At 37.4% G+C, this 60948-nt stretch overlaps 3 protein-coding genes across 5 annotated transcripts; 1 reads left to right on the top strand and 2 right to left on the bottom strand.

Moving 5' to 3' along the window:
* Positions 1-985: 985 nt before the first annotated feature.
* ORC6 (origin recognition complex subunit 6) lies at positions 986-8437 on the bottom strand. Of its 2 annotated transcripts, XM_081273724.1 has the most exons (8): positions 8196-8437; positions 6359-6488; positions 4844-5007; positions 4528-4617; positions 3404-3516; positions 2872-2943; positions 1824-1968; positions 986-1354 (listed from the first exon to the last, which is right to left on the bottom strand). In XM_081273724.1, exons 1-7 carry the CDS (start codon positions 8258-8260, stop codon positions 1841-1843), a joined length of 762 nt encoding a protein of 253 aa, XP_081129850.1. In that variant the 5' UTR covers positions 8261-8437; the 3' UTR covers positions 986-1354; positions 1824-1840. The 2 variants fall into 2 exon arrangements, with proteins under 2 accessions (XP_081129850.1, XP_081129849.1); XM_081273723.1 differs by lacking the exon at positions 986-1354 and having other exon boundaries at positions 1454-1968.
* Positions 8438-8735: 298 nt separating this feature from the next.
* Positions 8736-35955, top strand: VPS35 (VPS35 retromer complex component). 2 transcript variants are annotated; one of them, XM_081274492.1, is made up of 17 exons: positions 8736-8826; positions 14341-14439; positions 16210-16306; positions 17215-17338; positions 18447-18629; positions 20033-20246; positions 21451-21534; positions 22081-22190; positions 23888-23984; positions 24091-24239; positions 25768-25975; positions 26496-26651; positions 28758-28880; positions 32641-32820; positions 33314-33553; positions 33938-34081; positions 35004-35955. In XM_081274492.1, the coding sequence occupies exons 1-17, from the start codon at positions 8824-8826 to the stop codon at positions 35181-35183; spliced, it is 2391 nt and encodes a 796-aa protein (XP_081130618.1). In that variant the 5' UTR covers positions 8736-8823; the 3' UTR covers positions 35184-35955. The 2 variants fall into 2 exon arrangements, with proteins under 2 accessions (XP_081130618.1, XP_081130619.1); XM_081274493.1 differs by having other exon boundaries at positions 8746-8787.
* Positions 35956-40553: 4598 nt separating this feature from the next.
* LOC308638188 (histamine H3 receptor-like) lies at positions 40554-45273 on the bottom strand (the record flags this gene model as incomplete). The annotated part of the gene is made up of 3 exons (XM_081275330.1): positions 40554-41414; positions 44679-44845; positions 45012-45273. The coding sequence occupies 3 exons, from the start codon at positions 45271-45273 to the stop codon at positions 40554-40556; spliced, it is 1290 nt and encodes a 429-aa protein (XP_081131456.1).
* Positions 45274-60948: the final 15675 nt, after the last annotated feature.

Here is a 60948-nt window from a genome sequence, read left to right as displayed (position 1 = left end):
GGCTGGGAGAGGGAAGAATGGGGAATTGTTTAATGGCAGTTTTGCAAGATGAAAAAAATTCTGGAGATTGGTTGCAAAACAATGGACTCCTGCCCTAAAAAGGCATTTGGATCAAGACACCCTGCTGAACAGTACACTTAAAAAAGGGAGGACTGGGGATATAGCTCAGTAGTAAAGCGTTTGCCTAGCATGTGATACTGTGAATACATTGCTTTTGGTTCAAAGCTAAAAATCTAAATATTGGCACCAAATAAAAACAAATTATGTAAGCTTTTAAAATAAATAGGGATGATCCCCTTATCCATATTAGTTAAAATTAATAACAAAAGCTACTACTTAGTGGATACCTCCTATATGTCATGTATTTTATAAGCATTAAACAGGCTTATTAAAGTGTTGAACTCTTAGAAGTGGCAGAGACAAAATTTATTTATTTTTATTTTAATTTTTTGTACCATGAATTGAACTAAGGATCACTTAACCACTGAGCCACATCCCCACCTTCTTTTATTTTGAGACAGGGTCTCACTAGGTTGCTTATAGCCTTGCTAAGTTGTTGAGGCTAGCTACAAACCTGCAATCTTCCTGACTAAATCACTTGAATTTTCATTTTAAAAATTATGGAACTTATGTTCCCCCAAGCTGTTGGATTACTGGCATGTACCATCACTCCTGGCCAGAATTTAAATCCAAGTGTGTGTGGTTCTAAAGCTCATGTTCATTTCCCAATACCATGGGGTCTGCCAAATATGCCTTTGTTGGGGTAATATGACTATGGTGTTCCTTTAGCTTTAGTTTGATAAATTTCTAGAATTAAAAAAGGTGGGAGAGAAAAAAATACACCCTGAATCATTCCACTTGTAGCAGACAAAAAGCAACTATTATTTCTGAGGCCAATGTGAATAGATTTTAAAATTGAATGCAATTATATCATCATGGAAATTCATACCATCATGGAAGTATTGAATTAGATCATATATTTTTAATTTTAGTTAAAATCATGTGTGGCATGATGCCAAGCAACTTCCTAACCTCTATAATAGACCTTTCCATAATTTAAAATTAAGTACTGTTTATGAAGGTTACATTTTGAAGTGTGTAGATTTTAACCTGTTAAGTCCCAAGTTTTTAATTCTATGAACATAATATTCAAATATTATTTCAAAGTTATTATAAGTGGTACATATGTTTTTCAGTTTAAGTTTTTATAGGTATTCCATACCTGGGAATAGGACAAGATGGTTTAAGGAAAATAAACCTTGGTATATTGCTTGATTATGACTGGCCTAGTGGGACTTGAGCTTGGGTGTTGGTGAGCAATAAGGCTCAGCGAACAGGAACTTGTTCTCTCCCCCTGCAAGAATAGACAGATTCTGGCCTAACAAAGATTCTTCCAAACTGGTGACAACTGCAATCTGGGTGTATATAAAAATAACATTTATTAATATAGGCTGTACAATATATTTAGTCAAACCAAAAAACATACACAACAACTTAAGTAGATTTGGTAAGATTCCATTCAGCCTGAAATTTATATTCCAGATAGAAATGGAAACTGCCTTTAGCTTAAAACACAATCGAAAAGCAAAGTGGTTTCTATTACATCTTGTGGGAGAGTGGAGACCTGTGGAGAGCTGAAGCACTGTAGTTGATTTAATATTGTCAAGGCAGGGGCCAGCCCATAGCCCAGAACAGAAATTAGCCCTAGTGCTGGCTTCTTTACTATGAAAGCAATAGGGTATTGTTATAAAATTTCAAACAAAATCCCAAAGTCCTAAAATCTTCCTGGAAGTGGCAGCGTACCATAGGTTTGCAGCACATACCAGTCTGGAAACTGCAATCACTTTGCTGTAGTCTTTTGAGCTTTGGTAGCATTTTCTAAAATTTTCCTTTTCCATTCTTCATAATCCTGTGTCAGATCTTCATCTTTCTGAGATGTATGTGGGATCTCTACTACTTTTTCTATTTCTGTGAGAGAAAAGGTTAAAAACTAGCTTTAAAATTCCTATGTTTACAAATGAAATAGAAAAAAAAAGCAAATTTGTTTAAAGTATTTATTTCAATTAATCAAGGTAATAAAATACAGAAATGGCATATCGTTTTTTTCCTACATCTACTCCAAGCATCCCAAGACATCAAATAGTAGTCAACATTTATCACTGTTTGTGTTTAATAGGCACTGAACTGAGCACTTTAAACAGTATCTCATCTAACCCTTATCACAATCCTATGAAGTGAGTTCTAATATTAATCACATTTTAAGGATTAGGAAATTGAGATTCACAGAAATTATGTGACTTTTTAAAAAATCACCCAGCTTGTAGGTAGTGTTAAAACAAATATGAGGTAGCTGGATTTTCTATGTAAGCAAACTAGAACTTACCTTTTTGAAGCTAAGAAGATTAAAAAAAAAAAAAAAAAGCCTCAAAAACCAGCTAGGGACATCCCATCTGATCATGCTCAAAGAGAAAAATGCTTAGCCACAGCCAATTAGGTGATTTCTCTACTTCCAGGTTCAGTCTATAAAATCTTGCTGTTCATACTGCTTTTTGCAACCCTCTGAACTTCTTTCAGATTTGACTGTTGTCCAATTCATGAGGTTCTTTGTTCAAAAAACTGCTAAATTTGTCAAAAGCTCTTAAGAGTAGGAAAGCAGGATTTGAACCTGGGCAGTTTGGCTTCAGACACATTCTTAATTACATAATGTTTCTGTTACTTCCACTGATTGCTTGGAAAACTGGTCGTGTCAAATGATTAATGGTCAGGATTTATACTCTTTGTCAGGGGAGCTGCTACAGCAGCACAGGACTGCAGTCTGCCTTAATCACACTGCATTAATTTCAATGTCATTATGGTGTTAGTAAGCCTTACCCTTCACTGGTGGTTCAACCACTGTTTTCTTTTTCTTCTGCGGTGGACTAGATAAATATCCAGGTTCTCTATCTATAAGGAAAGAAAAAAAGTGTTATTGAGGTTACTTTTCCTATTTTCAATTTTAGTATTTGGATGCATTTTGAATCACAAATAAAAATTAGATACCTCGATGGAAAAAAAAATAGCAGGATAAGGTGAAGGCAAGTGATCTTGCCCTTTTCTTTTCTTGCTGTTCCTCTTATGAGATTTGAGAACCACTTGTATCCTAGCTTATGTATATGGCAGATGGTATTTTACATTACAGCATGTTAAAAAAGAATCCATTTTCCAGGTATAAATTCATGGAATCATAGGTTTTTTTTGGTTTTTCTTGAAAAATACAAAAATCAGTTTCTCACTAAAGACATTATCTGGCCCACATTAAGTACAGAATTTAGAAAATAGCCAGTTTACAAGTTTAAAAATATCTTACTTTTACCAGTAAGTCCACATTTTCAAATGATACATTCTTGAATTACAGAATACTCACTGTCAATTTGCTGCCCAATCTTCTCTAATTGTTTACATAGTCGATCAAATATGGCTCTTTTTACTCCAGATGTGGCTGCCATTTTGTTTTTATCCACTTTTAACTTTAGAATCCTATGAAAGAATTTCATAAATGCTTACATCAGGACCAGCACAGCTTTCTTCTTTGACCAACCAGATTATAATTTTTTTAAACATTAATTTTTAGTTGTAGGTGGACACAATACCTTTATTTTAAAAACAAATTTTTTAGTTGTTTATAGACCTTATTTATTTATTTATCTATCTATCTATCTTTATTTTATTTTATTATGTGGTGCTGAGGATCGAGCCCAGTGCCTCACAGGTAGGCGAGCACTCTATCACTTGAACCACAACCTCAGGCCCCGTTTTTAATTTATTTTTATGTGGTGCTGAGGATAGAACCCAGTGCCTCACACATGCTAGACAAGCACTTTACCACCAAGCCACAACCCCAGCCCCTTTTACTTTATTTTTATGTGGTGCTGAGGATCGAACCCAGTGCTTCACACATGCTAGGCAAGTCACAACCCCAGCCCTAGATTATAAATTTATTTCTTTTTGCCTATGCTTTATTAAAAAAACCAACTGTTTACAGTTTTTTTCCTATATTCTAAACATGTCATTAGCTAGCACCATGCAAATTTGTCTTTTTAAGCTCTTTGTTTGTTAGATGAATAGAATTAAAATGCACATGGAATTTGGTGATAATTAGGTAACAACTTGATATATACATAGATAACCCATAATTTTAAGATGAATTAAAGAACAGTTAACATTAAAAAAAAAATGGCTAGAAAATCACACATGACCACTGTTTTGACAGATTTCATCACTTACAAAAAGCAGACTCTGAAATTAGAATACCCATCTTACATATATGGCTGCCACTTGGCAAATGAGCTTCTGGCAGCCCTAGTTCCAAGTTGTCAGCTACATTATGAGATAACTAAGAATCTGGTCACTTAGCCAATATTCCTACTGTTATTTATAGGGGAAAATATGTTCTGAGTTAAAATCAACCAAAGTTAGAAGTATTCTTTGTGAATAAAAAACCCACTTATAAATTTGAAAGCTTTTCTGAATGTTAATAGGAACACTTACTTGCATGCTGTAAGTAGTGCAGCAGTGGTGAAAAGTGGCCTGGATAAGTCAAGATCTACTTGTTGTGTCTGGGGAAGACTGGACTCGTAGCTGGAGGAATAGTGTATTTGTAGAATTGTTAGGAAATAGTATTTCAAAAGGAACTGAAAATGCAAATCAGAACTTACAATGTATTTTAAATACATGAGATAAACACTCTTTGATTTAGCATCTTAAGTTCTTTTTTTTAAGACTGAAAGTTAACCCGAATAGATCACTGTATGATTCTGCTTTATCTACAGCATGCACTTTCAGTTAAGGTTCTTTATGCCCATACCTTTGCAGTATCTTTGAAGCCATGTTTACTGCTTCTGTACAGCTAAATTGTACAGCTAGGTCTCTTATTCCAACATTTGAATTCAGGCCCAGTAAACACTCAAAAGATTTAAGACAGCTCTGATACGTCTTCTTGTTCAAACCAGAAAGTTTAATTAAATAAGGCTTTGAAAGGAAAAACACAAATAATAAATTCTATGATTTAAACAATTCATAAGCGGCATAAACTTTTCAAAATTAATTCTGTGGCAAATCACTCTAATTAAAGGTTTAACTTCATTTAATAGAAAATCAGTAATCATGTCAAGCAGACTACTGCTGCTCTAAAGGATTACCTAGTCCTAGTCAGGAAACTCTTAAAATAGAAAGGTAGTTATGCATATGCACAAATAATTAAAAACAACAACAACATGGGAACAAATATAAGGTTACTTGTTTTTCAACAAAGGTGCCCAGTGTACAAATGATTGGGAAAAAGAACGAGGAAAGTGGTGAAAAGGATATGGGGAGGGTGCATGTAATAGAGGAAGGAAAGGGAGAAGAGAAGGAAACCAGGAGAGAAAAAAACAGGACAATCAATATCTATGGTAAACAACTTTGAGAGAATTAAGGAGAGCTTCACAAAGAATATAACAGCAGGGGCTGGGATTGTGGCTTAGAGCTAGAGCACTCGCCTAGCACACTGGAATCCCTGGGTTTGATCCTCAGCACCACATAAAATAAAATAAAGATATATCTCCACCTACAAGTAAAAAATAAATATATAAATATATATATATATAAAAGAATATAACAGCAAGGTGAGGTCATGTAAGACAAATAGGAGCTTGCCAGAAGAGCACTCCAGGAAATAAAGGTGCATTTTCAAAGCCAAAAGTCATTAAAGTGAACAAATATATTAAGTGAATAGTGTAGCTTGAGGTCAGGGCTCAAGACAGTCTAACCTCAAGCTACAAACAGCTTTGTTTTTAACATTTACACCATTTAATGATTGTATCCACCATGACACACATATTGCTAATGGTGTTACATACAGTAATATTGTTTAATCATAATAATAACACCCAGTGAAATGAACATTTTTATCTCTACTTTATGGTTGAAGAAACTGGTGGCTCACAGAGCTAGTGAATGGTGTTGAGATTTGATTTTAACATTGTTGACTCTTCCGACTCCAAAGCTGCTTCTCTTAATCACTGTGACAGTGGGGGATGGGGATCAGAGAGTCAAAATATGTGCTTTAGGAGATCAAGTTAACAACCCCATGGGAGATCTTGGTTTCTATGAATAAAGAGGTGGTTAGGGAAATAAAGAGTAAAGAGAACATTGCAAAAAATATTTTTTGCCAACTTGACAAAATGAGTCTAAAGTTTTATCTAGAATAACATATAATAATAACCAAAATTCTAAAACATGAAAAGTTTTTAACTGGGTCTAATCTAACAAAAAGTAAAATATAACAGCTAAGCTCTAGTGTTGTGCTAGGTTATTCAGACATTTGATGGGACCTACTTACCCTGTCCAAGGGGCATTTCATCCAGGAAGCAGCAAGGTCCAGGCACATGACTGCATTACTGGTTTCTGTGATATGTGCAGATAAACCAATGCACTTCACCTGGGACAGTCTCAAGTATTCCTCTGCTTTTCTATAAGGACAATATGTGAATCAAAAATCTTTTTCAGGCCAGGAGTAGTGGCACACACCTACTTGTAATCCTAGTGATTAAGAAGGCTGAGGCAGGAGGAGGGCAAGTTCAAAGCCAGCTTCAGCAACTTAGCAAGGACCTAAGCAACTTGAGAGCCTGTCTCAAAAAGGGCTGGGATGTGGTGTAGTGGTAAAGCACTCCTGGGTTCAATCCTGGTACCAAAAACAAAACCAACCAAACAAAAAACAAACAAACAAAAAAAGGGGCTGGGGTTGTAGCTCATCAGTACAAAGCTTGTCTAGCATGTGTGAGGTGCTGGGACTGATCTTCAGCACCACATAAAAATAAATAAAATAGTGGTATTAAAGAAAAAAACCCTATTTTCAGAAGTTTGTCTGACACTTATGTAAACAATGAATACACCTGGATGGACTTCATCTTGAGCCTAACTACTATGCAAGTTTATTTGGGGTTGAGAATGAAGTTCACATCCTGTGCTGAGGGGAAGTTTTAAAGGACAGTAGCAAAACCTTGATTCCCAACATCATTTTCCAAGTGCTTTCAGGTAAAAGTCTATTTCTAAAAACAAAAAACAAAAACAAAAAAAACAAATAAAAGAAACCTTTCTTTCCTCCATCCATTACCGCAACAAACATGAACAATCAGAGGTGGGCAGGTTGGATCAGGGTCCCTCCTTTATTTCCCCTTCCTTTAAATTCGTGGCTTTCAAACTTTACAGGACAATCACCATGGGGCTTATGACAACAGATTCTGGGTCCCATTGGCCAGTTTGGTCAGTAGGTGTGGAGTGGGGTTCAAGAATTTGTATTTCTAAGGACTGCCAAGATGATAATGCTGCTGCGGGTCCAGGGACCACACTTAAAAAGAACCGCTGTTCTAAACGATTACCTAGTCCTATATAATTTATTTTATTTTTAGTTGTTGATAGACCTTTATTTTATTTATTTATATGGGGAGCTGAGAATCGAACCCAGTGCGTCACACATGCCAGGCAAGTGCGCTACCGGAGAGCGACAGCCACAGTCCCTAAATTAAATTTTTTTAAGGAGTGCTCTTTTGCTTCTCCCTCCCGGGCTTAACCTTTGGCTGCAAAGGTGTTTTTGAACCTCGGACCTGCAATGTTCCTTCTGATCTCTAGGATTTTGCAACAGTTGCCTGCTTGAGCTGCTCTTGCCACATCTTCCCAGGTCTGGACCTCACATCAATTGCGTCTTTGAGCAAAGGGCACCTCCTCCAGGACCTTTCCTGAATTATTATTAAGGTTGCTGATAGGCCACGCCCTGCCCTACAGTCGCTCGGGCACACTATCCTGCAGTGTTCTACGTGGTTCTTGCCACTGGCAGACAGTGATCCCCAGAGGGTCCCTACCGTGTTTGGGTCACTAAATTAAATAAACCCTCAATAAAATTCTACAGAATGACGCGAATTTCTCCCTGACACGTTCCTTTTCCTACCCCCGTGCATCCCACAAAGCTGGATGTACCTAAGGACGGCTACAACTGACCCTTTTTATCATTTCATACAAGTCCATGGTCGTGAACCTTTTCTTGAAGAAGGGCCTAAGTCTCATCCACCCTCTGCGCTCCATTCCCACACCGCCCGTCCTGTAAAAGGGCGCAGGCCAAACCTAATGGCTCAGGATCGTGAGACAGTGACCTCTCCCGGGGCGAGAGCGGCCGGACTCACCTCAGCACTTCAGGTTTAGTGAGGCCCAGGCGCGGGGCTAAGCGCCCAATCAACCCCGACTCCATAGCGCTAGCTTGCACTACACGCGCGAACAGCTGCGGACGACGAAACCCGCGCGCAGACGCAGCGCCAGCCAGTGAGAGTCAGGACCCCACCCCCGGCACATCTGGATTGGTTGGAACAAGTTGAGAACGCCCCACAAACCAATCCTGGTCCTTCTTCTGCGCAGGTGCAACACGAGTGTGCTGATCTAGGCGGATACAGTGAATGTGGGCAGGCGGCTCCCCCTCCTTCTACTCCTTCCTAACAAACTCGTTGAACCCGCCTTTCCTTCCTGCTGTCTCCTGCCTGCCGCTAAGCAACACCCGCTGCTCTGCACCGCACCGCCCACGCTCACACACTATGGAAAGACTGGCTGGCGCCCAGGTCCATCAGTCTAGCGTGAATTGGCAAGGGCCAATAAACACGCGAGACTTGGGTTCCCAGAAGCGGGCCAATCGAGGAACCTCCTGCAGGGCCCAAAGGCGGGGCTAAAGAGGGCGGAGCTTGGAGGGGCCGCAGCGTCACCTGATCGCGGGAGGCTCTGCTTGGGGTAGGTGCTGCTTGCTGCAGGCTCGGGGGAGTCGCCATGGTGAGTGCTGAGGGGGAGGCAGACCCAGGGCAGACCCTTTTTGCGGCCTCTGCTTTCTCCTGCCGATCGGTAGCCCTGCGGGCGGAATAGGGGCCCAGCAGTTCGACTGGGGCTAAGACCAGCCCGGCTTGGCCTGCCGGATAGGGGACAAGCCGAGGAAGGCCGCAAGCAGTCTGCTATGGGCCGGGGTGGGCGGTGGCCCCTGGCTGCGGCCGTTGCTCTGAGAGTAGGCGACTTCTCTGAGGGGGTGTCTCGACCTGTAGATTTTGTGTGTCTGTGAATACCTGCAGCTGCTGCTTAAGTGGAATCGGCCACCTCCCCTCCAAGAGGGGAGCCCGAGTCCCAGGTCTAAGCTACCAACCGGGTTGGGGGCTTGGAGAACGCCAGAGCCTATGGTGTAGCGCTGGGACCCGCCCAGATGGTGCATTTCCACCTTTGTGCTTAGCTGTGTTCAGCCATCCCCACACCCTTTTCTCTGCAAAAAATAGCTTTCAGAGGGGCCGCGTTGGTTTCCCGGCTTTTCTTGGCCTCATAGACCCCTTGCGCTGCCGTGTTTGTCAGTGAATTCTAGGGACCTGTTTCCTAGAAGGACTCATGTTATCTTCCACTAATCCTGGCAATCAGAAAGGAGACTGCTTTTTCATTTGTTCATTTGAACACCCTGGCTCGGTTGTCTTCCCTTTGATGAAATCCAAGTATTCTTCTTGTTGGAAGTAGTCATTCTCTTTAGGCCTCTCTGTGATGGTAGCAAGTCGTGGTGTGGCATTGGCCGATAAACTTGAACTTCCTCAAAATATGAATCCTGGGTGTAGTTTCCACAAAGGCAAGTTGTCACTTGCATTTTATTAGCGTTTGGTGTGTGTATTGTATAAACGATTCTTTTGGATGTTGATGTTTTATAGTCAGTTTTAATTATCTCATTATTCACTCTTTGTAGACAGGTTTCTGTAAACCTGGACACAGATTTCACTTTTAAATGTTTTAATAAGAGAAAGCAGGATTAAATTTTTGACACATACTTCTTTCATATAATGTATTGACTTACAAAGTGATTTTTATTTCTCAGAATTTCTACAACTGGGAAATGATACATAATTAATGTAAACATTTAACTTTAGGATGTCTGTTTCTTGATGTTTGTGGATTGATATTTTAGTGCTTTGTAATGAAAAGCACTTAATTGAGTATCTTCTTATTGTGCACATCATTTCTGTCCTGGGCTAACCAGGTTTGAGCAGTTAGCCAGACACAGTCCAGCCCTCATAAATTAAATTGAAAAAGGAAGCCTAGGTATCGGTCTTCTCACAGTCACTGTGTGTGACCTGGGGAAGTACTCAGGCTTTGAGCAAGTACTTTGGGCAAATATCAGTAATTTTTGCATCTGAAAATAAATGTTGGTTTCTTTGTCCCTTCCCAGACCTTAAAAATCTAGACTCCAGTTCAATTAATTGAACAGCTTGTGTGCTTTCAGTGTCATGGATTGTGCTAGATATTGAATATAAACTAGTGGAGGAGACATGCTTATGGAACTTACTATAATGCAGTGGGAGGGTTGCTTCACAACACTGTCAACTCCAAGCTTTAAGGAGAGTTTTACCCAGAGACCTTGGGAAAGACTACAGGAAGTAGTAACACGTGAATATCTGAGGAGGATGGGCAGAAATTCTCCACGCCATGAAGAAAGGATATTGCAAATAGGTGAAGCCAGGAGAATAGAATGTTCTTGGTGTACTCCATCCTAGGATTCTTGGTAAATTAGCATCAGTTTGGCATTAAAATTATGGGCCTTTTGTTTGTGGGTCTTTTTTTTGGGGGGGCAGAGCTGATAGTTGAGCCCGCCCCCACTCCTTTTCTGGCATGCTCTGCAAGCACTTTACAACAAAGCTACATTCCCAGCTCAAATTATGTTTTAAAGTGCTCATCACCTCATTATCCTTAATTCTTATTGAAAATTATTAATTTGTGTTATATCATCATTTTAAAAATAGCACTTTTATTAACATGATAGTATTCTGTGTCTTTTTAGGATTAGTTTTCATTTTGCAATTGATTTGCTTTGTATTGTCAGCTTACATCTCAGCCTATGAGTGGGGAAATTAACAAGTAGGTTGCTACAAGGTGTGGAGGTAATTACTTGCATCTAAATAATAATTGTATCACACTTCAAGTGATTACTCCGTGCTATGCACATTTTATTTGTGTCATTTACTTCTCAAAATATTGATGAAAATCTCTTCATTTTTATGAAAGAGTAAATTAAAAGTATATTGTTTTAAATGGAGAGTGGTTTTGTAGACTTGAGAGGGCTGTTTGTGGGGTCTAAAGGCAAAATGGGCCTTATCACAAATGTTAATTGGATTTTGAATCTGTAATGTATCCATTTTTCTCTGATCCATGAGCTGTAAAATGCACAGATATTTGCAAATGGAAAACCACTTTCATGAATGAGGAGACATTGGTTGGTTCCTTGGCTTGTGTTTAATCATAGGATGTTTGTGATATAACTGTCCCTGCTTTGTGTGACACTTCCTAGGAATGGCATTAAGAATAGCCCTTAGAATAGCCATTTGTAGCACAACTACACTGATAAAATGTGAAAATATATTTCTTTATTATAGCTTTTTAAAAATTTGTAGCCTACTTTGTAACAACTTGTCTTTGGTAATGTTTTACATTTTTATTTACTTTTCTATTAACTTTAAGCTGAGCTGATACAAAATAGAAGAATTTTGCTAAAATAGTATTCATTTGTTTATAGGTCCACAGAATTTAGTCATTCTACTCAAATTTTATGGAACTATTTTATATGCTTTATAATAAAAATTATTATGCACAGTAGCCAAAAGATGGAAGTAACTCACATTTTTATAGATGGATAAGTGAATAAATAAATGTGGTATGTATATACAGTGGAATAGGCAACCTAGAAAAGGAGGAAAATTCTGATACATAGTACAAATAGATGAACCTTGAATACATCATGCTAAGTGAAATAAACCAGACAAAAAAGAAAAATGTTGTATGATTCCACTTATATGGGGTATCTAGAGTACTTAAAACACAAAATACAATTGCCTGGCAGGGAACCTGGGGTGTGGTATGGTGATGGTGTTGCTGTTGCTCTTGCTGTTTAATAGATACAGTTTCCATTTGAAAGGATGAAAAAGTTCTGGAGAAAGAAAGTGGTACTGTACAACATTGTAAATGTATTTAATGCCACAAAACTGTACACTTAAAAGTGATTACAGTGGTAAATTTAAATACATCTTACCTCAATAAAAACAAGTGTTATAAAAATATCCTGATGTATTGCTACTTATTTCTAAATTGACCATTTGACCTTAATGTAGTCTATTGATTCTAATTATTAAATCTGTTCTACCTAGAGTTTATATACCCAAAAAAATCCACAATAGGTTGGTTTACTAAAGTTCTTAGAGGACTAGCCCATGAATAATAGTAAATTTCTTTAGGTTAGAATCCTTAAATGCTGGTGTTCTCCTTAACTCTGAAACCAAATTTTATGCTTATAGTTCTGCTGTATAAATTAACGATCTTTTAAAGTGAGGGTTAAAAGGATTTTAACTTTTTCTTTGAAATTTATTTATGCATCTGAGGAGGACTGCAGAGGAATTCAGTTTCACTGGAGTTTGTCATAATTAAAGAAGATATAGGGCTTTGCTGCTTGCTTAATTTTTTTCCCTCTTCCCAAAATTAAATCACCAAGAGAAATTTCAATATTTTTAAAAAAATGATTATAGTTCAGAAATGGGTTTTATATGGCTCGTGTTTCACTAATCTCAAAATGAAGTGTTTTTTCGATAGTCTTGGATATGAAACAGACCAGATTTTACTTTCACGTTTATGCAAATGTCTTTGCTTTCTATCTTTTAAAACTTATTATGTAAGAGACTTTTTGTTTTTTAAAGTTGGGGAGAAATTGACAAAATTATCCATATTAAAATGAATAGTTCAGTGGCATTTTCATAAATTTGAAATACTGTATAGCTACCACCGCTACTTCATTCTAAAACATTTCATCATCTCAAAAATGGAACTCATAAAATACTGATTTCTGGGCTGGGGCTATAGTTCAGTGGCAGAGTGCTTGCCTAGCATGCATGAGACACTGGGTTCGATCCTCAGCACCACATTTAAAAAACAAAAATGAAAACACACAACAAAGTAAATGCATTCTGTCCACCTACAACTAAAAAAAAAAAAAATAGTTATTTCCCCCACCCTCCCTGCTGATAACCACCTTTCTGTTTCTATGGATAATTTATCTGTTCAGGATATTTCATATAAATGGACTCAGACAATATGTGACTCTTAGTGTATGTCTTCTTTATTTAGTGTAATGTTTTCTAGCAAATGAATTTCCTACAGTTGGAATGTATTAACCTATTTTTTTTTTTTTTTTTATACTGGGGATTGAACCCAGGGGCACTTTACCACTGAGCTATATCCCTAGCCTTATTTATTTGTTTGTTTGTTTTTTATTTTGAGACTGGTTCTCACTAAGTTGGATAGGGCCTTGCTAATTTGCCATGAGGCTGGCCTCAAACTTGTGATCCTCCTGCCTCAGCGTACCAAGTTGCTGGGATTACAGGCATGTGCCACTGTGCCAGGCAACTTCATTCCTTTTTATGATTAAATAATAATTTCATTGTATATATTGTAAACTACAATTTGTTTATCCATTCACCTGTTGATTACTTAGTAATTTATATTAAATACACAATCTAAATGTTTTAAAACCAGCTTATTCATGAAGTCAACATTTATAAAGCATGCATATGTATGTTGAATCCCAAGTGTATGAAAGTGATCATCATTTATAATTGTAACCTGATGGATGCTGTGGTACAGATGTAAACACAGTGTTTACATGAGGGAATGGTTAATTCTACTTGATAGGAAGAATTAATTCATGTTTTAAGCAGCCTTTTGACTGGATAGCAGAGTAGATATAGTTTGTCCATTATAGCTATTGATCTATATATTTGAAATGATATAAGCTGGATATTTGACGAAAATACTCTTTTCATTTCCTACTATAAGTTGCTGACAACAATTTCAGTTATTATATTTCTAAGCTCTGTAGTTCCTTGTTAATATATATATTGCCTAATGTGGTGGGATGTCAGTGTTCTTATAAAGTAGTTGATCTAAAACACAGATGAAAAGTAGCCTAAAGGGAGAGTGTTTTAGAGTTTTAAAGTTCTAAGACTTTATCTATCACAAGTATTAGATTGGTTGGAAGGCTGTGTTCTAATTGGATTCAGAGCATATTAGCAGAATGTAGTAATAAATTACCATAAATTTCTTTGAGGCCAACATGTTTTTTCAGTAGTTGTCAAAAATTGATAAATTAGTTTAAGATGTAGAACTGGAATTTAATGTTAAAGTGTTGGAGATAGGCTATGATTCAAACTATAGAAATAAAAAAAATTTGCTAGAAGAAAGTATTTATGAAATATTAATAAAAGTTTTTATTTTTTAAAATTTCAGCCTACAACACAGCAGTCACCTCAAGATGAACAGGAGAAGCTCTTGGATGAAGCCATACAGGCTGTGAAGGTTCAGTCCTTCCAGATGAAGAGATGCCTGGTAAGAATGAAAATATGAAAGATATATGTAGACTGCAGGTTTCTCAGGAAACATCTACAGTGTTTTCTGAAAATTTGTAGTACCACTGCTTCTGGTAAATCTAATCTTCAGTGTTTACAAGCTTCTGTCTTCAGTTCTTCCTTTCTGAAGTATGTAGAGCAGTTTCAATAGAGAGCTCTGTTTATTCACAATTTTACATATGGTTTGGGATTGTCTGTCTTCCCTACTAGAATGTAAGCCTTTTATTTATATATCACTATCATTACCACACTAAGATCTGACCTGAATTACTAGCTTCTTGGTTCTATACTTGACGTATAATGGGCGTTCAATAAATAATTTTTTGAATTAATGGATTTAAATTCTTTCAATTGTTTTCTCCAGGTTATCTTGAAACTTTAATTTCCATCCTGAATAGATAGAATTGGCAATTTATAATCTGTAATCATAATGTAAAAGCTAACATAAAATTACACTTTACACCTATTTATGTAATTTTCATATTCTAAAAGATAGGAGATAATCTGTATAGATAGTATAGCTCCTCTAGATGATGATGATGATGATTATTTGATACCAGGGAATGAACCAGGGGCTCTTAACCACTAAGCCACATCTGCTTTTTTATATTTTTATTTAGAGACAGGGTCTCACTGAGTTGCCTAGGGCCTCACTAAATTGCTGAGACTGGTTTTGCAATCATGATCCTCCCGCCTCAGCCTCCTGAGTTGCTGGGATTACAGGTGTGTACCACCGTGCCCGGCTGGACTAAAAGTTAAGGAATTGAACCAAATAAATACCAGTGTACCACAAGCCATAAATTGTGGTGGTGGTGATACTGTCTTACCTTTGGATAATGTCTCACAATTTCTAAATGGTAAGAATGAAAATATGAAAGATATATGTAGACTGCAGGTTTATGCATTAGAATTATGCATTAGAATACTTTCTAATGCTCTTATATTTTACTGATTTTTGGTTTATTTGGAAAGAAAAATAAATTTCATGGAATGGAGAAAATAGGTTTGTTATTGCTTGCTTCTTTGTCTTTTTTTTTTTTTTTTTTTTTTTTTGCTTCTTTGTCTTTTTGTGTATACAATGTTTCTTGTATTTCAAGGAATTGTCTGAGTTAAGTGGGCACTGTGAGGGTTTAAAGGATACAGGAGGAAATCATGCTTACATGGATAGTCATTCTATACAGCTCTGAAGAGTCTCCAGCCTATGACAGCCATTGTCAGGATAGTATCTTACTTCAAAAAAACAAATTAGTATGCCAGCTGTTTTAGTTGCAGGTAAAGTGTGAATTAATGGATCTAGTTCTCTAGAGGTTGAAAAGATTAAACTAAGAAGTTTACAATCCTGGACATTTAAGTCTTGCTAAGCTTTGGAACTTTGGTGAGGAATCACACATCTTTCTTTTTAGTAGAGAGAAAGTAAGGAGAAACTAATGTTAATTATTTTTTAATATATAAACATAATATATATATATATATGTACACATATGTATATATATTATAATATGTATATATATTAGTTGTTAATGAACCTTTATTACTTATTTATATGTGGTGCTAAGAATTGAACCCCAGCCTCACATATGCTAAGCAAGCATTCTACCACTGAGCCACAACCCTAGCCTCTAATGTTAATTTTTATGTGGTTAAAATAATTTCAAGAGCTTTAACAATTATGTAACAAATCCTTATTGTAACTAAGATAAATGTTTATTTAAATGAAGCATTCTCATCAATCCTTTTGGTATTTCTATAGGACAAAAACAAGCTTATGGATGCTCTGAAACATGCTTCTAATATGCTTGGTGAACTCCGGACTTCTATGTTATCACCAAAGAGCTACTATGAACTTTGTATCTTTTTAATGTTGAAGAATGAACATTTGGACCATACTTATTTCTTGATAAGGCCAATTTTGTTTGTTCTTTATTAAACTTTTCTGGAGTCATATTATTCTTCATTGTCTTAACTTAAATGGCTAAATAAGGAAAAAGGGAAACTTTCTTTCTTGATACTCTTTGTTTAGTTTATTTCCAGTACTAAGGATTGAACCCAGGACCACATGTGTGCTAAGCAAGTGCTCTACCACTAAGCTAAACCTCCAGCCCTGTGCTTAAACTTCTTTAAATGGTTTGTTACTGTATCTCAATTTCCAGGCCTTTCTTGAAGGATATTGAAGTTATTAGGTAGTTGGTTCTTAATGCTTAGATTTTATCATATAGGACTCTGAAATGGAAAGGTATTCAGTCATTCGACATTTTAAAACCCTCATCAGTCTGACCAGGTGACCATTGTGTATTTACTGTTTTGTTTCACCAGACATCTATTTAAAATCTTTTTTTTTTTTTTTTTTTTTTTTTGGAGTGGAAGTCTGGCTATATTGCCCAGGCTGATCTTGAACTGGTCTTAAACTCCTGGGCTCAAATAATCCAATAATCCTCCCATTTCATCTGTCTGAAATTTTTTTTTTTGTTGATGGACCTTTATTTTATTCATTTATTTATATGCAGTGCTGGAAATTGAACCCAGTGCCTCACACATGCTAGGCAAGCACTCTACCGCTGAGCCACAACCCCAGCCCCAAAATCTTCATTTTCAAGTAAGGAAAATATAACTGAAATTCTATTTTCTGTTTAAACACTCTTTTCTTTACAGGCCTAAATTTAAGATATCTGCCCAATAGTTATTAATGAGTCCAACAAGTTACAGAGTTGTTTAGCTTGGCTTGTCTTTATTTTTAATCCTTAATCATGATTAAAAGATATGGCTATTTCTGATGAACTGCATTATTTGGAAGTCTACCTAACAGATGAATTTGCTAAAGGAAGAAAAGTGGCAGATCTTTACGAGCTTGTACAATATGCTGGGAACATTATCCCAAGACTGTAAGTAATTAGAATTGGAGGCTTTTTACATATGCATTTCCCACTTTATGTTATATCCTTTCTTTGAAAAACCAATTTTATGAATATTTAATTTCTTAACAAATTGAGATTAACATTTTGGTATGTATTTTGTTATCTAAGTTTTAGAGTAGATTTACTTTTTATATAGATGTTTAAGAATTTTAGAAATAGAAAAAAATAGATGTTATTTTTTATAAAGTTTTGACTATTAAAAAAATTGATATGACAATTATTTTCTTGCTAATATATTTAAATAAATGCACATGCACACTCATACACACACACACACACAGACACATGCATATAGATAGTAGTCACCCCCCACTTTATCCATGATTTTAGCTACCCACTATTAACCAGGGTCCAAAAATATTAAATGGAAAATAGCAGAAATAACTGTTGCATATTGTGTAATGTTCAGAGTAGTGTGTTGAAATCTTACATTTTCCCATTCTTTTGTCCAGCATATCGACACTATTTATGCTACCTATTTGTTAGTCACTTGTTAATTTAACGTCTCGTTATCAGATCAACTGTCATGTTAAGTCAGTGCTGTGTTCAGGTAACCCTTATGTAGTAGCCTAATACCAACTTACATTGCCTATTTCAGTCACCTTACTTCATCTTATCATGTAGGCATATTACCATCTCACATCATAACAAGAAGGATGAGTACACTATTATAAGACATGAGAGAGAGAGACCACATATCTTTTATTACATATATTGTTATGAATGTTTTATTTTTAGTTGTTAATCTCTTATTTAATTTATAAATTAAACTTTATCCTAAGTATATATTATAGGAAAAAAACATACTATCAGTTGCAGTTTCAGGCATTGACTGGGGATCTTGGAACATATCCTCCAGGGGGGACTACTATATATATGTTTTAATATATCAGTCAGTGGATTATTTTATTTTTTGTATTTTAATAAGTTATATTTTAAATCAGATGGCATTAATAATGCAGGAGAAAGCAACATGATTTCTGTTTTAATGTTTATGTACAGTATTTTGGGCATAATAAAGTGTTTGATTTGAATATTGTATTTCTAATCAGATGTCTTTTTATAATTCTTCTAGTTATCTGTTGATCACAGTTGGAGTTGTATATGTCAAATCATTTCCTCAGTCTAGGAAAGATATTTTGAAAGATTTGGTAGAAATGTGCCGTGGTGTGCAGCATCCATTAAGGGGTTTATTTCTTCGAAATTATCTTCTTCAGTGTACCAGAAACATTTTACCTGATGAAGGAGAGCCAACAGAGTAAGTAATTTCTCTCTCAGTTTAGTTGTAATGTTTTTTCATTATAGAATATTTAAAAACTAGAAAAGTATTCAGAAATAAGAAAGTAAATATTTTTCCTACCCACTGTCATTTGCGTTTTTTGTATAGATTTTCATTGTCATATAGAACTCCTTAGTATATATGGTGTATATATATGTATACATATATGTACACACACACACTAAGGAGTTCTATATATATATATATACACAAACAGGTTAATATTTTGCGTATCACTTTATGTTGTGAGATGTAATTTGCAAAATGTGCAAATTATGTGTGTATCTATTTTTTCATTTAACATAATTTTTTTCTATTAAGTGTTCTTTGAAAGTATGACTTTTAAAATTAGTTACATTTTAAAAATTATATTTGTGATGAAATAATTAGGTGTGCTTAGTTTTTCCCATGAGCTAGTCAGCATTTATAATTGTTTCTTGAATGTCTTTTAGTTTTTGTAATTTATAAGCTGCTAATTACTCTAAGTGATTTTAATCATTTTTGCACACAGATAGTAATTCCCTCTTCAAACCCCTCCCCCCAAAGAAAAGCCATTCAAAGAGGCCCCCATCTATGGCTCATGTAACCAGTATTCTAGAGTCCAAGTCCATTTGTACTTTTTACCTATAGTAACGTCAGATGGTCAGCTAGCTGTGATCTTCAAACAACTGGGTGAACTCTTCATGTCACAGATCCTTAAAGAATTTAATTTCTTTTTTTAAAAAAATTATGTTTTTATTGACTTTAATACTAAGGTAAACAAATCAATGATGTTTAATATCACTTTCAATTTATTTTTAAGAGAAAAAAATTTTTTTACCACATATGTAATGAAAAAGTACTGAAAAGATAAGAATTTGAGTATAGAAAATATGATGAAGGTATTTGCTCTATTACACTTTGACTCTCAGTTTTGAGCATGTAATTAGGCAGTCAATAAAAAAACATGGAAAACTGCTGAGTTCCCCATCCTATTAAATATAAATTAGGAAATGCATAAATGTAAGCTCTCTTTTCTCATGAAGTTTACATTGCAATAAAAAAAATTCAACAATTAAATGATGTAGTTAGTAGTACATATAAGTGTCAGATTTTTTATATTTTTGAATTAAGGGAATTGCCATAAGAGCAAGTCCATGTAGCTCAGGATAGGGAGTTGGGGAAAGTAATTTGTCCCTTGAAAATTGTATTATGTCCTTTGCATTGTATTATTTCCCTGAAGCGGTACTCGTAAAATTTAACACTAATCGAATGAAGTTGTGTTTTTTAAAATAAAGCACTAGTGTATTACAGAGATAGGAAAGAAATGAACAAAGGAGAGGGATAGTAGTCCCATAATTTAAATCCAGTATAAAGACTTTTTTCCAACTGTTTTTTTGCAGTGAAGAAACAACAGGTGATATCAGTGATTCTATGGATTTTGTACTACTCAACTTTGCAGAAATGAACAAGCTCTGGGTGCGAATGCAGCATCAGGGACATAGCCGAGATAGAGAAAAAAGAGAACGAGAAAGACAAGAACTGAGAATTTTAGTGGGAACAAATTTAGTGCGCCTCAGCCAGTTGGAAGGTGTAAATGTGGAACGTTACAAACAGGTTAATATTTTGCTTGTCACTTTATGTCGTGAGATGTAAATTGAAATCTAATTTTTAAAATAAAAACATTTTTGTTGAATAATATGACACTGGAAAACATTTTTAAGTGACTTTTTATCAAAGAAGACGTAAATAAACTGAAAGATAAAAAACAGTTTTTGTGGATTGGAAGGCTCAATATTGTCAAGATATCAGTTTTCCTTAAAATTGATCTAAGATTTAATGTAACCTCAATAAAGATCCCAGTAAGTTTTCTTGTAGAAATCAATAGACTGATTCTAAAATTTATATGAAAAAGCAAAGAACCTTCAATAGCCATGGCAGTTTTGAAAGAGAACAAAAGTTGGAGCACTTGGACAACCCGAGTTTATAATTTACAATAAAATGAAGATAGTGTGGTGTTGGTGAAAGGGATAAATAAATAAATCAATGGAGGTGAATAAAGCAGAGATCAGCAAACTTTTCCTATAAAAGAACAGACAGTGAATATATTTTGTCTTTGTAACAACTCATATAGTATCAACTAATAAACTCAGCAGGTATAGTGCAAAAGCAGTCACAAAAAATGCAGAAGTAAAGAGATATGGCTGTTTCAGTAAAACTTAATTTGCAAAGATAGGCAACTAGCTAAATTTGCTGATCTGTGGATTAGATAATTTGTTATAGACTCACACATATGTGATCCTTTTTTTTTTTTTTTTTTTGCAATTCTGGGGATTGAACCCAGGTCCTGTCATGTATGCTAGGCAAGTGCTTTACCACTGAGCTACGTCCCAAGCTCAGTATTTTGGAGAAAGGTGTAAAGGCAGCCTTTTAAACAAATGTTTCAGCAACAATTGGATATTTATATCCAAACAACGAAAGTTAAATCTGACCAGTCCTTCACACCAAGTAGAAAAACTAAAAATGGATCAGATTCAAATATAAAATCTAAAACTATTAGGAAAGATGAAAGAAATCTTTATGACCTTGGATTATATATATTTCTCAAAATACATGATTCCTTTTTATCATGAATTTTATACTAAATAGGAACCTAGAAATTTTTTATTGACAACATCTGTAAAATTTTAAAACTTTATAATGAAATATGGGTGAGAACAATTTAATATATGATTTTCAAGTTAGTTTAGGGTGTTATTAGAGTGGTTTGGAATTTGAAAGTGATCTTTTAATCCTTATATGTTTTTTTCCCCTCTTTTAGATTGTATTGACTGGTATATTAGAACAAGTTGTGAATTGTAGGGATGCTTTGGCTCAAGAATATCTCATGGAATGTATTATTCAGGTAGGTGGGAAATTTATTTCGTGTTTAAAAGAACTCATTTTATCTTTGTTAATTTTCATTATTTTGAAAAAAAGCTTGGGCCAGGAATGGTGTTGTCATGCCTGTTGTTCAAGCTACTCAGGAGGCTGAGGCAGGAGGATCACTTAAGCCCAGGAGTTCAAAGCCAGCCTGGGCAACATAGCGAGATACCACCTCAGAAAGAAGAAAAATCTTAACTGAATAAAAAATCAACTTTCCTGAATAAAGAACTTTACTTTCTCCAAATAATAACTTGATCTTTGTGTTGATATTTTTTCCCCAAAAATGTGGGAAAGAGTGATCTCTTGAGTCTTCTAGGTTTCATTAGTTTTAGTTTAATTGTAGATGAATTTTGTTAGTGGAATATTTCTGTCTGGGATTATATGTAGAAGATTAAAAAATAATATATTTGAGTTTAGTTGTATAAGATTAAATTTTTTTCATGAATAAGAACTTTAAATAGATGAGTTCTGAATATCCTGTGAAATAACTTTTATTGGTATCAGTCAACTATTATTTGATTTTCAGGTTTTTCCTGATGAATTCCACCTCCAGACTTTGAATCCTTTTCTTCGGGCTTGTGCTGAGTTACACCAAAATGTAAACGTGAAAAACATAATCATTGCTTTGATTGATAGGTAAGACCTTCCAACACTGGAGGGCAAATGCCCTGATTTAGGAATAATGAATTTAAAACATTTTCATAATTATTTGTCTCTGTCTTTTATATCAGTGATAAATAATTTAGTTCTGTGAGTATGCATGAAAGAGGTTCAACTTTTAATTGTGTAGAGACATGGAATAATAAGTATTTTTACTTCGTCCATTTAATTGACATGTAGACGTTTTTGTACAGACCCATCATTTAAATCTTGAAAATCCAAAGATATTGAAAAGCAAAATTTGTTTCTCACCATGATATAAGGTATTTTTCAGTGGGACATGATTTGATTTAGAGTTTTCTTTATTAAGTAACCATAAGGTGCGTGCGCGCGCGTGTGCGTGCGTGTGTGTGTGTGTGTGTGTGTGCATGTGTGTGTGTGTGTTTCTTTGTTTTACCATCCCTTTTTCTTAAATTTTTTTTTTTTTTTTTGTATTGGGGATTTAACCCAGGGGTACTTTACCACTGAGCCACAGTCCTTTTTATTTTTCATTTTGGGACAGGGTCTTGCTAAGATGCTGAGGCTACCCTTGAACTTGTGATCCTCCCCTTGAACTTGTGATCCCCCTGTCTCAGTCTCCTGAGTCACTTGGGTTTATAGGTGTGCTCTCCTGTACCTAGAATACCATTACTTTTTCTTAAAGAAGAAGTTTTAAGTATTACATATGTTTAGTAAATTCCCTTTAAATTTTATTTTATTAGCCATTGATCTTGGTTGGTGTGTTAAAAATATAAAACTTGACCTTTGGGGACTGCAAATGTCGCTCATTGGTAGAGTACTTGGCTAGCATGAAGCCCAGGGTTTGATCCCAAGCACTGCCAAAAAAAACTCCCCCCAAACCCAAAAATCTTGGTCTTTGGTAATGGCGTTAGTGAATAAATGTTTGGTAACCAGGCTGTGGGTAGTACATGTGTCCTACTTATGAGCATAATACATTGTCATGAAATCAGAAACCCAATTGAAGATTTATTTCTACAAATACCTTTTCTTATATTTTAAAATTATCTAATTATTAGTTTTAGAGTCTGAAAATTTATACAGCCGAATTCTCCAAATTATCAGCTCTATCCTGGGCAGCAAAAATTCCGTGTTTGTTGGGCCTGCTATAAAGGTAGCTAGTAAACTGGACTTTCCTGTGTAAGATGTAATGTCATTTAGCTATCCTGATTAGTACTGATTCTTCTCTACATAACAAACTGAATGCAATTGTGACCTTAGCAAACAGATAATGGAACAGACATGATTTTGAATATTTTAAGATCTGGGAAATAATAGTTAACTTTGTTACTTTTGGAATTAGTTATAAACATACAGTATCTTAAAATAGTCTATATTTATCTTTTAAAGATTAAGTCATGGTCGTTAGATATATTTGTGACTTTAATGCATTTCTCTCCATGTCTACGATTAAAGACTTTAAAAAGTTTAGGAAAATCATCCTGTTGAAAATGTCTAATAAGGTAAAAAATAAGAAAGTTGATGAAAAGGCATTGTTGGCCAATCTTTTTAGTTCAGAATGAGTTGAAGGAATGATTGGTATTCATTGTCCTTTTCAAAAACCTCTTTTAATGTGCTAGAAAAAATAGATTTGTACAAGACAGAAAAGCATTACGGAATAAAATGTCATTCATGATCCCACTTATATTTTTTGAAATAAATGTTTTCCTTTTTAGATTAGCTTTATTTGCTCATCGGGAAGATGGACCTGGAATCCCAGCAGATATTAAACTTTTTGACATATTTTCACAGCAGGTGGCTACAGTGATACAGGTTTGTTTAGCTTTTCTCCTAAGTTCTCAAAATTTTGAAACTTCTCTGCTGGAAGATCCTTTTGTAATTGTTTAAAATTAATTGTATGTTTTTCTAAACGTTCCAGTCTAGACAAGACATGCCTTCGGAGGATGTTGTATCTTTACAAGTCTCTCTCATTAATCTTGCCATGAAATGTTACCCTGATCGGGTGGATTATGTTGATAAAGTTCTAGAAACAACAGTGGAGATATTTAATAAGCTTAACCTTGAACAGTAAGTCAGAGTTATATTTTTGTAAAAAATACATATAAAACACCTTTTTTTTGTCCTAGATTTGTTTTTCTCCCTCAGAGGCTTTTTGAAATGTTAGCATTTGTCATGTTTTAAGCTTTTGTTAAAATTGTCATGCTTGGTGCTAATCAGATCAGAAAGTTACCACCAGTTATTTAGTTGCATCATTAATGAAATAATGACACTCAAGGACCAAAGACAGTCTTCAGAGAGCAGTGTCTCCAATTCAGATCCCTTTCTATAAATGAATAAGCTGGTTTTTAAACTATAAGGAAATTTTACTCAAGGAATATTTCCATAAGAATTATTTTCTTACAGATGAGTAATTTGTGAAAAAAATGGGAGGATATGTATATTTAAGGTAAAAAATTAGGGGTAATATATAATATTATACTAAATGTCATATATATACATACAAACATATAATGTTTAAGGTAAAGAAATTAAATTGATTGAAATACTTTGTCTATTTTGAACTTTAATTTTCATACTTTTAGGGAAATTACTATACCGTTTTGTACTTGAAGCTACTTCAACCATGCTATCCTAGACCTGTAGCACCCTCTAGTGACCACTGTGGGCAGTTTTAATCTTATTATATTTTCCAGCAGCTCCCTTATTGACTCACTCCCCCCTGCTTCTGAACTTAGGTCAATGGGTCAAGCAGTTTTTCTCATTTGTATCTCCCTTCTAGTGGTTCAGGAAAGTTCCTTCTTTTTTCTTGACTTATTATCTTTTAAAGTCAAAGTAGACAAAATAATTAGAAATCCCAAACTCAGAAGGTCTTATAAACATCCAAATATATCTTAATCTCCACAGAATGATGCTACAAGCTAAATACAACTTGCCTTTACTTGATTACCAACATTTGGTGCAATTGTTTATATATAATTTTTGTATTTTTCTATTCTTTTGAATTGCTGGTTTTGCATGAATTTTTTTCTTATTTTCATCATGAATATGCAATATTTATTGGTTGCCCTAGGAATCAAACTGCTATTTAAAATACTTTACCTTAGAAATGTTGTCAAATTCTAGACACTCATCTTTCTAGCTATACAACCTGTTCATGAGTTGAAGACTATTATTTTATTTATTTACTTATTTATTTTGGTACTGGGGATTGAACTCAGGGGCACTCGACCACTGAGCCACATCCACAGCCTTATTTTGTGTTTTATTTAGAGACAGGGTCTCACTGAATTGCTTAGTGCTTTGCTTTTGCTGAGGCTGACTTTGAACTCCTGATCCTCCTCCCTCAGCTCCTAAGCTGCTGGGGTACCATCATGCCAGTTAGAGACTACTATATTTATCACCAGAACAATAATAGATAAATTGAGTGTGTGTGAATGAAGTCATTGGGGTATTTTGGGATAGTATGATTCATTTAACCCTCTTTTTTAATATGTAAATGAAATTTTAAAAATTTTTGTGAAGCAGGTACTACTTGTTTATAAAAGTTGATTTTATTCATTAAGTGTTAATGTTTTCTTTCTTTTTTTTTTTTTAGTATTGCTACCAGTAGTGCAGTTTCAAAGGAACTCACCAGACTTTTGAAGATACCTGTTGATACTTACAACAATATTTTAACAGTCTTAAAATTAAAACATTTCCACCCACTTTTTGAGTACTTTGACTACGAATCCAGAAAGAGCATGAGTTGTTATGTGCTTAGTAATGTTCTGGATTATAACACAGAAATTGTCTCTCAAGACCAAGTAAGTAAAAACCAACATGCTACTTTAGGGAAACAGACAATATAGTTAAAATTTCAGACTTTCAGACCTAGTCACATGAAATAGGGAAGGGTAATTTAATACTAAAGGAAAGTTGCAAGTAGCTTTTTCAATATACAAATTAGAAAATTAGAGATAGATATATATAGAAGAATCAAACATCTGTAATTCCAACAGAAAAAGAATAAACATTGTTAATATTTGGTGCATCTCTTTCAGACTTTTGCCCATATACATATGTATGTGTTTTTTTTTTAATGGAATTATTTATTTTTTTAACACAATGTCTTTATTTTATTTATGTGGTGCTGAGGATCGAACCCAGGGCCTCGTATGTGTGAGGCGAGCGCTCTATTGCTGTGCCACAACCCCAGCCCCTAAAAATGGAATTATTTTGCTGATAATTTTTCATAACTTTATATACAACTGGAAATACTTAGACGATGGTTTCATATCTCGATGTTTTCACCCTAGTGGGTTTCTTGTGTTTCCCATGTTACAGGTGGATTCCATAATGAATTTGGTATCCACATTGATTCAAGATCAACCAGACCAACCTATAGAAGACCCTGATCCAGAAGACTTTGCTGATGAGCAGAGCCTTGTGGGCCGATTTATTCATCTTCTGAGGTCTGAGGACCCTGATCAGCAGTACTTGGTATGAGTTAATTCTTACTTCCTTTAGTTGGATATTCCATAAGTATTTCATGTTCTTATTTTTTTTTTTAGAACTGTGTATTACTTTTAGAAGTGTTCAGTTGCAGTTGGGCACAGTGGTACATGCCTATAATCCTAGTTACTTGGGAGGCTGAGGCAGGAGGATTGCAAGTTTGTGGCTAGCAAAGGCAACTTAGCAAAATCCTGTCTCAAAATAAAAAATATAAGAGATAGGGGGATATAGCTTATTTTCTGGATTTGATCACTACTGAAGTAAAAGAAAGGTTCAGTTGCTTATCACAATAAACTCTTAAGTATAAGAAACATAATCCTTATATTAAATTTTATTTATTTTTCCAAGGTTCGTAAACGTAAGTTGTATTTGTTACATTGAAAATATGTGAAAAACTTTAAAATTCAATTTTCTTCTTCCTTAACCTTAGTTGCCTAATAAAGAACAATTGGGGGCTGGGGTTGTGACTCAGAGGTAGAGCACTCGCCTTGCACCTGGGTTTGATCCTCGGCACCACATAAAAATAAATAAATAAAATGTATTGTGTCCAACTACAACTAAAAAATAAATATTTTAAAAGAAAGAACAATTGGATGAAGTTCTCTTTTTTTGAGGGGGGATACCGAGGATGGAACTCAGAGGCACTCAACCACTGAGCCATCTCCCTAGCCCTATTTTGTATTTTATTTAGAGACAGGGTCTCATTGAGTTGCTCAGTGCCTGGCTTTTGCTAAGGCTGGCTTTGAACTCAAAATTCTCCTGTCTCAGCTTCCTGGAGCCACTGGGATTACAGGCGTGTGCCACCGCATCTAGTGGATGAAGTTCTCTTGTTATCATTAGTTCTCAGTTAATCTTTGTGAAATAAATTATTAGGGGTTTTGGCAACTGATACTGTGTAATTTATTTTAAAGAAAGGTAGTATGGTTGATTGCATAACTGGGCAAAGTAGTTGAATGCACAAGGCTATAATGACAAGTACTTTCGTTTGAGGATAAGTTCTGTTTTCTGTTGACTTTGTCGTTGTTGACACTCTTGTACTCCTTCATAATTGATGTGAAAAAGAGACTGATTTCTATTGGTAGTATGATAGTCTTTGACTTTGCCTAATGTAAACATTCTGAGCATTGTGCTATCATGTTCTGTGTACTATGTGATCTGTACAGTGACTGTCTGATTGTTGAAGTATTTTAAATGATTCCTTCATGTTTCTGTGTGAGATTGTGTGTCATTTTCTGTTACATACCAAATATCGAGGTTAGGAAGCATGCCTTCAACATTGATAGATGATTATGCCTTTGTGCAGAGCCTTTAAGGATAGAATCATTAGTTTCAACTGTCCCAAAGGAGAATGCATTCACTTTACCATATCAGAGACATTCACAAAGCCTGAATATATCACATGTTCTATAACATGTATCACTAAATATTTCATAAATTCTGTGTTTGCAATTTTTCCTGAGACATCTGTATATTTGTTTCATAATGGCTCTTTTAAAGTGTATTGGCATGTCCCTTGGTTTAAATGGGCTTAATATTTTTCTTAATTAGGAGATATTATCTACCAGCAATGTACATAAAGTAATGTCCAACATTTTCTGAGCACATGTCTTGTGTCAGGTACTGATAACACTTTACATGTGTCATTTGAATTTTCCCAAAAATTCTAGGAGCATGTTATACCATTTTTCAAATGAAACTTGGAGCTAAGAGAAAGTAACTTGCCCAGGGTCACACAGGTAGTATGTATTAGAATCTACTGTTAAATTTAAGTCTGTCCTATTTCTAAGCCTGCATTCTTCATCAACACTATACCTTGTACACATGTGTACAAAAATATATTTAAGTATCTGTCTACTCCTAGGTTAGGTTATGCAACCTCTCTGAACCTCAGGTTTCTCCATTTATGAAGTGGAGTTACTGTCTGTCTCTAGGGTGATTGTGACAACTTGGGGAGACAAAAAATATATAAAGTACCTACCATTATAAAGCCCAGTATATTTGTACATAGAAGTAATGATGATTAGAGCTTCATTTAGTTTATAAATGATTAATCATAGTGTGGAAAAAATTTTAAAAAAAAATTTTTTTGGTCAGATTTTAAACACAGCACGAAAACATTTTGGAGCTGGGGGAAATCAACGGATTCGTTTCACACTACCACCTTTGGTATTTGCAGCTTACCAGCTGGCTTTTCGATACAAAGAGAATTCTAAAGTGGTGAGTTTACTTTTAAGTATGTCACTACTTTTTTCCTTTTCCTCACTTTGTGTATTAGTTTTGTATTATGGAAAATTTCAGACAGATATAAAAATAGTGGTATAATAAGTTCCCATTTTCAGCAATTCTTAATTTGTTACTCATCCTGTGGTATGTGTTCCTAACAGCAATGTTGGTAAATCACATACTAGCTGAGGGATTACATAAAAATACTTAGAAATAGGGTGTTGTAACATGTACCTGTATACTTGGGAGACTGAGGCAGGATGATCACTTGAGCCCACAAGTTCTAGACTATCCTGGGCAAAATAAACTGTCTAAAAAAAAAAAAAAAAAACAAACTTAGAAATGAAAAATTAAACCAGTTTTAATTTATGTTAGAACTTTCTCATTGGTCCTAACCCAGATTAACTTTGCTTAATAAAAGGGCTCAGCATTACATAATCACTTCTCTCTAAAAGCATGTATTTGAACAATATCATGAGCCAAAAGTGCAATTCTTTTATGAATCTCTTTCTTTCTCATGACTAATGTACTCAGTAGTATGGATTTGAAGAAAATACCTCAATGTATCTGAAAGTTGGACAGCCAGGTTTATGTTGAGGAATAAACCTCAGTAACTTAATTTTTTAATAATGGAGAAAAAGTTTATTCAGTGGATCTACCAGCATGAATAGCAGCTTTTTAAAAAAAAAAAAATATATATATATATATATTTTTTAGTTGTAGTTGGACACAATACCTTTATTTCACTTATTTATTTTTATGTGGTTCTGAGGATTGAACCCAGGGTCTTGCACGTGTGAGGCGAACACTCTACCGATGAGCCACAACACCAGCCGGAATAGCAGCTTTTGATCTATTTTTATTAGGCCAGCATCTCAATTTCACTGTATTTTCCAGCATGTTATGGATAAGTATTTATAACTAACAATAAAATATAGCAACTAGCCTATATTCAAAGCTGTAGTAATCAAAAGAATATGGTACTAATAAAAACAGACCCTCAGATCAGTTGAATAGAATAGATGAAGTCCAGAAATAAACCCATACATATACAGTCTTAATCCTTATCAGGCTGCCAAGGATACACAATGAGAAAAAGACAGTTTCTTTCATAAATGGTGCTGAGAAAACTGGATATCCACATGCAAAATAATGGAATTGTACCCTTATGTCATGTAAAAAATTAACTTGAAATCACTAAAGACTTAAATGTATAACTTGAAATCATAAAACTAGGAGAAAATATAAGGAAAAACCTCCTTACATTGGTCCTAGCAATGATTTTTTTTTTAATATAACTAAAAGTTCAGTCAACAAGAGAAAAATAGACAAATGGATTATATCAAACTAAAAAGCTCTTCTACACAGCCAAAGAAATAATCAACAAAGAGACAACCTATAGAATGGAAGAAAATGTTTGCATACATCTGATAAGGGGTTAACATCCAAAATATATAAGTAACTCAATTCAATATCAAGAAAACAACTTGATTTAAAAATGGGCAAAGAGCCAGGCGCCGTGGCACACTCCTGTAATTCTAGCAGCTCAGGAGGCTGTGACAGGAGGATCGAGAGTTCAAGGCCAGCCTTAGCAAAAAGCGAGATGCTAAACAACTCAGTAAGACCTTATCTCTAGGGGCTGGGGATGTCGCTCAAGCGGTAGCGCGCTCGCCTGGCATGCGTGCGGCCCGGGTTCGATCCTCAGCACCACATACAAAGATGTTGTGTCCGCCGAGAACTAAAAAATAAATATTAAAAATTCTCTCTCTTTCTCCCTCTCTCCTCTCTCCTCTCTCACTCTCTCTTTAATTAAAAAAAAAAAAAAAGACCTTATCTCTAAATAAAATACAGAAAATAGGGCTGGGGATGTGACTCAGTGGTCACGTGTCCCTAAGTTCAATCCCTGGTAACCACCACCTCCCCCCATAAAGAAAAAAGAAAAATGGACAAAGAATCTAAATAGAAATTTTTCCAAAGAAGGCGTATAAGTGAAAAAGGTGCTCAACATCACTGATCACCAGAGAAATGCAAATCAAAATCACAATGAGTTTCACCTCACATCTGTTAATAGATATTCAAAAAGAAAACAGATGACAAATAGAACTGTCATGTGGTCTTACAATCCTACTACCAGCTATCCAAAGCTAATGAAATCATTATGTTAAAGAGGTATATGCACACTTACGTTCTTTGTAGCATTGTTTACAATGGCCAAGATATTAAAAAAACTAAATGTCAACAATGGCTGAATAAAGAAAATGTGGCATACACACACACACAGAAGAATATTATTCAGTCATTAAAATCTAAGAAGTCCTGCCATTTGTGACAACATAGGTGAATCTGGAAGTCATTGTACTAAGTGAAATAAGTTAGAATCAGAGAGGTAGATACTGTATGATCTCACATACATGGAATCTTGACAAGTCAAAACTCAAGCCAGAGTAAACCAATGGTTGCTAAAGAATAAAAACTCAAGTTATAAGATGAAAAAATTGTAGAGATAGAATATATATGGAACAGAAAAATAGCAACCAGGAATTACTCTATGCCACATTCTGTGCCAAGGACTGTATACTTGGTTTATGGCATTTAATTTTTATAACAAGTGTATGACTATCACCTTCTTTGAAAAATGAAAAGAACTGAATAAGTTTGGGAGGTCGAACATAATAAAATATTTAACCTCACTAATAATTACAATAATGAACCTTTTAGGAAATTATATTGTTCAAGAGAAATGAACTCCAGTAATGGTAATGGTGTAATAAGAATTTATTCTCATTTAATAATGGTGAGAATGTCAATTACTATAGCCTTTCCAGTAGAAAACTGGCAGTATGTTACTGGCAGCACTAAGTGGAATTAATTATTAAATTTCACTTCTAAGAATTTATACTAAGGAGCCAGGTGCAGTGGTGCACGCCTGTAATCCCAGCAGCTTGGGAAGCTGAGACAAGAGGATCGAAAGTTCAAAGCCAGCCTCAGTAAAAGCGAGGTGCTAAGCAACTCTGAGACCCTGACTCTTAAAATACTAAATAGGGCTGGGGATGTGGTCCAGTGGTAGAGTGCCCCTGAGTTCAATCCCTGGTGCTAAAAAAATAAATAAATAAAATAAAAAGAATTTATATTAAGGAAATAATTAGACTTGATGAAGCTCTGTGTATATAAACCAGTCATTGTGGTATTATGGATTGTTTCTATAGGAGAGTAACAAATTATATTACACAATTCAGTTGGAATATTTCCTATCCATAAAAATAATCTCAAATAATTTAGTATCATGAAGAAAATGGTTTTGATAAAAACCAATTCATTAACTCTTTCCATTGAGCTTTAAAGTAGAAAACAAATCCATATGCAAAGAACCCAGTTACCTTCCATTTACACAGAGAAAAAATGATGACATTAACATCAGGATATGACAGTGATTATTGCTAGGTGTAGATTTAGGGATGATTTAATTTTTAAAATCCTTTTGTGTATTTTCCCAATTAGGGATGTGTTACTTTTCTGATCAGAAGGGAAAAAAAAAGGAAAATATACAAAAAATTGCTAAGGCAGTAGCCTTAAATGGATGTTTTAAGAAGACATCCAGCTTGATTTATTTGTGTGCTCCATAAATAAGAGAAGGAAAATGACAGGAAAATTCTGAGTTCAATTTTACTGCTTTCACTGTTATATTAGACGTTTTAAATAAAACAAATATTAATCTTGACCTGATGGTAATTTAAAATTTTTTTCCTTATTTTAGGATGACAAATGGGAAAAGAAATGCCAGAAGATTTTTTCATTTGCTCACCAGACTATCAGTGCTTTGATCAAAGCAGAACTGGCAGAGTTACCCTTAAGACTTTTCCTTCAAGGAGCTCTAGCTGCTGGAGAAATTGGTTTTGAAAATCATGAAACAGTAGCATATGAATTTATGTCCCAGGTGAAGATCTGTTCTCTTTTCTGGGTTGTCTGATCAGTTTTCTTGAGTTTGGTTACTTGTTGTAGTTATGGTGGTGTGTACATGGCTGGTCTTCTCTTTTTTTAAACTGAGTATGAGACTACTGTTTTCCCACTGTCCTGGAACCTCTTCATGTTGTATAGCCATATTGAGTGGTGCAGAGCCGAAAAATTGTTCAGTTACTCAGTGCTGATGAAGTCTAAAATTTCCAAGAGGGTCATGGTAAAAGTGTTTCATAGGGAGAAAAAAAGTTCCTTTGTCTCTTGAGTTTGGAGATCTAGGGTTAAACAAAGTTGAGACAGGTTCTTTTCTGCAATTTATCGACATCTTTACCATCTTAGCTATAAGTTGTGCCTCTCTGAGGGGACAGGATAGCACTCTCTCATATGAAGGGACTGTAGAATATCTTAGAGGATATGGGTTTGGTGGAAAGTATTCTGGTCCCTAAAAGTCCTTTCTGCTTTGTGTCCACCAGGCATTTTCTCTATATGAGGATGAAATTAGTGATTCCAAAGCACAGCTGGCTGCTATCACCTTGATCATTGGCACTTTTGAGAGGATGAAGTGCTTCAGTGAAGAGAATCATGAACCCTTAAGGACTCAGTGTGCACTTGCTGCATCCAAACTTCTGAAAAAACCAGATCAGGGCCGAGCTGTGAGCACCTGTGCACATCTCTTCTGGTCTGGCAGAAACACAGACAAAAATGGGGAGGAGGTAAGGTTATTCCTGACCATGTGGAGACTGTTAACAGTGATTAGTTACCATGGCCTTGTGCTCTGGAGGTGAAACATTTGGGGCATTTGAATATCTGACAAAGTTATTTTGTTTTATTGAATGAAGTGGACAATCATGTGGATAGTCTTAGCCTGTGGTGAAGCCTCCACTTTGAGGATATCATAACATAGCAAGTGTACACCACTAACTGTTCTTTTAAATATAGCTGTATACTTTTTTTTTTTTTTTTTAACTAAAAGAATAGTGAAGAATGTTCTGTTCCTTTAAAATAGGAAAGAACATTGTAGTGTTGTGTTTCTTTGTTTGACAATGGGACATTCGCAGTTTTAATCTCTTCCATATTTCCTTGGCCTTTTACTTTAGCTTCACGGAGGCAAGAGGGTAATGGAGTGCCTAAAGAAAGCTCTAAAAATAGCAAATCAATGCATGGACCCCTCTCTACAAGTGCAGCTTTTTATAGAAATTCTGAACAGATATATCTATTTTTATGAAAAGGAAAATGATGCGGTAAGTGAACTAATAAAGTATTACTTGTGGACTAGTAGTTTCCTTTCCCACCTTATGAGACTTGATGTATAACAAAAGTTTATCACAGCTGGGCACTGGTGCGTGCTTATAATCCCAGCAACTCAAAAGTCTGAGGCAGGAAGATCTCAAGTTTGAGGCCAGCCTTGGCAAATTAGTGAGACCCTGTCTCAAAAAAAATAAAAAGGACTGGGTTGTGGATGAGTGGTAGAGTGCCCATACATTTGAAAAAAAACAAAAATAGCTGGGTGTGGTGGCACATGCCTGTAATCCCAGTGGCTTGAGTGGCTGAAGCAGAAGTATTTTGAGTTCAAAGCCAGCCTTAGCAACTTTCTACAATGAAATCCTGTCTATAAATAAAATATCAAAAAAGACTGGGATTGGGCTAGGGATATAGCTCATTTGGTAGAGTGCTTGTCTCACATATACAAGGTCCTGGGTTCAATCCCCAGCACCACATAAAAAAAGGTAGGGGTGAGAGGCTAAGATGTGGTTCAGTGGTTTAGTGCCCCGGGTTCAATCCCTGGTACCAAAAAAAAAAAAAAAAAAAAAAAGAATCTATAAATTGCCAAAGAGTAGGCTGATTTGTCATTAAGTACTAATTTAGAGTAATTCCTAAATACATTATCCTTTTAGCAGCACATTGTTGGTCCAAATGTGTAGGTTAAATAAAATTTTGGTTTTGTCCTTCTTTTACTGGTTCAAATTACTCTATTTTAAAAGTTGTTTTTGTTTTTTGGGACTAGCCAATAGTTGTTGCTCAAACTAGGAATCATGTTCTCATCTCTCTTTTTTCATAATTATTCAGGTAATTGGTGAGAATACAAATTTCTTTAAATGGTGTTATTAAATGTTATTTTTTGTGATACATGTTTGACCATGAAATATACATACTCTTTTGTAGGTAACAATTCAGGTTTTGAACCAGCTTATCCAGAAGATTCGAGAAGACCTCCCAAATCTTGAGTCCAGTGAAGAAACAGAGCAGATTAACAAACATTTTCATAATACATTGGAGCATTTGCGTTTGAGGCGGGAATCACCAGAGTCTGAGGGGCCAATTTATGAAGGTCTCATCCTTTAAAAAGAAAACAGCTCACCATACTTCTTTCCATGTACATCCAGTAAGGGTTTTATTAAACTAGGTATCCCTTCCATAGATTGTGCCTTTCAGAAATGCTGAGGTAGGTTTCCCGTTTCTTACCTGTGATGTTTTTACCCAGCACCTCCGGACACTCACCTTCAGGACCTTAATAAAGTTATTCACTTCATAAATGTTCAAGTCTGTCTGATCACCCCAAGTAGCATGACTGATCTGCTATTTAAAATTTCTGTGATCTGTGAAGAAAAAAAAAAAAAAAAAGACATACACAGTTACCTTGGCTACTAATGAAGCTCTCTCCTTTTGTTTTGTTTTGTTTCATTGTTGATTGTGTATTTTCTTCATTACTGGGAGTACTAACCCAAAAGTATCTGTCTCTTTGTTCTCTAGTCCAATTTGAGATTAATTTAGAAGGAATACTGTATGTGTAATTCAGCTTGGGCTTTCCCCTAAATGCAAGGCCATGTGTAATATTTTCCCTAAAACTAGAATATATTAATGCATGTTTTGAGAATTTTAAAGCACCATGGTCAAAACCAGAAGCTATATTTTGCATATTTGGACTCAGCCATCCATTAAGAACCTATGTTGTCCTCTGGATATATTTATCAAAATAATTTGGTTTTGAATAGTATAAAATAGAAAATTTGCGATCTGTATAATTTATGTATAACCTTCATTATTGTAAATTTAACGGGAAGTGCATCACAATTATGATTTTTTTTGCACCAATGAAACAATAAAGTTGCTATTAACAATTCTTGTATCTTTTTTTTCCTTTTTACAGTCTTGATTGATTAAAAGAACTAGTAGAATGCCTGTGGAGTTTCATACATCTCATGTTTACAATGAGCTCTGGCTTACGAAATTATGGAGCAAGGCACCTTGTACTCTTTCATTTGTGTTCCTGCTGAACCTTTTCCCCAGCCTTACCCTGCTTTTCCTAAGGCACCAAGAGTCATGTAACTCCCCAAAGGCTCTTCACATGTATTAGCTATCTACTTTGTAACAATTTTCCCTAAATCTAGTGTCTTCAAACAACAAATATTTATCTCATAGTTCTCAGTATCAGGAATTTAGAAGCAGCTTAGGTCCTGGATCAAGGTGTCTTATAAGGTTACCATCAAGATTTTTACTGTGGCTGCCATCCAAAGGTTTGATAAAGTCTGATTTCTAAGCTCTTTTACTTCATTCACTCACATGGTTGATAGAAGCTTCATTTCCTCTCATTTTGGGCTTTTCCATAGGGCAGCTTCAATGTCTTTATAAGTGGTGGCTGGCCTTCCCAGAGTGATTCCATAGAGAAAGAGCAAGGAGGAAATGACAGTATCCTTTTATGATCTAATCTCGGAAATGACATGTTGTCATTTTTGCCTTATGAAGGCCATTAAGGCAATACTAGAGGATAAAGGGAATTAAGTTCCACCTCTTAAAGGGAGACATTGCAATTAATTGATAAAGATTTTCAACTTACCACAACATTCAACACCTTACCATCTGCCCTCCCATTGCCAGATGTTTAGAACTTGTTTGATTTTACAAATCAGAACAAATGTGTACTAAATTATAAAATTAGAAGTTAACTATGTTAAGCCTTCCTGTAGTACATCTAGGTCCAGCAAACCTTTTCTGTTATTTGCAGTGTTAATTTACAGTGTTAAATTGTAGTATTAATTACATTGCATACTGTAAATTAATTAACACTGTATAATAGGGACTGTGAATTAGGGATAGATGTGTCCATTTTACTTGTATCTTCATTGTAATGTATCTGGAAAGGTAAAACAGACATAATTCAATACCTGAATTTGAACTCAGTTGGAAAAGATGGGACAAAGTTAAAATAATGTCAGTATAGGGTATAAACTTTGATTTTTCTGGGTTGACATAAAGAGACCAGATTTAAAGAAGGAAAAAAAAAACCAAAGCATTGATAATATTTTTAATTTATACGTTTCTTTATTTAAAAAAATGAAATACCTACCATATGCCAGATATAGTTAGGCACTGAATTTAAGGGTGAACATGATATGGTCTACAGATTAAACAATTTTAGTCTGGTATGAAGACAGATTCATAGTGACAGAATAGCACTGAAGAAGGACTTGGGGGTTGGGTAAGTTCTGGAGAGGGTTGTATGGACTTCCCATTGCCTCTCGTGAAGTGAATGCCCAACTTCCAGTCCTGTTTATAATAGCTAGAGCCAGGCATTTAAAAGAGTAACCCATAGAAGTTGCCTATGCACAATGAGATTAATATTGAAAAATTGAATAGACATTTAAAAACTTATAGCTCTTTGATGATTTTCTCTCTGTAGAGTGTAAGTATAAAAAGTTTGTGTTTTTAATTTTTATTTCTGGCACTATGGGTTTAAACCCAGGGGGCCTTGCATATGCTGGGCAAGTGCTCCATCCTTGAGCTACATCCTCAGCCAACATAAGCCATCTTTTTTTTTTTTTTTTTTTTTTTTTTTTTTTTCCTTGAGACAGGGTCTTGCTAAGTTGCTTGGGCTGGCCTCAAACTTGGAATCCTCCTGTCTCAGTCTCCTGGGTAGCTGGAATTAGAAGTGGGTGTGTATTACCACACCTTGCTATTTTATGTCTTTCTCCCTTTTCTAATAATATTTACTACATCTTACATAAAAAAATACCTGTCCTTAATGGATGTGGGGAAAATCCTTTGCAGATGGATAGAAAGAAGTACAGAATAGAGGAGAACTGGTGCTGAATGGCATTAAATCCCCAAGATGAGGAGATAGTCACAAGAGGCCACATCTAGGAAGAGGATATGAATGGATGAGCAATGCCTCTTGTGACAGCACTTTCCTGACCTCCTTTTCCTGTCTCCAGTCAGCAAACCAATGATTATAGTCTAAGCAAAAAGTCTTGCTTTTTTTTTTTTTTTTGTAACTGGGATTGAACCCAGGGACACTTAACCACTGAGCCACATCCCCAGCCTTTTTCTTTATTTATTTAGAGACACAGTCTCACCAAATTGCTGAGATCCTCCCGCCTCAGCCTCCCCAGGTGCTGGGATTACATATGTGTGCCACTGTGCCTGATTAGCAATTGCTTCTTTACATGGAAATTCGTGTTTCTGGTTGTTCCCCAAGCCCTGAGACTGGTGGCCATTAGGTGAGTGAACTGTAACACAACTCTGGCCATTAATGACTTTGCATAGATTGTAAGCTTATCCAAAAGACTAAAAGAGGAGGGAAGGAGGCATTTAACTTGATGAGGCATGGTAGAATAATTTGAAGAATGGTGAGCAGTTGTAGATCAGTTAATGTGCAATTCTCAGAGCCACTGAGAAATATGAGAGACCATAAGGAATAAGCTAACTATCATAGGCAATGGGAGGGGATTTAACTTGATTTTGTAGGGGTTTTCCATTACATTTGCTATCTCTGCGAACCTAAGGTAATTATATGAAGCAGAATTGATTTGAAAGGATTTTTCAACAAAATTTTCTTTAATGATGGGAATTCCAGACTACATATTGTCCATGAAAGGTTCTGGGTGGAGAAATCTCTGGAGAAGGAGGCCTTCCTGTTTGCTAGGGTTGGCCCTATGGGGGTGCCCTGGGAATGGACAGCAGACCACGTTTCAGGTGCCACTATCTACACATTTGCTGCACACTTCAGTTACCTATGTTAAAGACAAGCTTCCCAGCTTGTGTTAATTTAAAACAAGTCGTCTGGAAGTGGGGTGGTCTAGATCTTGTATTGCTGTTCACTTCTCTGTTTTACCTGCAGTGTACCAAGAAAACTGGGCCAATGCTTCCAAAATCTCTAGAGAGACTGTTTTACCACATATTACAGTGTTTAATTAGCTTAAGGCCAGAAATGTCTTCCTATGACTAAGCATTAGGTTGTAACTTAAATCCATTTTCACACATCAGAAAGAACCAAGTACAAATACAAAGAAACTGTGAAGCTGGGTATGGTGGCTCACACCTGTAATTCCAGAAGCTCAGAAGGCTGAGGCAGGAGGATCACGTTTGAGGAAACGTTAAAAGAACTGGGGATATATATCAATGGTAAAGCACCACTGGGTTCAATTCCAGTACCAAAACAAACAAACCCTTTGGAGGCTTCATGGCCACTAGGTATAATATCTAGCATTTGAGAACTTTTTTTTTTAAATTAAAATTGTTTTGGTGGTGGTCTAGGGATCAAACCCAGGGCTTTGTCCATGCTAGACAAGCACTCCACCACTGAGTCATATTCCTAGTTAATCTCTTGCATTTGCATTTATCTGGTATGTTTTTATAAATGTAAGCTATGAAACCTGGTATATTTTGTAAAACTAGGTTCTATCCTTTTTCAAGTCTTGTCTTTATTTATATACACAAAAGTGATGAAATACTCTTATATACTACTACAAACAAAAGTTGCATATTTAAACTGGTTAGCCTTATCAACAAGTAAAATATATTGATAGGATAGTGTGTGGAAATTTGGTAAAATTAACAAACTTAAGCCTTAGGTAGGATGACTCCACAGGAGATAGATATTACAAAAACATTTTTTTCTTAACCATTTTTATCCTTTTACACATTCCTAGGATCAATGCTTCTCAAACTTTATTAAACATATAGATCAATCAGGGAGCTTGTTAAAAATGCAGATTCTGGGATTCAGCGGGTCTGGGGCACAGCTGGAGAATTCTAACAAACTCTCAGGTAATCCCCATGCTGCTGATCCAGAGAGCAAATTTCTTTTTAAAAAATTGTAGTTTGAGTACAACCAGAGATATGAAAAATTGTGCTCTATATGTGTAATGCATTCTGCTCTCATATATAACAAATTAAAATTTAAAAAGAAAAAAGTGATAATATTTTGTTATGCCAAAAACATAAATAGTATGCTATTGCTTTTTAAAAATCCAGATTGGTAATAATAAAACTAAAATTTTAATTTGTGCCACACACACACACAAAATTTTTTTAACCTTTGTTTTACTTATTTATTTATATGTGGTACTGAAGCTCAAATTCAGTGCCTCATACATGCTAGGCAAGCGCTCTACCACTGAGCTACAATCCCACTACGGGACAGCGATTTTTGAATTAACAAAGCCTTACCTGGCTTGCATGAAGCCCTGGGTTAGAGACTGCAAAACTAAACACCCCCCGCCCAAACAAAGCCCTTGATGACAATTCCATAAACAACATTTTAAAAATATTATATTTGGAGGAACTTGTTTCACTTGTTATATGGATTCCTTGTTTCCTTGTGGCAAAGACCCAGGTGGAGTGGATAGCAGTGGCTTAGGAAAGTGTTTGTGGTTGCCTCTCCTTCGTGGAGTGTAGGGATTAGGTAACCTGGCTTTGGCACAAGAGATATTTCTGTCACATGTACATATGAGGGTGGACCTTGGCCTTTCCAGGGCACAGCAGTTTGATGAATGCTTTTCTGAAACTCACGTGGCAGAGTGGGTACAGAATAGGGTTGATAGCGGAATTCAGCCAGAGGAGCCAGAAGGATGTCTCATAGAGGGAGTGCTGGATGCACGTCCCATGACAGGCTGCTCGGATGATCATGAGCAAAGTGTAGGGAGCCCAGCACAGGCCAAATACACACACAATGATGGCCAATGACTTGGCCAATCGCTTATCCCGGGAAAGCCGGAGGCGACTGGCCACAGTGTTGGCAAGGTCTGCCTGCCTTTCAGCATTGCAGATGCTTATGCTGGGTCTGTAGTGGCTCTGCCGACCCCGTGCTGCTTTGGTTCTGAGGTCTAACTGCAGAGGTGGTAAATCTTGAGTCCCAGGCACATCCAAGGAAAGACTGTTTTGCTTGGTAGAGAGGCCCTGGTCTTTCCTTTTCTTGCTTCTGCTTTCAGCAGGTTTAACAAAAAATATGACGTGTTTCTTTTTTCTCCCCTGGAAGTTCATCTCCAAGCCATCTTGGCTGGGGACAGTGTAGTCATTCCTCAGAGAGTTGCGCTTCTGAATGTTGATATAGATGCTCAAGTTGAAGTAAGTGACACTGACAAAGGGTGTGAAGAATTCAATGATGGAGGCCGTCATGAGGAAATACCAATTGTAGAAGAACTCAGCATAGCATTCCCCCCGGGGCAGGATGCTTCTTTTGGCCACATACTCCCAGCTGATGATGGCAGGCCCATAGAGGAGGAATGCTGCCACCCACACCAGTGCCATCTTGAAGATAGCATTCCTGGTCATGCTCTTCTGAGCCCTGTAAGTCACCTAGAAGGAAACAACAGAGACCAGTGAGGGAGTGGTGAGGCAGCTTCACTCACTCAGTCTGGTACAGTGAGATGTCGTGAGGCTGAAGATTAGTTGTGAACATGACCAGTGTCTGGGGGATAAGGGGGTTTTATTTCTGCATCAGCCAACTCTTTCCAGATGTACTATGCCACTTCAGGTAGCCTCCTTTCAATAGGTGAAGAGCTTTCCTCGTAGGGAGATGGTCAAGGTCTGTCTCTTTGAACATTAGTATTACTCTCTCACATGTGGAAACATATGTCTTCAATACCCTCCAGAATGTTTATAAGTGAAATCACTGGTGGATTCATAGTGCTCTGCAACTGAGCTATTGTACTTCCTTTTCCAACTTTTAAACAATCTCATAACTTTGTGACATACATATATGGGTGTGTGTGTGTGTGTGTGTGTGTGTGTGTGTGTGTGTGTATTTTTCTGGGAATTAAAACCAGGGGTATCCTTTTTATTTTTTATTTTGAGACAGGATCTTGCTAAATGGCTAAGGCTGGCATCAAAGTTGCAATCCTGCCTCTGCCTCTGGAGCCACTGTGATTACAGGCATGCACCACCTGGCTCATTCCACATTTTTACTCATGACCCATTTAGTCTCCCCTGCAGTTCCTGGAGGTGGCTCTATGTCCCAATGACCAAGAGCAGAGTCTGGAGTCAACCAACTTGGATTCAAATGCTGTCACTTGGAGAGCTGTTTGTTCTAGGCAACTTACTTAACCTCTATGTGTCTCAGTTTCTTCAAATGTAAAATCGGGCAGTATTTTTCCCTAGACTATAGGATTTTCATGACCCAATGCATGTCAAGCGCTTGAATATAATTCAGATAAAGTTCTTAGAACAGTGTCTGGCTTAAAATAAACCCCTAAATATTAGTTAACACTATCATTGGGTGTAAAAATACCTGCAAAGGCAGGAGCATGAAATAAAAAATTTTGATCTTTGGTTTGCAGAAAATGTTATGAGAAGGTGAGAGCTAACTGGGGAAATGAAAGGTGCTTTGAAGATTTGGGAGATGGAAGTTTTCCCCCAACTGCGCTGCCACGCTGCAGACACTTCTGAAGTGTGTCACTGGAGCAAAACACTTGGCTTTCTATATGGGTCAGTGCAGAATATTTAATACTATTAGGCAGTTTCACTTCCTATACCTGTAGTATGCACAAGCCCTGCACTCAGAGCAAAGGGAAACTAATTACCAAGAGAGGATCTCAAGGGAGTGATGTGTTCCTGGAAAGTTAGAAAATGCCACTTTGGGCAATATTTATACTTAGGAAATTATTTTAGCCAAATACAGTGGGAACAGAAGAAGTAATAGTAGGAATGGGAGACAAGGAAGAGCTGGGCTGGAACAATCATGAAAGCCAGTGGTTTTTATTCTCAGCTGTGCCTTATAACCACCCAAAGCTATTTTTTAAAAATGCCAACACCTGAACCCTCCTCAAAGCCAATTCAATTCAAAAATAGATTGAAAATTACAGCAATAAATGAAGCAAATTGCCTAGGTGCCATAGTGAGGACTTGGAGATGGGGGGCTGGGAGATAAGGGGATGAAAGCATGGAGGGTGGATTTCTTAGACCACGATGAGGCATTGTAGGTATTGAGAAGCCCAGAGCTTGCTTGTTTCTGTGTTCTAATTTTTCTATAGTGAGCATGGATTACTTATATAAAAGATAAAAGTTTTTTTTTAGATCAAAGGAAAGCTCCTGTTCACTTCTATCTTCTGTCTCATTTAATATTCACCTCTGCCCTTGCCGATTAATTTATGAGTCTTATCATCCCATCTGCAAAATGGGGGTAAACTTTAGTTTCTACTTATCTTCCAGGGAGGAAAGGACCATATGAATTAGCCATCATAGAAATTGGAGTCAAATGGCTTTTAACCCCTCTTTTCTGATGGGAAAACAGACTCTTAGAGGTACAAGGATGTGCTCAAGGTCACACATTGTGGAAGTGTAAGATTGGAACTCAGCTCTCCTGACTCCTGAGTCAGCCTAAATATTTAGCACTGTGATGAGTGAATTTACACTTGTGGATTGCTCACATGAACCCATTCTGTTGCTGTTGGCTCTTAAAACCCACTGAGGTAGCCCCATACTCGGAAGCAAATGGACCCTCTCCACCTAGCACTGTTCTCGGGGAGACAGTCATTAACAATTAACTGGGGAGAGCAAGAAGCCTCTTTAGCACCCATATCCTTTTTCTACTGGGCCTTGAACTTGGACTTTTGATCTTATCTCCAGTTGGGATTACTTAATCAGACTTTTTTTGGCGGGGATATGTACTGGGGTTTGAACTCAGGGCACTCAACCACTGAGTCACATCCCCAGCCCTATTTTGTATTTTATTTAGAAGACAGGGTCTCCTTGAGTTGCTTTGGGCCTCACTTTTGCTGAGGCTGGCTTTGAACTTGTGATCCTCCTGCCTCAGCCTCTGGTGCCACTGGGATTATGCTTGTGTGCCTCAGCTGAATTATATCTGCAAATATGTCTAGTATTGTTTCTGGCTTTGGAAACACAGGGCTGAGAAACAGCTCTGACTCTTCTGGGAACTTAGTTTGTGAGACAGAACTAATAGAATGTCAGGTGGTGATAAGCCTGAGTATAGTAGGGAAGAAGGAAGAGAGTGTCAGCGCTGCTATTTGAAGTGGATAACCAAGGAGGAGCAGACAGCTGAACAGGGGCCTGAGTTGACTCAAAGTGAGTCTATGTACAGAAAGAGGATACTGACTGGGAGGAAAGATAAAGGTGCCATAACAGGACTTAAGATTTGCATCCCATTCTCTGACAACATTCCTATAACCACATCTATGTTATACCATGTGATTATAAAAATAAATCCTGAGAAAGGCGCAATTAAATTGTATGTGTTTTTTGTTTGTTTGTTAGCCTGGATCTTGCTCTGTTGCCCAAGCTGACCTTGAACTCCTGGATTCAAGTGGCCAGCCCCAGCTTCAGCTCTCCAAGCAGTTGGAACTACAGGTGCTCTACCACTGGGGCCCTGCACTGCATCTTCTTTGTCAAATTTAAGTATTAAAAACAGAAGACAGTATTTGTAATCTTGTCTTGGCCTCTTTTTCTTTTTCCTTTTGGATATGTGGGGTCCTGAGAACACATGGAAGTGATATGCAGGAGGTTTCTCCTGACCACCATTTCAGCAACTCCAACCACCCAGTCTCCACCTGGCCACCATCCCACCCCACCTCGCACAGGTCTAGGTCAAGTCTCCCCGCTACTTACCGCCCTGGTGACAGAGATGAACCTGTCGTAGCTGATGAGGACGATGTTGAATACCGAGGCGGTGCATACCAGGTAATCGGTCACCAGCCACAGTTTACACAGTCCCTTCCCGAACTTCCACTCTCCGGTCAGGATGTAGGGGATGTACAGTGGGATGCAGAAGCCGCCTGTGGGCGAAGCGGGGCGGTGGGCGAACGAGGGAAAACAGCCTGGCGACCCGTTCTGGCCCTGTCTCCGTGTCCCGCAGTGCCCCACTTCCCCAGGGAGATGTCTGAATGCTGGGATACCTCCTACCTCCTCCAGGGCACCTCCAGCCCCTGGGGCCACACTCACCCACCAGCAAGTCCGCGACGGCCAAGTTGAGGAAGAAGAAGTTGCTGCGGGAGCGCAGGCTGCGGTCCACAGCGAAGGCCACCACGACCAGCGCGTTGCCCAGCACCGTGGCCAGCGCCAGTAGCGCCATGAGCGCGGCCAACAGCGCGGTCACCGGAGCAGAGAAGTGGTTGGCATGCGGCCCAGGGCGTAGCCCCCGGCCCAGCCCGGGTCCCGGCCCCAGTCCCGGGGTGCAAGCATTCCCCGATGCGTTGGGTTCCATGTGGTGGCGCAGGGTCCGGGGCCGCCGGGGGCAGGCCAGGGGGAGCTGGGCAGGAGCGGCAGCTGGGACCCGCGGGAGGCTAGGGAAGTGCGGCAGGACAGCAGAGTGCGCGGGGAGGAGGCGCGGGAGCCGCAGCCGGGGCGGGGCTAGAGGGGCCGGGAGCCCGTGCAGAAGTCCGAGCCCAGCAGTGGGTGGGGATCGGGCGGGTAACGGGGGTCCTCAGAGGGGAGGGGTCCGAGCAGAGGCAGGCGGCCAGGGCCCGAGACCCTCAGGCTGGACCCTCAACCGGAGCGCGCTCCGGGAAGCGAAGGCGGGAAGAGGTCTCGATTCCCTACTTAGCCACCCAACGATCCTGGGGTCTCTGGAACAAAGTTGTTATTATTATTTCATTTCCCCCAATAGTAGTAATTTTGTTTTATTTCGATCATAAAAGTAATGCTTGCACTTGTAAAAAAGAAATCAAACGATATAGAAAGGCATAAAGTTGAAATGAAATTTCTTACAATAGTTTCTCAGAAATGCCCACTTGGACCGTTTTCATCTATGTCTTTCCAGGCTTCCGACCCTTATAATTATTTTCTAACCCTCCCTTCTTCCAAAGAACTAGGCAGACCATTAAAAAAAAAGATTTAAAAAAAACAAGAATGGGGTTTGGATGTCCTAATGTATAATCTGATTTTTCTCCCAAGAAAATAATAAATCTGAACATTTTCCTACATGTATATGGGTTAAGGGTCACCACCATTATCTTTAAAGTCTCTCTCTCTCTCTCTCTCTCTCTCTCTCTCTCTCTCTCTCTCTCTCTTTTTTTTTTTTTTTTTTGTCCTTGCATGGATGAGAGTCTTTGACTAATCTGTTCATGGGCCACTAGCAGCTGTTTCTACATTTTGATTGGTTTTGCTTGTGTATTTTTGCTCTATAATTTCCTCAGGAGAAATTCATTGAAGCAGAATCACTGGGACAAAGAGCGTGCATCTACTAGGTTGCCCTCTGGAAAAATAATTGCAATTTATAATTGAACCAGCCACTTGAAAAATTTTCACAGTCGATAGAGTGACTTCTGGGTTTTCCAGAGTTCCTTTTTCCTTAGCTGCTTGTTCCCTTTTGCTTCTCTAGCATAGAGAGTCTTTTCCTGTGAGAACTGGCTCAGCAAGAACTGTCAGAGCCATTTGGACGACTTGTTGGGGTTGGGGTGGGGAAGCAGCCTTTCCCCAGAGGAGTAATGGACCCTGGTGGGGGTCCCTTGGTGAAAGGCTGCATCTTGGCACTCTTGCCTCTGAATTGGAGCCGAATCTGCCAGTTGTCTCTTCCCTGTGACTTGGGAGTATGTGAGAAGTGGACTATGAAGGGAGAATGTGACTAAATAACTCAGAAGTCTGCTGTTGTATTGTCCTATAATTTGCCTCTTGTAGACCAGTTTGTTCCAGTGATGGGAAACGCAGCCCAACCTCAAGGAAGCAAATTCTTGGACCACAGGGCAGGAATAACCCTCAGGGAACATTTATTGCTGTAAGTCTCCGACTTTTTGAACCACAGCTCACAGCAGGAAGTACTTTTTACATCGTAGCCCAGTATGTACAGGCTCCCCCACATGCCGCAGCATGCATTCATGTACACATTTCAGTAAAGGAAAAAGTTTAACTAAAATCCAACTTGTCCTTCATTTTCTGATACTGATACTGTCAGTTGTATCTTATGCTAGTTTTTTTTATGCTAGTTTTAATGCTGGACTTGGGTCCTTACATTTATATCATCATCCTCAACTGAATTTCAACCTGCATTTGAGGAATGCAGTAAACTAGTTGAAACCATTGAACCTGTTTGATGTATAAGAGAATGAGAAGACTCACCCAGGGATACACAGGGAATCCAGGCACAGCAGAGCTGGAACCAAGATCTTCTGACTGTAAGAACAGAGCTCTTCTCTAGCTCCCAACTGATGCTGAGAGACACGGCCTGTCAGGAGATAACTGTCGGCCTGTCAGGAGATAACTGTCGCTCTTATGGGGCAATGACGCTTTCAAGGACTGAAAAACAACTGCAATGATTGAGGAAGTAAGAATCAGGCCAGCATTTATCTCTTTTCTTGTCTACTAATTGCCTCTTCATTTAGCCATAAAGACCCCCCCACACCCACTTTCCTTTGGTGCCACAGCTAATTGCTGCTAATTAGCAGCAATCACTGCTCACTCTCCTTTGGAGCTGGTGAAATGACACTTGCTAGAGCTGGTAGGCCCCTATGAGAGGGATTGAGGGTCCTCCCTAGGCAGGCTTTCCAGCTGAAGATTGCTCATCAGGAAAGATGATGGCAGGTTAGATAGGGGACACAAACTGTATGGTCACTGTTGTCTGTATGTACAAAAACAGGGAAACACAATCTGGCAGGCATACAACTCCCCCTCCCCATTAGCTGTTGAGTGGCTGGGGGCGGGGGGGGGGGGGTGGAATCAGCCTGAAGAGTCAAATCCTTGTTTGTTACGGACTGAATTATGTTACCTTCAAATTCTTATGTTGAAGCTCTAACCCCCCATCTCACTATTTGGAGATAGGGTTTGTTAAAGCAGTAACCAAGGTTGAACCAGGTCTTAGGAGTGGGGGCCTAATTGGCTAGGCCTGGTGTCCTTGTGAAAAGAGAGGGAGAGACCAGATTTCACTGCCCCTTCCAGGTGCATACAGAGAAAGGGTCATGTGAGGATACAATGACAAAGCCAGGAAATTTACAAGCCAGAAAGAAAAACTAACCCTGAAGGCACCTTGATCTTGGACTTTTAGCTTCTTGAACTGTAAGAAAATAAATTTCTGCTGTTTAAGCCCCTCAGTCTGTGGTGTTTTGTTATTGGCAATCAGAGCAGACTACATTGTTCCACTTCTTACCATGTGAGGAAAGGGGACTTTGTCTAAGGCTTAACTTCTTTGGTCCTCCATTTCTTCATATGTAAGGGGGATAATAGTAGTTCTAAGCTGGGCACGGTGGCATGGGCCTGTATTCTCAGCAGCAGGCTGAGGATTGCTTGAGCCCAGGAGTTTGAGACTAGCCTAGGCAAGAACCTAGCAAAATCCCATCTCAAAAAAAAAAAAAGTAGCTTCTACATCATATGCCTGTGGCAAGGATTCAGTGAATATGTAGAAAGTATATAGCACGTTACACAACACTCAGTTAAGTGTTCAGTTCACAGGAGTTATCATGATTACTATTACCCACTTGGGGAACTATTGCCAGGATACTTCAAATCCTTGGTCCATTTTCTTCCTCTGTTCGGCACATCTCAGCGGCCTCCCCCTGCTGGGTATTCTCAGGAGCACAGATATTTTAAACTTGCCCAAGGGAGGCATAACTGAGAAACCAAATCTGCTATTAAAAAAAAAGAAAGAAAGAAAGAAAGAAAGAAAAATAAATCTTTGGATACATTTTTAAAGTGGAAGTAAAAACTATCATTACCATGGTTATTGTTGTTATTTGGTGTCTGGGTTTCTTCCTTTGCTGTGTGAAAGGGGCTGATTTTGCTTTCCCCGTCAGGAGGTATGGTGCTGTTACATACATGCTCAGAACAGAGGAGGCCACTTTACAATGGGGCAGATCTGCCTTCTTCCTTCCCTGGGCTCCCACAGCACTTTGACCATCACATTAATCCTTAAACCAGTTCCTACTGCTGTTTCCTCTTTCCTGGAGTGAAGTAAGACCGTTGTTTTAGGAACCACAAGCTTGAGTGTGGTCCTGGCTCTACTACTAACTTGGTAGATGTCCCTGAGCAAATTTCAGGACCTCTGAGACTCATTTAAACAGCCACCAAATGATGAGAAAAATAACTACTTTTTTGGTAAAGATTATTTGGCAATAGGGTCACATTGCATGATATGGTGCTTAAGTACACAGTAAATGATGGTAGCTTTTTATAGCCAATATGTCAGTGAGGTCTCTAGGCCTCATGAGTTGGAAATAAGATTACTTGAACCTTCCACACCTGGGAGAGACTTCCCTAAGATTCCTGAAAATTCACAGATCAGTTATACATGGCAGAATTTAGTGTTATGGTTTGGATAGAAGGTGTGCCCCAAAAGATCCTGTGTTAATGCAGGGATGTTTGGAGGTAAAGTGATTGGAATTTAAGAGCTGTAACCTAATTGTTTCTTCCTAGTTTGAATGGACTAACTGGCTGGTACTGTAAGCAGGCAGGTGTGGCTGGATAAGGTGGGTCACTGTTGGGCGTGACCTGCTGCTCCTTACCCACTTCCTCTCTCTTTCCTGGGCACCAGGAGGTGAGCTGCTTTCTTTTACCCTGTCTTTCCAGCATGGTGCCTGCTTCATCTTGAGCCCAGAGCAACAGTGGAAGCAAAAGCAACCGACATGGTTTCAGCACTATTATAAAAACACAAATAACAGGGACAGAAGCAGACCTCAAATGGATCAGCAAGCTTTCCTTTATTCTGCAGTGGAGGCAATCAATCAGGCACCAGAGGGGCTCATTTTCTGAGTAGAAAAATGGCCACCAGTTACAGAAAGAGTTTTAGTTTTATAGGTTACAATGAGGGTGAGTTAATCATTGGAGACTGAGGCAGAATGTGTCAGTTTGGGCAGTCAGGAAAAAAGTTGTAAAAAGTCTGAAATTCATTGTCACTGGGAAAACAACAACTCAGTGTTCACTGATTATCTTCTTCTTCTGGGACCCATTGTTACCCAGAGCTTCACTATTTGCTTTTCTCCTTCCAGGACTCATTAGCAATGGGAAAAGGCAAAAGTCCAGGGCCCAAATCTGGGGCACTACATAGGGTGAAGGAGGCCACAAGAAGGGAGAAAAATACTCAATGTAAAAATGAACAAAAGTGTAAAAGTATTATAAGAAAAACAGTCTTAGTTGTGGGTGATGCCTGTAATCCCAGCAACTTGAGGCAAGAGGATCACAAGATTATGGCCAACCTCAGCAATTTAGCAAGACCCGGTTTCAAAATTTTAAAAAATAATAAAAAAAAAAAGGACTGGGGGATAATGAAGATGGAGGGCCAGAGGGAGGCAGCATTCTGTGTCACTCTGTGATCAGGTCTCATCTATTTAGAATATTGCATCTCTGAGAGTGTTAGAGGACCTCTATACAGCTGCTCTCTGCAGAAAATACCAGTGCCGTGACCCCATGCAGGGCTTCAGGCCTCAGCTTTCGAGCAGGACTTCAGACTCCTGGCTCCTGACACCCTAAGCCCGATTCAGGATGCTGAATGTACAAAATCACAACAGATTTACATCAAGACACATTATAATAAAAATGCTCAACATACAGAATAAGGAGAGAATTTTAAAAGCCACAAGAGAAAGGAATCCGATTACATATAGAGGAAAACCAATTAGGATAATGGCAGATTTTTCAACACAGACTCTGAAAGCTAGGAAGATCCTGGAACAACATATATCAAGCTCTGAAAGAAAAATGGACGCCAACCAAGAATCTTGTATCCAGCAAAATTAAGCTTTAGATTTGATGATGAAATAAAAACATTCCATGATAAAAAAAAGTCAAAAGAATTTATAGCTAGAAAAGACACTACAAAAGGAAATGAAAAACAACAATGAAAATCAGCAGAGAGGTAGTACCCTAAAGGAAAAACTAATCAAAGAAGAAAATCAAGTCAAGTTAAATAACAAAAATAAACAAATATGGCTGGGAATGCAAACCATGTCTCAATAATAACCCTGAATGTTAATGGCTTACACTCACCAATCAAAAGACATAGGCTAGCAGATTGGATTAAAAAAGACTCCCGACAATATGCTACCTTCAGGAGACTCATCTGATAGGAAAAGACATACCCAGACTGAAAGTGAAAGGTTGGGAAAAATCATACTACTCACATGGACTTCGGAAGAAAACAGGGGTTTCCACATTCAAATCAAATAAAGTAGACTTAAAGCCAAAGTTAATCAAAAGGGATAAAGATGGACATTACAGATGCTCAAGGGAACCATACACCAATAAGACATAACAATTATAAATATATATGCACCAAACAATGGAGCATCTATGTTCATCAAACAAATTCTCAAGTTCAAGAGTCAAATTGACCAAAACACAATAATATTGGGTGACTTTAATACACCTCTCTCACCACTGGATAGAACTTCCAAACAAAAGTTGAATAAAGAAAATATAGATCTCAATAATACAATTAATAACTTTGACTTAACTGACATATATATAATATTTCAACCTGCACAAGCAGATACTTTCTTCTCAGCAGCACATGGATCCTTCTCTAAAATAGACCATAGAAAATGTCACAAGCAACTCTTATACGAATACAAAAAGTAGAGATCATAATTTATCAGATCATAATGGAATGAAATTGGATATCAATGACAAAATAAAAAATAAAAATTACTCCAACACCTGGAGACTAAACAGTATGCCACTGAATGAATAATGGGTTGCAAAAGACATCAAGGAGGAGATTAAAAAATTCTTAGAGGTAAATGAGAACATAGACACAATATGTTGAAATCTCTGGGACACTATGAAAGCAGTACTAAGAGAAAAGTTCATTGCATGGAGTTCATTCTTTAAAAGAAGAAAAAGTCAACAAATAAATGACCTCGCATTACATCTTAAAGCCCTAGAAAAAGAAGAACAAACCAACAGCAAAAGCAGTAGAAGGCAAGAAATAATTAAAATTAGAGCTAAAATCAATGAAATTAAAACCAAAGAAACAATTGAAAAAATTGATAAAACAAAAAGTTAGTTCTTTGAAATAAATAAATAAAATCGACAGATACTTAGCTATGCTAATGAAAACGAGAGAAAACTCAAATTACCAGCATAAATGATGAAAAAAGGTAAAATCACAACAGACACTATAGAAATACAGAGGATAATTAGAAATTATTTTGAAAACTTATACTCCAATAAAATAGAACACATGGAAGGCATCGACAAATTTCTTAAGCCATACAATTTGTCCAGATTGAATAAGGATGATATACACAATTTAAACAGACCAATATCAAGTGATGAAATATAAGACACAATCAGAAGTCTACCAACCAAGAAAAACCCAGGACTGGATGGATACAGAGCAGAGTTCTACAAGACCTTTAAAGAAGAACTAATACCAATACTCTTCAATTTATTTCAGGAAATAGAAAAAGAGGCAGCACTTCCAAATTCATTCTATGAGGCCAATATCACCCTGATTCCAAAACCAGATAAAGACACCACAAAGAAAGAAAACTTCAGACCAATATCTCTATTGAACATAGATGCAAAAATTCTCTATAAAATTCTGGCAAATCTAATACAAAAACATATCAAAAAGATAGTGTGCATTTATCAAGTGGTATTCATCCCAGGGATGAAAGGTTGGTTCAACATATGGAAATCAATAAATGTAATTCATCACATCAATAGACTCAAAGATAAGAATCATATGATTATCTTGATAGATGCAGAAAAAGCATTTGACAAAATATAGCACCCCTTCATGTTCAAAACACCAGAAAACTAGGGATAACAGGAACATATCTCAACATTGTAAAAGCTATCTATGCTAAGCCCCAGGCCAACATCATTCTAAATGGATAAAAATTGAAGGCATTCTCTCTAAAACCTGGAACAAGACAGGGATGCCCTCTTTCACCACTTCTATTTAACATAGGTCTTAAAACACTGGCCAGAGCAATTAGACAGATGAAAGAAATTAAAGGGATACATATAGGAAAAGAAGAACTTAAATTAGCACTATTTGTTGATGATATGATTCTATACCTAGAAGACCCTAAAAGCTCCAACAGAAAACTTCTAGAACTAGTAAATGAATTCAGCAAAGTAGCAGGATATAAAATCAACACCCATAAATCAAATCTGTATATTAGTGACAAATCCTCTGAGAGGGAAATGAGGAAAACTACCCCATTTACAATAGCCTAAAAAAAGTAAAATAAAATACTTGGGAATCAACTTAACAAAAGAGGTGAAAGATCTATGCAATGAGAACTACAAGAACCCTAAAGAAAGAAATCAAAGAAGACCTTAGAAGATGGAAATATCTACCGTGCTCTTGAATAGGCAGAATTAATATTATCAAAATGCCCATACTACCTAAAGCACTATACAGATTTAATGCAATTCCAATCTAAATCTCAATGGCATTCCTCATAGAAATAGAAAAAGCAATCATGAAATTCATCTGGAAAAATAAGAGACCCAGAATAGATAAAGCAATAGTTAGCAGGAAGAATGAAGCAAGTGGCATCACTATACCAGACCTTAAACTATACTACAGTAATTCATTTCTCCCTCTTGTTTTTTTTTCCGTTCCTCTCACTTCCTCTTATATGTAATTTTGTATAACAATGAGGGTCTCCTTCCATTTCCAAGCAATTTCCCTTCTCTCTCCCTTTCCCTCCCACCTCTCATCCCTGTTTAATGTTAATCTTCTTCTCATGCTCTTCCTCCCTGCTCTGATCCCTTCAGTAGTAGTTGTTCTCCTTATATCAAAGAAGACATTTGGCATTTGTTTTTTAGGGATTGGCTAGCTTCATTTAGCATAATCTGCTTTAATGCCATCCATTTCCCTGCAAATTCCATGATTTTGTCATTTTTTAGTGCAGAGTAATACTCCATTGTGTATAAATGCCACATTTTTTTTATCCATTCATCTATTGAAGGGCATCTAGGTTGGTTCCACAGTCTAGCTATTGTGAATTGTGCTGCTATGAACATCGATGTAGCAGTATCCCTATAGTATGCTCTTTTAAGGTCTTTAGGGAATAGTCCGAGAAGGGGAATAGCTGGGTCAAATGGTGGTTCCATTCCCAGCTTTCCAACTATAAGCTATACTACAGAGCAATAGCAACAAAAACACTGGCACCAAAACAGACTGGTAGACCAATGGGTACAGAATAGAATAACCCACAAAATTACAATTATATTATATTAAACAAAGGTGCCAAAAACATGCATTGGAGAAAAGATATCCTCTTTAACAAATGATTCTGGAAAAACTGGAAATTCATATGCAACAAAATGAAATTAAACCCCTATCTCTCACCATGCACAAAACTCAACTCAAAGTGGATCAAGGACCTAGGAATTAAACCAGAGACTCTGTGTCTAATAGAAGAAAAAGTATGCTCTAATTTTCATCATGTCAGGTTAGGCCCCAAATTCCTTAATAAGACTCCTATAGTGCAAGGATTAAAACCAAGAATTAATAAATGGGATGTATTCAAACTAAAAAGTTTCTTCTCAGCAAAAGAAACAATCTATGAGGTGAATAGAGAGCCTACATGTTGGGAGCAAATTTTTTCCTCTCACACATCAGGTAGAGCATTAATCTCTAGGGTATACAAAGCTAAACACCAAAAAAAAAAAAGCAAATAACCCAATCAAAGAGGATATACAATTAGTCAATAAATATATGAAAAAATTCTCATCATTTCTAGCAATCAGAGAAATACAAATCAAAACTACTCTAAGATTTCATCTCACTCCAGTCAGAATAGCAGCCATTATGAAGACAAACAACAATAAGTGTTGGCGAGGATGTGGGGAAAAAGGTACACTCATACTATGTTGGCGGGACTGAAAATTGGTGCAGCCGATATGGAAAGCAGTATGGAGATTCCTTTGAAAACTGGGAATGGAACCACCATTTGACCTAGCTATCCCTCTCCTTGGTCTATACCCAAGGGACTTAAAAACAACATATTACAGGGACACAACCACATAAATATTTATAGCAGCACAATTCACAATAGCTAAACTATGGAACCAATCTAGATCCCTTCAGTAGATGAATGGATCAAAAATGTGGCATATATACACAATGGAATATTACTCAGCAATAAAAGAGAATAAAATCATGGCATTTGTAGGTAAATGATTGGAGATAATGAGAAGATAATGCTAAGTGAAGTTAGCCAATACCCAAAAAACAAATGCTGAATGTTTTCTCTGATATAAGGTAACTGACTCATAGTGGGTTATGAAAGGGGAGCATGGGAGGAATAGGGCAGAGGAGAGGGAGGGGAAGGGAGGGGGTGTGGGGTTAGTAAGGATGGTGTAGTGTGATGGACATCATTATCCAAAGTACTTGTATGGAGACACGAATTGGTGTGAACATACTTTATATACAAAGAAAGATATGAAAAATTGTGCTCTATGTGTGTAATAAGAATTGTAATGCATTCTGCTGTCATTTATTTTAAAAATCAATTAAAACAAAACAAAAAAAGGACTGGGAATATTGCTCAGTGGTAGAGTGCCTATGGACTCAACCTCCAGCACTAAAAAGATAGAAAGAGAGGGCGGGGGAGGGAGAGGGAGAGGGAAGACAATACCTAACTCAGGACCTACAGAAAAAAATGATTGACAAATTTACCTGCATAAAAAATGAAAAACTTCTATAAAATGACAGATGCTATCAATAGATAAAAGACAAAAGTCACATGTCATAGAAACTATTTACAAAGAATATAGGGAATGTTTTCACTAATCAATAAGACAAGCCAACAAGTATAATAAAGAGCTTGAATAAGTTATTCATAAAAGACCTACCTATGACTTGTAAAAATGATGTTACATCACTAGTGACAAAATTAAATGCAAATGAAAAATTAAATTGGATAGCTTTTATATCCTCAAATGATTGAATTTGATATAAGGTAACTGACTCATAGTGGGTTATGGACGGGGAGCATGGGAGGAATATACGAACGAATATCAATATTAGATATTTCTGTGATTGAGAAAACTCAGGGAATTGGGATCTCTTTTCTGGGTGGCAGTATAAATAAGTAGCTATCAGAATATGAAAATCTTGTGCTTTTTAAAAAATATGTCTTTAGATGTATGAACCTTTATTTATTCATTTATTTATATGTGGTACTGAGAATCGAATCAGTGCCTCACACATGCTAGGCAAGCGCTCTACCACTTAGCCACAGCCTCGGCCTACTTTTTGACTTTGGCGATTTCAGTTTGGAATCTATCAAAATAATTCCAAGCATGTATAAAAAAGTATGTAAAAGAGGTTTGCTTTAACACTTCTTATAATAAATAGTGAAGAGTTGGAAGCAATTCAAATGCCCAAAAAAAAAGAGAAATGAAAGCAAAAAAAAATATAGCTGGGTGCAATGGTTCATGCTTGTAACCCAGCAATTCGAGAGGCTGAGGCAGGAGGAAGGCATGTTTGAGGTTAGCCTTGGCAACTTAGAAAGACCGTGTCTCAAAATAAATAAAAGAACTAGAAATGTGTTGTTTCACAGGTAGAGCACCCCTATATTTAATCCCCAGTACCAAGAAAGGGAGGAATGAAGGAGGAAGGAAAGGGAAAAATATGATTTATCCTGTGGTAGGTTGTAAGTTGAGTCATAAATTCTTCCTCTGCATAAATTTATGACCCTTCCAGGATGATGTCACGGTAGCCCTGGTAAAAGTTGGAGTCTGTTTCTCCATTTCTTCAATTTGGTTTAGCTATGTGACTTCCTCTGGCTAATGGGATATTAACCATACTTGATACAGAGCAGAGACTTGAAAGGCCCTTGCATTTGGGGTCTGTTCTCTTGCTGTGCTTGGAACCATGACACTTCCATGCGAATGCCAGCCTTCTAGAGGACGAGAGGCCATTTGAAGGACTGAAGCATATTAGTTGGTAGCCTGGCAACCTCCAGAAGATAGATGAATCTAACCTAGACCATCTGGCCACCACTTCACCTGCCAACTGATCACAGAGCTCTTGCTCATTTGAGAAGAAATGTGCAGGGGACCTTTTTAAGCCACTGAGTTTGAGGTGATCTGTTTTACAGCAACGGATAACTGATACTCATCAATACAATACCATTGAGCAATTTGTAAGAATGAGGTGAATATATGAATATGTGCATATTTATATATCCGTATATTAGTAGACTAACATGGAATGCTTGACAAATTAAAATAATCTTTAAAAGGTCTTATTATTCTACAAGCCTTCGTATTCACTTCCAATAAATTCCATTTTTCCCCCTTTTAAGTTAGCCAGAATTGATTTCTCTTGCTTGCGCCATATAACTCTATACACCCATGTCCCTGGTAAAATAAATTTGGAAAACTTCTAGTTAAATGGGTTTCTTTACTGCAGGATTTGTCAGTGAGTCCTCTAGAAGAGGCAGAATAGGCAGCTGCCTGATGGTTATTTGACAATAACACCCTCTTCCCGTGATGAAACACCTTGAGATGTTTCTCAAGAGATTAATGGTCCATAGAACTCACTTTGGGAAACTCTGTCTTATTTGTTCTTTTAACAAATGATTATGGTTGTCAGGATTCTACCATTTTTTTACTGCCATCTTCCTGGAAGGCTTTCTCATTTGTGTGTTTTGCTGTGTCAACTGTCTCATTCTCTACACATTTGTTGCCAGGACCCATTACAATAAAAGTAAATAAAAAATGGTCCCTGCTTTAAAAAAAACTCTCTCTCAATCCTCCCCATGAAAATAATTTCTTATGTAGATGAATAATAATCACTTTGTCCAATATACCACATTCAAGGCAAAGTGATCTGTTTCAGAAGATAGGACTGGCTCTATACTACCTAACACAGAATTTTGTGCAAGGATATTACTTGAAATCAGGTAACTGGCTGGCATGGTATTGGAAGGAGAGTGATAGGTGAAGAAATGGAGAGAAAGAGACAAGAGATGAGAGAAAACATTGGGCGTGGTGGTACAAGTCCTACATGGAAATCTATTCTCTGACTTACCAATCACTGGACTCTGAGGATTTGCTGAGCCTCAGTTTGTTTAGTTTTTCCATAAAACAGCATGATAATAGTATCCCTGATAGGGAGGATAGAATGTAATAGACATTCTTAATGCCCAGACACATCATTGATGGTAAAAGCTTGTGAATAACAGAGTGCTGTATGTAGCAGCAAAGGTCCTTTTGCTTCCAAGTGGAAGAAACTTGGTCTGAATTAGCTCACACACACAAAAAAGGAACTTACTCGTTTGCACAAATGAACTATCAGTAAAGTTTGGGGTTGGGATTCCAGCTCCAGGCAGGGCTGGATCTATCTAGGGGCTTGAGCTATATTATCAAGCTCTTCTCTTTGTTTTTCCATACTGGTTTTCTGCTTTCACTCTTACTAGAAGAGGGACTATAAACAAACAAATGTCCACTAAAATGAGTGAAGGAGCCGGGTGCAGTGGTGCATACCTGTAATCCCACCAGCTCAGGAGGCTGAGGCAGGAAGATCTCAAGTTCAAAGCTAGCCTCAGCAAAAACATCTTACTTTTGCTGAGGCTAGCTTTGAACTTGAGATCCTCAATTCAGTGAGACCCTGTTTCTAAAAAATATATAAAATAGGGCTGGGGATGTCACTCAGTGGTCGAGTTGTTCCCTAGTACCCAAAACCAAACCAAATGAAATCAAAACAAACAAACAAACAAACAAAATGAGTGAAGGATTCCATATTCTTTGCCATTCACCATTGGCTTATGTCTGGCCTTTTCTCACTGATGTTATTTGCCTGGGCCTTGGGCATGAGATTTGAGACCCATAACTAGTGTCAGAGATGGGAAGGAGCTATTATGCTAACTTCCACCTTGTTCCCTGAACATTGGTTTTTAGCTGATTCTTTTTCTCCTTGAGCCAAGAAATAAGGGTTCTGGGCACTTGGAGGACAAATTTCTTATTTTGGGAGGAGATAGACACTTAGATGACACTGAGTTGGATGCAGCCCACCCAGCCACTGGATCAGGTTGCTAGCATACCAAGTCCTCATGTATACAGGAAGGACTTTTAATGTTTTCATTTGGTGGGAAAGAAAACTCTGCTACAGGAGAAAGGAAAGAAAAGAGAGAGAGGGAGGGAGGAAGGAGAAAGGAGAACAAGAAAAATTAAAATAAGGGAAGGAAGGAAATGAAAGAAATATGGAAGAGAGAAAAAGTGGAGGAGGGAGGGAGGGAGAGTAAAAGGGGAATGAAGGTACCTGGAAAGCCCTTGGCAGGGCTGGGGCTGAAGGAGCAGGCAGAGGACTTTTCCTGAACCATCTTTTTCTCCAAGGCCTCTCTGTTCCTCCAGGTTTCTGAGGGCATCTGTTTTCAGGTTTTAAATTTGTTCTTATGGCTCTAAAACTTATATGCACTCATTAAACAAAAGAGGGCACAGAAAGGTGAAGAGCCTAAAGCACACTCTAATCTCACTGGAGAAGGTACCCTGAAGTTTGAAACACAGGCCTAGAGGCTCTGCATGACCATCCACTTGCTTACCTCTGACCTCTCCTCTTTCTCTCCCTGAACTCCCTGTGCTCCAATCCCAGTGGCCTGGTCTCGGGCTCTGCCTCAGGACTTTTGCTCATACTCTACTGTGCCCTGACCTCTCCTTCTCAACTCTTTCCCTGACACTTGGTTGTTTTCTAAAGATCACTGAGCTGATTATTTTACTAGTCTTTATGCTAGAGACTGAATTTTGTGTCCCTATCCCACTTCAAATTCATATGTTGAAATCCTAACTTCTAATATGATGGATTCAGGAGGTGGGAAGTTATTAGATTGTGAGGGTGGGGCCCTCAAGAATGGGTTTTAGTGCCCAATAAAGGGCTAAAGAGACTGATGTTTCCCCCCTTCTACCATAAAACCTGTCCATAAGGGTACAGAGAAAAGACAGACATCTATTAACTAGTAAGTCCTCATCAGACACTGAATCTACTGGTCTCTTGATCTTGGACTTCCCAGATTCCAGAACTGTCAAGAATAAATTTCTCTAAGTACCTGAACGCATCATCCTTATTGATTCCCTTTTTAACTGTGGTGTTTTCCAGCTATAGTGGAAACTCCATGAGACATCTACCTCTGTGCTGTTCCTGGCCAGGCTGCCTGGCACCTGATGGCTGTGAAGTATTTGATCAATAGCTTTTGCTTTACAGCTCATTTCCAAGCACATGAGCTTGTTTAATCTCAATTAAATGAGGGTATGGATTATGACAATCATTTTCTAGGTAAAGAAATGGAGGCTCATGGAGGTAAAGGAATCTACTTGAGGTTACAAAGTCAATGCCTGGCAGGTATGGACCTAGAATTTCAGGGTGTCACAACATGCAATTCACCGTGGTCACTCAGCCTCCCCAATGCTGTGCTTTAAGGTGAAGATGAGGAATTTTCCATTTGCTTTTCTTCCCTTGGCAAATGTTCTCTTGACCTATCTTCCCCAGACAAAATGAGAAATTGATGACTGGTTGGTTGATCTTTTCCATAAGAGGGCTTAGTCATCTCTTTGTACAGCTTTGGATAGAAGGACCCTTAATGAGCTTGACATATGCAGCCCCAAGACCAGCAGGAGAGCAAGAGGAGGAGAAAATCTTCGATTTTATTCATGGAGTGATTCAATCCCCAAGGTCAAATCTGTCTTATAATCATTAAGTCTTTGGGAAAGAGTGTGTGTCAGGGAAAAACCGGTCTTTTCTAGTGAATTTCTAAATCATGGCTATGAGGTTGTTCAGATTTCAGACCCATGGTGTAGAACAAGTTGGCCAACCAGACAGCCCCTTTCCATTCATTTTTACTCATTGGTAGAGCTCATTTATACATATACAGGTGTAAACTTCTAGATACTGCTTTTTATATGTCCTTTCAGGCTCGAATGTGAGCATGTGACCTGAACTGGCTCATGGCATCCTAACAGAAGTCCCCTGAGTCGGGGAATGGGCATTTCT

This window comes from Spermophilus citellus (assembly GCF_964194105.1).
Source record: "Spermophilus citellus genome assembly, chromosome: 18".
NCBI classification, from domain to species: Eukaryota; Metazoa; Chordata; class Mammalia; order Rodentia; family Sciuridae; genus Spermophilus; species Spermophilus citellus.
The sequence above is the reverse complement of the archived record's forward strand: the minus strand, read 5'-3'. Positions and strand labels throughout refer to the sequence as shown.

Excerpts from the sequence above, each read along its gene's own strand:
- ORC6 (XM_081273724.1), bottom strand. The coding sequence starts at position 8,260 with ATGGAGTCGGGGTTGATTGGGCGCTTAGCCCCGCGCCTGGGCCTCACT. Across the intron at positions 4,618-4,843 it reads GCTTCAAAGATACTGCAAAG|CTACGAGTCCAGTCTTCCCC; the intron begins GTATGGGCATAA and ends CTATTCCTCCAG. Across the intron at positions 1,969-2,871 it reads GGTTGAACCACCAGTGAAGG|AAATAGAAAAAGTAGTAGAG; the intron begins GTAAGGCTTACT and ends TTTCTCTCACAG.
- VPS35 (XM_081274492.1), top strand. Across the intron at positions 23,985-24,090 it reads AGGTGGCTACAGTGATACAG|TCTAGACAAGACATGCCTTC; the intron begins GTTTGTTTAGCT and ends TAAACGTTCCAG. Across the intron at positions 28,881-32,640 it reads ACAAAGAGAATTCTAAAGTG|GATGACAAATGGGAAAAGAA; the intron begins GTGAGTTTACTT and ends TCCTTATTTTAG.